Source organism: Quercus lobata, chromosome 5 (genome assembly GCF_001633185.2).
Source record: "Quercus lobata isolate SW786 chromosome 5, ValleyOak3.0 Primary Assembly, whole genome shotgun sequence".
Lineage (NCBI taxonomy): Eukaryota > Viridiplantae > Streptophyta > Magnoliopsida > Fagales > Fagaceae > Quercus > Quercus lobata.
The window spans coordinates 17,204,945-17,277,033 of NC_044908.1; the positions used below are offsets into that span (position 1 = coordinate 17,204,945).

At 34.5% G+C, this 72,089-nt stretch overlaps 3 protein-coding genes and 1 long non-coding RNA gene across 4 annotated transcripts in view; 3 read left to right on the forward strand and 1 right to left on the reverse strand.

The window, feature by feature from the left end:
• Positions 1–11,066: 11,066 nt before the first annotated feature.
• On the forward strand, positions 11,067–12,879 carry LOC115990085 (aluminum-activated malate transporter 10-like). Its single transcript, XM_031113949.1, has 6 exons — positions 11,067–11,151; positions 11,259–11,377; positions 11,471–11,614; positions 11,702–11,767; positions 12,316–12,459; positions 12,544–12,879. Exons 1-6 carry the CDS (start codon positions 11,067–11,069, stop codon positions 12,877–12,879), a joined length of 894 nt encoding a protein of 297 aa, XP_030969809.1.
• A 31,252-nt stretch (positions 12,880–44,131) lies between these two features.
• On the reverse strand, positions 44,132–50,462 carry LOC115991597 (ELF3-like protein 2). The gene is made up of 4 exons (XM_031115414.1): positions 49,454–50,462; positions 48,030–48,991; positions 45,430–45,481; positions 44,132–45,304 (listed from the first exon to the last, which is right to left on the reverse strand). The coding sequence occupies exons 1-4, from the start codon at positions 49,676–49,678 to the stop codon at positions 44,282–44,284; spliced, it is 2,262 nt and encodes a 753-aa protein (XP_030971274.1). The 5' UTR covers positions 49,679–50,462; the 3' UTR covers positions 44,132–44,281.
• Positions 50,463–62,764: 12,302 nt separating this feature from the next.
• LOC115990086 (piRNA biogenesis protein EXD1-like) lies at positions 62,765–71,793 on the forward strand. Its single transcript, XM_031113950.1, has 9 exons — positions 62,765–62,798; positions 64,049–64,156; positions 65,492–65,667; positions 66,213–66,344; positions 66,430–66,480; positions 67,689–67,785; positions 68,644–68,690; positions 69,300–69,579; positions 71,660–71,793. The coding sequence occupies exons 2-9, from the start codon at positions 64,105–64,107 to the stop codon at positions 71,791–71,793; spliced, it is 969 nt and encodes a 322-aa protein (XP_030969810.1). The 5' UTR covers positions 62,765–62,798; positions 64,049–64,104.
• A 77-nt stretch (positions 71,794–71,870) lies between these two features.
• Positions 71,871–72,089, forward strand: part of LOC115992935 — a 455-nt gene continuing 236 nt past the window's right edge. Inside the window, exons 1-2 of the long non-coding RNA XR_004092726.1 lie at positions 71,871–71,922; positions 72,077–72,089. The exon at positions 72,077–72,089 is cut by the window's right edge and continues 236 nt beyond it. This is a non-coding gene — a long non-coding RNA (uncharacterized LOC115992935). The remainder of the gene's footprint in view (positions 71,923–72,076) is intronic.

Sequence of the window (72,089 nt, forward strand, 5' to 3'; positions counted from 1 at the left end):
CACTTTCACTTAGTCAACCGGGAAGATTTGGAAGCCATCTTTAAGGTGGAGGTCTTTGTGAACAAAGCTGACAACCAAGTCAGGGCCGCTCACAAGATTCTCAGGTACGATCCCATCCAGAAATCTATTGCGGCTCCAAAGTACGTGATCAGAGCTAAAGATCCTTGACTTCATAGAATCACAGTAGCGGAACATGGGTTCTTGCTTCCTGAAGGATCTCCTATCCCCGAAGGCGTCCCGTTGGTAGGCCCTTCTTCATCCAATCAAGCAGTGGAGGCCGAGGGTGATGTGGGTCCATCCAAGGATGAATTTGGTGTATTTAACCAAGTTAGTCTATCCAAGGATCCCACTGGTGACTTGGGTGACCCCAATTTGACCGAAGCGGATCTCCTACCAGTGAAGACTTCTTCTCAGGCCGAAATGGGTTTTAAGAGGAAACCTCCAACCAGTTTGCTCGACCTAATTGAGGGCCAACCGGGGAAGTCACAATCCAAACTTCCTCCTCCTCCACCCCAGCCTCAGCCTACTCAAACCAGGTCATCTTCCACCCAGTCGCAGCCATCATCTCCTCGGTCTAGACTTCCTCCTCCTTCCTAGTCGACTTTGCCTCCTCGACCCAAGCCCCCCGATCCAAAAAGGAAGAGGGCTTCCAAGGGCAAGGAGCCCATGGATGGGGGGAAATCTCGCTCCTCTCGGGAAGAAGACGAAGCCATACAAGCTTCAAAACAGTTAAAAATCGAGCACCAGGGCCAAGAAAAAGAGGTCACCCCCCAGTCTGAGCCCCAGGCCTAGCTTCTTGCCCCAATGCTCTACGGGGAGCCTTTGATGGACAACGCCTCCCTTTGGGGCTTCCGAGGGGGTGAAGGCACCTATGTGGCCAATGCATTGGAGAGGCCCCTGCTACTTCCCGCCGATATGGCCGAGTTGGGGAATTTGAGGAGGCAGGAGGTCTTTCTCAGCATTAAGAGGTATTTGGGCATGGTAAGATTTCTAACACTTATGACTCCGTTGATTTTCGTTCCTTAGTTTCCAACTTACCGTGTGCTTGTTTCAATTGACAGGCTGTCCAAGCCACTTATAGGCTAGAAGAGGCAACTAACGAGCAAAGCAGGACCTTGGAGCTCGAGCATGACAAGCGCTTGGATGCTACTCGGACCCTTAAAAACTCTGAGGCCGATCTCTTAAAAGCAAGGAAGGAGTTGAAGGAGATGACAAGGGCCCGAGATAGCGTTGAGTCAAGCCTTGCTAGCGCTCAAAGGCAAGTCGAAAGCCAGACGAAGCGCCTACTCGATACTGAGGATCAGCTGAAGATTGCCAAGGAGCAAATCATTGATCTGAAGAAGAAACTGGCCGAGGCAAAGGGGGCCAAGAACGTCGTGGAGTGGGCCCGGGATGAAGCCTTGAGGGCTAAGGCAGAGGCGAAATTCGCCAGGACGGAGGCTGAGAGCTCTAAAGAGAAAACCGAGGAGGAGGTTTATGACTTGGGAGTGGCTGAGACTCAGGCCACTCTCAAGGCTCAAATACCTGGAGTATGCAAGCTCTACTATTCCCAGGTTTGGAATGAAGCCCTTCAACAAGCTGGGGTTGAGGCTTCATCTGACCTGTCGAAGGTGGAGAATGTATACTGCCCTACGGCCATCCGAGAAACTGCCCCTGCTAGCTCCGAGGCTGAGGTTGCTCCTGGGGAGGCTAAGACTGCTCGGCCTGAAGCTGCTCTGGCCCTAATCGTTCCTAATGAGCTAGCCGAGGAGGGTGAGCTTCCTGGGGCGACAGAAACACATGTGTTAGGTTCTAAAGACTTAGGATTTATGTATTTAGAACTCTAATTTGTATTGTTGGCAAACCATGATCAAAACAGTGTGTTTAGAAGTGTTTAAGTCTAGCTCAAAGTTGTGCATTTATGTAAAGTTGGAATCGAGTTAAAGCAGGAAAGCATTATGCCTTTCAGACTGGCTCGATCGATCGAAAGACAAGATCGATCGATCGAAGCTCAAGCAGAATGATTTTCTGTAGATTTTTCCAACTCAGCCCTAAGTGTTTTAAAACATTTTTAGGGTTTCTTATTTTTCCTAAGTATAAAAGGAAAACCCTAGCTATGTTTTAGGGTTGCTCATAATTGCGGTTTGTGTAAATCTCTTGTGAGATCTAAAGGAGTTTTCCTTTACACAAACTTAGATTTTTCAAGGAGAAGATTTATCTACACCTTGATGATCAATTCAATTGCTGCCATTGAAACTTAAAGAAAACACAAGCGAGTGTGCTTGTATCTGGTGGTGAATCCAAGAAAGAAGGAGTTCGTGGATTCAGAGCTTGCACATGGTCGTGTCAGTAAGTTCTACTGGTTGGTAGCAATAAGAAGTCGAGCGTGGGGGCTTATAAGTCTTATTGTATGAACTTCGATTCTTTCAAGATAGTGGATTCAACCTTGAGGATAGCTAGGTCAAATCCTCCCCAAGTTTTTACCGATTTGGTTTCCTGGGTGATCATATCTTGTGTTATTTATTTTCCACTGCTTTGCATGATTTGATCTTTGTTATTATGATAACCTAAACTTGTTTAATCGGACCAAGTAACAACTTGGCTAATTACCTAGGTTAAATCAATTGTTTAAGGGGTCTAAAAACTATCAACATGAAAACCTGAACCCTGAAGCGCCCCAAAAGACTACAGAGTCTACAATTGATGCTCAGGCCACTCATGCTGAGGAGCCAACTCTCTCCGTTCAGCCCCTCCAGACCGTTCCCCCGAGTGAGGGCTCCAAGGGTCCTGAGGTCGTTTCTACTCAGCTTTCCAAGGAAGGGGTTAAGATAAAGCTGAAGAAGTAGGCCATCTCGGCTAGCTTTTGTTTTAGTTTTTCTTTTCTTTTTTTTTTTTTTCTTTTTTTATTTTTTTTTTATTTTTATGAAATGTATGGTAATTCCCCTTTTTTATGAAATGTATGGAATGTATGAAAATCATTGTAATCAGACTTTTAGATTAAATGTATGAAATTCCCCCTTTTTTTTTTACATTATGTGTTTATTGTTATTAGTGTGAGTCTTGTGTCTCATGAGTTGGTTATCCTAATGGGTAAAAATGGTTATGTACATATCACATTTGAAATTAGACCTTTAAATTCTAACTCACCGGCATTAAAGGGACACCTTAGTTTGCATTTGCTCATATTTTTAGGGGGCGGGGACCAAGTAAGTGATTCGAGGTACCGAGTTTATACTTAGGCTATATTCGCAACTTGCATGAATGCTTGATCTTGCTAATTTCTTCAAAGGTTGTGGTCCGAGGATCCGCCCAACATTTAGGTTCCACCTGCCACCTAAGCTCTTGCTGAAAGTAATTAGTTTCCCCATAGGTTTGAGTCCGAAGATTACGCAAGACCTTGGTTCTGTATAGTACTTACATTTTTCTTGGAGTAACTAGTTTCCCCATAGGTTTGAGTCTGAGGACCATGCAGGACCTTGGTTCTGTCTAGTACTTAGATTTTTCTTGGAGCAACTAGTTTCCCCATAGGTTTGAGTCCGAGGACTATGCAAAACCTTGGTTCCGTCTAGTACTTAAATTTTTCTTGAAGTAACTAGTTTCCCCATAGGTTTGAGTCCGAAGACTACGCAAGACCTTGGTTCTGTATAGTACTTAGATTTTTCTTGAAGTAACTAGTTTCCCCATAGGTTTGAGTCTGAGGACCATGCAGGACCTTGGTTCTGTCTAGTACTTAGATTTTTCTTGGAGCAACTAGTTTCCCCATAGGTTTGAGTCCGAGGACTATGCAAAACCTTGGTTCCGTCTAGTACTTAAATTTTTCTTGAAGTAACTAGTTTCCCCATAGGTTTGAGTCCGAGGACCACACAAGACCTTGGTTCTGTCTAGTACTTAGATTTTTCTTGGAGTAACTAGTTTCCCCATAGGTTTGAGTCCGAGGACCATGCAAGACCTTGGTTCTGTCTAGTACTTAGATTTTTCTTGGAGTAACTAGTTTCCCCATAAGTTTGAGTCCGGGAACCTTGTAAAACCTTGGTTCTGTCTAGTACTTAGATTTTTCTTGAAGTAACTAGTTTCCCCATAGGTTTGAGTCCGAGGACCATGCAAGACCTTGGTTCTGTCTAGTACTTAGATTTTTCTTGGAGTAATTAGTTTCCCCATAGGTTTGAGTTCGAAGACCATGCAACAGCTTGGTTCTGCCTAATACTTAGATTTTTCTTGGAGTAACTAGTTTTCCCATAGGTTTAAGTCCAAGGACCATGCAGAACCTTGGTTCTGTCTAGTACTTAGATGGTTCCCAAGATACAAGACATATAATCATAATGGACTTAAAATTTGAATTAGAGAAATGCTTTTGTTAATAATAATACCTTCTCAGGTTATTTACATTCTATGGACGAGGTACAACCTTTTCATCTAAGTCCTCTAAGTAGTATGCACCTATCCCTGCTATTGAAGTAATTCGGTACAGTCCTTCCTAATTGGGTCCTAGCTTTCCTTTGCAGCACCCAAAACTTTCCTCAATACTAAGTCCCCTGGTGCTAGTGGTCTCAGCTTCACATTGGCATCATATCCTTACTAAGCTTCTGGTGGTAGTAGGCTGACTGGATCACTGCCTTTTCTCTTCATTCATCGATCAGATCCAGGCTCTTCCCTAGTAATTCATCATTACTGCTTGGGGTGAAGGAGCTCATCCTCAGCGTTGGGAAGTTTGCCTCTAGAGGGATAATAGCCTCAGCCCATAGGTCATGGCAAAAGGTGTCTCCCCTGTTGACCGTCGTGGTGTAGTTCGGTAAGTCCATAAGACGTGTGGCAACTCTTCTGCCCACCTTCCCTTGGCGTCATCCAATCTCTTCTTAAGCCCATTGACTATGACCTTGTTGATGGCCTCAGCCTGTCCATTTCCTTGAGGATAAGCTAGAGTTGAGTACTTGTTAGTGATCCCCAGTTCACAACAATATCTTTTGAAGGCTTTGCTGTCAAATTGGAGTCCATTATCTGAAATAAGGGTACGTGGGACCCCGAATCGTGTAACAATGTTTCTCCAAATGAATTTCTTAACATCCACATCTCTGATGTTAGCCAATGGCTCGGCTTTGACCCATTTGGTGAAGTAATCTGTGCCGACCAACAGATATCTCTTATTTCCTGCTACCTTGGGGAAAGGGCCTACAATATCCAGGCCCCACTGGGCGAACGGCCACAGACTGGACAAAGGGTTGAGGACCCCTCCTGGCTGATGAATATTTAGGGCAAACCTTTGGCACTGGTCACTTTTCTTAACATATTCTAGGGCTTCCTTCTGCATCCCCAACCACTAATATCCCTGGGTAATGGCTCGATGCGACAGGGACCTTCCTCCTATGTGACTCCCACAGATCCCTTCGTGCAGCTCCTCAAGCAATAATTCTAATGCTTCAAGGTGAATACACAGTAAATATGGCCCAGAGTAGGAGCGCTTGTACAATTTGTAGTCCTCGGACAACTAGAAGCGTGGAGGGTTTCTTCGTATTTTTTCAGCCTCTGACTTCTCCTTGGGCAGGATATCATCTTTGAGAAAACAGTGAATGATTTTTTAAATGGTAAATAGAAAATAATTTTATGCAGAATGCTAGAAATAATTTATGCAAAAAACATTGAACAATTTTTATTTTTATGAGAAAACAGTGAATAATTTTACTCAATGCAAAAAACAGATTTTATTAATGCAGAAAAATAGATTCGATTATTATGAAATTCACACATGAAAAAGCATTCAGATTTGGCGTTTAGATTTAGAAAAAACGATTTCACTAAGTGTTTTATGAGAAAACAGTGAACGATTTTTTAAATAGTGAATAGAAAATAATTTACGCAAAAAAGAGAGTGAACAATTTTTTAAATAATGTTGAACAAAAAATAATTTTTTGCAAAATGCTAGAAATAGTTTATGTAGAAAACAGTGAAAAATTTTTGTAAGAAAACAGTGAACAGTTTTACTTAATGTAGAAATTAAATTCATATTTTGAAATTAAAATCTCTATATTTTGCAATGCTTCTATTTAAATAAATAAAAATGTAAAAGAGCAACTTATTTTTATGTTTATGTTTATTTGTCGATAATCCCAAAAAAAAAAAAATTACAAGGTACTCGGGCTTAGTGAGCTCGAGTACCTTAGAAAAAAAAAAAAACAATTTATTATATAATGGTACTCAAGCCTACTATACACGAGTATTGTGTTGCATGGTACTCGAGTTTACCATGCTCGAGTACCACATAATTTTTTTTAATTGCCCAATTTCCACCTCAGTAGTGCCACAATGGCAAAACTTCTAGGAACTCGAGTTTAAGAAACTCGAGTACCATAAAAAGTGGTATTTCACTATATAGTTCCGAAACAGTGTTTTTTTTACAAAAAATTTCAGAAATTGGTGGTATTTGGCCATTTTGGCCCAAATACATGTCCAAACTAGCAAGAGGCTGAAGAAAAAATGAATAAATTGCTGGTTTTGAGTTCGACTCAACATATATTTCCCTAAACATATATGGTAATTAATTGAATGTCTTAATATAAAAGTTGGTATTGGATAGTCAAATGGTTCAGAAGTCATTAGTTAAACCAATATTCACAATATCTCAATGTAAAGTCTGTCTTTTGTAAGATACATATAGGACTTGGAAACGGAAGTTGAAAGCATTATAAAGAAGAGAGAGAATGTAAGGACTATATGATTCAACCTAACGACTTATGTGCAACTAAAAAAGCCCTTGGTGGTTTCATCTTCACTATCTTCCCAATTGTAAGTTATACTTTTGTTTTTTGGAATAGGTCAATTGTGTGTTTTACAATGAACTCTATGTATGGTATATATAGGAATTTAGAGTTAGGATTAGGTATACATGGGCTTTATACTTTAACTAGTCGCGGACCCGCGCGTTGCGCGTGATAATTATTTTATGGTGGTTTTATTATTATATTTTTTTTTTACAATTTAAAATAATTTAATAAAGACTAATGCATTTCGTAATCTTATTTTATTTATTATAGGAACAATCATAAATATAAATTTAGTTGTACCAAAATGAAAACAATACAATTTTTCTCAGAAATTCAAAAGGCAAGTTAACGAAAATTTTCATTTTTTAATAAATGTTATTTATAACATTTTGTGAATCGTTAAAAAGAATATAAAATTTTGGAAATTATTCTTTTAATTTTAAACAAACTTTCTTAAACCTTATTTTTTCTGCCTACAATCCAAAATACCGAAAAATGTAACTAAGAAAATTAATAAAACTTAACAATGATTAATTGGACCAATTAGGAAAAAATTTTGTTGTAATTTCATCCACCCAAAACATATTATTAAATAAACAATCATTAGCAAAATCTAATAATTAAATTTCTATATATGCATTGTTATAAATTATAAAATAATAATAATTTGGCATGCTAACAATATTTTAAAGAATATAAATGCAGCATGTCAGTATGACGTTCTATGTTTGATATGTTATTACTAAAGTGACTATTACCAGGAGAAATTCAGTCTTCAGATACATTTGTGGTGACAACACCATTTTCATTTAAAGTAGTGCGTATATAGATATTAGAATTTTTGTTCGCAGTCTCACTATTATAATCATGTCTTCTCTGTCTAGTGCTCCTCAAATATAAGTAAATCCATAACACACACACACACACACACACACACACACACATATATATATATAAATATATATATTAAATTGAAGACCTTAATAATATATAATAAAAAAAATGTAACTTTATGAAAAACCTACCAACAATATGATGTGAAGGTGACATAATCATAAATGAAGCAAATCCTCTTTCTACATAAACCTCTCCTCTCAAAGCATCAACATTGTTGAAGTTAGCATCTACTAAATGACTTCTATTAGCTGCCCAATAACTCATATTCATTTGCCTATCCAACATAGTACCCCTATTCAATTGTAAGTCAATAGAAATACGTTGAGTTGCAGGAGCATGAATATTGGTTGGATAGTTGCGATTTCTCCTGGACGCAAGAATCATCCTTCTTCTCAATCGTGCATAATAAAAAAACTTCATAGTACCTACAAACCATTAGTTACTAATTGTCATTATGGTGAAAAATAATTTCAAATAACTGGTGGATAATATGAACAACCTGCACTACCAAAAATAATATGTGGACAATTTTAGAAAAACATTTCATTTTATTTACAACTGACATTTAGACATACCTAAAGAAAACTTTTAGCTTTTGAATTTGCAATTTGATAGATAATTCACAATAATTTGGTAGACAATATGAACAGCCTACACAACCAAAAAATAATATAAAAATGATTTTAGCATAACGAAAGATTATTAAAATATTTTACCATAGCCTTTTCATTATATTTATAATTGAGAGTTAGACATATTTGACAAAACAATCCAACTTTTGAACTTGCAATTTAATAGAAAATCCATAATCAACTGGTAGAAAATATAAACAACCTACACAACCAAAAGATAATATAAAAAATATTTTATCCTTCTTTTTTTGGGGTGCATTCATTTTGCTGTCATCTATTTATAGTGTCTTCCTGGTAGGTTATGTAAGTTCACACATGTAGCATGAAGAGCATTTTTCTAAGACTATTTGGAGATTCCTACCTTTATGCAGTTGCATTAAAAACGAAAATATAAATAAAATATTAAGCATTGTGGCTGCAAAACATAAATAAAAATTATTTGATATTTTTGCACCAGTCATTTTTTTCAATAGAAAATATCTAATCTCTAAACATATTACAATCTCATCTAACGGTTATCTCAAAATCTGAATATCATGTGGTTCTAAAGAATTTGGAATTTTTATTGAATTATTTTACAATCTCATCTGACGGTTATCTCAAAATTTGAATATCATGTGGCTCTAAAGAATTTGGAAATTTTTTTTATTTTTAAAATCCCCCATTTTTTCAACTTGTCTGGGTTCAATATTCTTTTGTATCGTGGGAATGTAATTCAGTAAAATTTCATATTAAAAGATAGACACCCTAGATACTAATGTGACTCCATAGTACTTACAAACCATCATTTACTAACCGTCATTATAGTAAAGATCATTTCAAATAACTGGTGGATAATATGAACACCCTACTAATAATATGAGGACTATTTTAGCAAAGCATTTCATTTTAGAGAGACCTGAAGATATATTCTAGCTTTTGTGAACTTGCAATTTAATAGATAATTTGTTATAATTTGGTAGAAACCAAAAGATAATATAAAAATTATTTTAGCACACCAAAAGATAATATAATCTCAATTTTATAATAGCATTTTCATTAATTGAGAGTTGGACGTACTTTACGAAACAATCCAGCTATTGAACTTGCAATTTAATAAATAACCTGTAATCAGTTTGTAGAAAATATGAACAACCTACACAACTAAAACAAAATATAAAAAATATTTTAGCATAGCCTTTTCATTTTATAGTTGTTGAACTTGCAATTTAATAAATATTCCGTAATTAACTGGTAGAAAATATGAACAATCTACATAACCAAATAAAAATATAAAAAATATTTTACCATAGCCTTTTCATTTTATTTATAATTAAAAGTTAGAAATACTTGAAGAAACAATCTAGCTTAAAAACATGTAAATTAACAGGTAACTTGTGAGCAATTGGTGGGTAAAATAGTAATCAAAACGGTGACAGGTGTCCACATCATTAAACACCAAGACCTTTTTTTTTTTTTTTTTTTTTCATAAATGAACACAAACATTCACATACAAATACACACTCAAACACTAAAAAATATATAATATTTTATGTCATCTATCTATAGTGTCTTCCTGCTTGGTAAGTAAGTTCACACAAGTATCATGAAGACCATTTTTCTAAGACTATTAGGAGATTCCTGTCTTTATGCAGTTCCATTAAAAATTAAAATATCACAAGGTAAGACCCAACCAAAAAACTTAAACTAAAATAGATTTTTAGACCAAACTCATTTTTTTTAATCTCCCTCCGTTTTTGCTTTTAATCTACCTTTGTTTTTACTCTTTCACTTTGTGTTAAAACCTTCCACTGCCTATTTTGATCTCCCTTTGTATATGGTGTAATTAAATAGTCTGAAATTTTAATCAAGCATGTGAATTTAGGTCAAAAATTCATTAAATAACTTATTGCTCCACAGTTGATTTTCCAATTCCTTCCTTTTGAATGAAAAAAAAAAAAAAAAAAAAAAAAAAAAAAAAAAAAAAAAAAAAAAAAAACCCAAAGCAATACCAATTTTGTTTTTTTGTAATTCGAAATGTATTATGTAAATAACCATGTTTTGAAGTTTGGCCTTTGGTAGCAATTATTTCAGAGAGTGGACCTCACAAGAAGACTAGACTACTAAACTTTTTTAAAGAATCAACTAAATTATTGAACTTAATGAGGCATATAAGGCTACATTCAGGAAATAATTAATTAACTATGTTCTAAGGCATCGGCATGGTTGTTGAAAAATGTCCTAGAGATTGATCTCAATGTTGATTTCTTTTTCCTTAGCTCATCGTGCTTAAATAGTTGTGACATTACATAAGAGCCATAGATTTAAAAAAAAGGTTGCAGTTAATTAAAACTTCTCAATTTGAGGAAAATATCGCACCTACAATAGTTTAGGACGTGCCCATTAGGAAAAAATACCACAAAAGATCTAAAGAATTTTCCAAACAACTCAATAAATAATTTGGGATATATCTCAAGACTAAAAATGACTAAGACGGATAGTTTACTGCTCAAGGCATCGTTTGAGGGACTTTGATGGAGACATATGGCCACATAGGGCTGATAGACAACAAAGTAAAAACTTTAATCCAATTACCGTGGGTACCAATCTACACTAACACAGAACACTTGATAGAAGTGGAGACAAACAACAAAATGAAAACTCTAATCCCACAATCACAAAGGTGATGCAAATGTTTCTGACTCCAAATATTTATGGCAGCTTAGTTATAGTTTCTGGCTACCGAGTGGACAAATTTTTTGAGATGGCATACCATAGATTGTCAACAATTGCCATTGGGACCTCTTTATGCATTTTTATAACCATGGTCTTCTGTCCCATTTGGGCTGGCAGTGGGCTTCACGATTTGATTGTTCATAACCTGGAAAAACTTGCTGACTCCCTGGATGGTATGCATGAACAAAGATCATTGATTGAACACTCAATATATAATTAATTTTCCTTATTCAAGCATAACCAAATTATACATAAAACACTTTGTCAACTTGAAATTCAGGATGTGTTGGCGAATACTTCAAAGATGATAAAACTAAGCTTGGCAATGAGGAAGATCCTAGTAAGAGAATGCAAGGCTACAAATGTGTGCTTAATTCTAAGGCAACTGAAGAAGTCATGGTAGGCTGTTAACTATCCTAGTGGGTCAATTTGCTAGCAATAAGATAACTATTGAGTACTCAGTTTGTTAAATTTTCTAATTCAATTGTACAGGCCAATCTTGCAAGATGGGAACCTGCACATGGTAGATTCAACTTTCGACATCCATGGAAACAATATCTCAAGATTGGCACATCAATGCGTAAGTGTGCTTATTGCATTGAGGCTCTCAATAGTTACATAAACTTAAAAATTCAGGTAAAATACTTTTTTGGTTTTATATATCATACTTTGTTTACTTAAATTTCTTGTAACATTAATTCCAATATTTTTGTTTGGCCATAGGCACCAGACTATCTAAAGAAACATCTTAGTGATGTATGCACGGTATTGAGCACCAATTCTTCAGAGGTCCTAAAAGAATTGGTCATTACAATGAAAGCTCTCACCAAATCATCCAAGATAGATTTATAACCTTAAAAACCCCAAAAGCCCAATATTCTCCTTTTCCTTTTTCACAATTTCCCATTAACCAAACAGAGAAAATAGTAGAGTAACATACTATCTAAAAAAGCACCTGAAATTTGGGGAATATGTGAGACTCCAATCTACCAAACCATGTAATCCTCAACTAAACAAAACAAAAGAATATATCAAATCATTTTATTAAATAGCCATAAAATCATCAAATGATTGTACAAATATTACTTGGTAAGCCCAGGAAAAAAAAAAAAAAAAAAAAAAAAAAAAAAAAAAGGCTAGATAGGTTAGTTTTGAACTTTAATTTTCATCCAAAAAAATCAAGACATTTCCCAATTTTCATACACTATTACATTGACAACCCTGCTTTTACGCTTGAACTCAACATGGTTTCCCAATTCTTTCATTGGGTCAATTCGCTAGCAATAAGATAACCATTGAGTACTCAGTTTGATAAATTTTCTAATTCAATTGTACAGGCCAATCTTGCAAGATGGGAACTTGCACATGGCAGATTAAACTTTCGACATCTATGGAAACAATACCTCAAGATTGGCACATCAATGCGTAAGTGTGCTTATTGCATTGAGGCTCCCAACAATTGCATAAACTCAGAAATTCAGGTAAAACACTTTGGTTTTATGTATCATACTTTGTTTTCTTAAATTTCTTGTAAAATTAATTCCAATATTTTTGCTTTGCCACAGGCACCAGACTATCTAAAGAAACATCTCAGTGATGTATGCATGGTATTGAGCACCAATTCTTCAGAGGTCCTAAAAGAATCGGTCATTACAATGAAAACTCTCACCAAATCACCCAAGATAGATTTATTAATTGGAGAGATGAACTTAGCTGTACAAAAACTTCAAGATTCCTTGAACTCTCTTCCCAATTCTTTCATTGGACCCACAGTGTCAACATTACAAGCTCCCAATCTCTTCTCTATATATCAATACTCTTATCAGCAAAGCCACTACACAAAAACTCCCCCATTTGACCCATACATAGGACAGCCATTTGATGAGCTTTTGTCTCATTAACTAAAAGGTGACAGATTTAATATAGCTACATGATTGTCACACTATTTCTGGGTTTACCCAACCTAGAAAATCCCCAAAAGAGCTCCGAATGAATGTACCCAAAAGAAGCAGTGCTCCAATTAAATAACACAGCAGTAAGAAAATCAACACCCTAACAAAAATGATTTAGAAAGTAAATGTAACGTAACAACCATCCACACCATAGCAAGAAATAGGCAGAAACAAACGTAGAAAGGCGAAAAAAAACCATCAAGCAAAAGAATAGAGCACAAAGATGTAGGGATACCTCAATTGAACCACCCAGGTTACATCAGTATTTATATAGAAGTGAGGAGAGGAAGGAAGATAGAAAGGTTGTCGTTAGAAGCCAAAACAGAAGCTGAAACCGTAGAGCAAGAAGATGAAACCATGAGTGAAACAATAGAAAAGAAGCTGAAACCGTGAGAATCAAAAGGTGGGGAAGGGGAAGGAACTAAACTTGAAATGATGAAACAAAATGTGGTAAACTGGAATTTGAATCCGCATAATTGAAGGGAGCATAAGTTGTAACCGTGAAAAACAATTAGGTTTGACAAAGGGAGCTAGATGAAAAGGCTTTGGTGTGGGCTTGGGCTTTATAATGGATTTAAATGTACAAGAAGTGGACCTTAAAGTAGAAATAGGGCTGAAACTAATTTTAGTTTTATTAGCATTTTAAAATTGGTAAAATTATTTTAAAATTGAATTAAAAATTCAGAAAATAGGATGGAAGTGACATGGCTGCTGATGTGGCTTAATTTGAGCGTTTTTAAAATTGGTAAAATTATTTTAAAATTGAATTAAAAATTCAGAAAATAGGATGGGAGTGACATGGCTGCTGATGGCTTAATGTGATCGTAGCAACATTAAATACTATGCTTCAGCTTTTAGTAATATATAGATTGGGTTTTTGGGCAAATATATAATTAACACATAAACCTTATATCTTTAACACTACAGACACACTCAATTTCACATCTTATTGAGTTGTCAACTTATGACGGAAGCAACATCACTTTCACATGGTTCCACCAACCCTTCTTATCTCTAGTTCATTCTTCTCTTGATAAAGAAAATAAAGCGGGTAACCTAATTAGAAGGCATATGATGTTATGTCTTTATCTTAACAAACATAGTACATCACTCACAATATCTTGTCTATGGCCGAACTACTTAATCACATCGGATCAAGTTAATCCCTTATGAGCCCATAACTCAAAGAAATACTCGATTGACTAATCCCAAATAAATGTTATCTTCAAGTAATATATATGCGGCTAGCTAGCAATTAATCTTTGTACCTGTTTCAATATGAAGAGTAATGTAACTGCTTTCCCTATAAACTAGATTGCAAATCTAGTGGAAGAAGCAGATTGGTAGTGTCACACCCCGAACCCAACTATAAAGATAGGCATGTGACAACCGCCGCACGCTTATAAAATAAGCCCTTTACAAGTGTGCAAGGCCTTCTTAGCAACTAAAATTTATCCTCAAGAATTAAATCAATTATATCAAAAATACCTCAACAATTTTTTTATGAATAAATCTCCAATAATTTAAAAGGAAAAAAATCCAAACCTTATGTACATAATGCCAATTGGCCAATAAATATAAAACTATTAGAATACCATCCAATCCCAAAACCACTAAACTTCTTTCCTGCTCACAACACAACATTAAAACTCCCAAAACTTGCTATTCTTTACAATCTGAAATTGGAGGGAAAAAGGGAGTGAGTGGACAACTCAATAAGGAACCAAAGTCTTAATAAGTTCTATCAAGCAATAAATCTGTAAAGTAATAAGATGTAATATGAGTCTTCAAAAGCTATAATATACTATGGGTTTTCCAAAATAACTAAAGAAGTTTCATAGTCTTAAAATAATAAGTTGCAAATAGATCACATACTTTAATCTGACAAATATACCATAGATGGTTTAGAAAGTAGTCAGTTTTCCATATATCAAAACTATAACTTACAATATGTTCCAAAAAAATACATAAGCAGTTTTAATGACTCAAAATAGTTCAAATATTCAAACATTTCCAAAATCACATACGTAGTTTTAAGGGCTCAAAATAGTTCAAATATTCAAATGTAATTCATATTTTTAACAATCTTATGACTATGGTTATGCTATATCCCTGTGACTAGACTTTAGAGTACCAATGAATAACCCCCATTAGCTGGGTATCAGAATAAATTCATAGTCAGATTGTTCATAATCATATATATGAAATCATTGTTTCTAATAGAAATATATCTTATTCAATATTCCATTCTATTTGTGATATTTCTATAATTCTTTACTTTAAATCAATATAGCTAAAAAAAATAATTAAATAAAATACATCATATATTCAGTAACCAGATATATTTGTGATAATTCTTTATTTGAAATCAGTAATACAATAGAAATAAATTGTAACAACTGAAAAAAAAAATTAGTAATTAAAATACGCAAAATAAAACCAATTAGGATAAGGTTACTTACCTCCAAAAGCCATACCAAAAGGAACTTCTCTCTAACATTTCTTCTAAAATCCTCAAATATCACCAGATTGAAGTATGGCTGTGTGAACTACCTAGCTCCTAAATGTAAGGATCTGCCATCTTTTGTACCTTTATAACATGTGGTACTACAAAACTCTTAGATGCATGGTGGGCCTCAAACGTTTTGGCATTAAGTGAATGAATATGTGGTTCAAGAGAGGTTACAAATGTCAACCGTTGTTCCATCATACTTGGTAGCCATTTATTCATCATTGTTTCAATGTAAGGCTCAGCCCACTTTCAACTTGACCTTTATTTTCCTATGCCTTTTGGATTAACAAATCCAAGGCTGGCCTTCCATGATCATTCCAGTGAGTCACTATATAGGACTGGAAATAGTGTAAATGGACTGCAAGCCAACATGGAACCCACCATCTATGGACCTTCACTAACTCTTCAGATATTGAAGCAGCCTCCAATTTCGCCATTAGCATCTCTTCCTCCGCCACTTTCAGAAGATGTTCAACTTTACGAACTCTAGTCTTCTGTTCATCACCAAAAATTTTTTTTTTTGGGAAGATTTTCTAGGTTTTAAATTCAGTTCATGAATCTTTTTCTCAGCTATGTTTTCCCTGGCTTCCAACACATCTTTTATCAAATTTTGTGTTTCAAATTCCTTTTTAAGTTTGCTAACCTGCCAAGAACTGTTGAACTTGGAGCATGTACGCTACCCCCCATGGGCTCCTTAACATGTAGTGATCCTTATTTGCTGGAGCAAAAATGCAATGCTATTTAATTTCTCTTCAATGATTCTCTCCATCTATCTAATACCCTCATCCTTCCTTCTCAATTCACGGTTTCTCTCTTCAATACTAGAAATAAGCTTATATAGCTAGGGTTTCAACCCTATTTTTCTAAAAACCTCCCTTATAATTATAAATTATAAAATTAATCCCACAAAAGATTTACTTAAATGCCCTTCCTTTTAAATCTGTTTTTTTCCAGGTATTACAAGTAGTTTGACCAAGCAACAACCAGCTTACACACACACACACAAGAAACAAAGATTGGTCACAATAGCAGCAGTTTCTGAAGAACCCAGCAATAGAAAGAGGATTAAAGTGTAGATGGGAAATTTCATCAAAGAATAGATGGTTTTCCAAATAGTACTAATAGTATGTCTTTATCGATTGTTTGTTTCTCCCTTTGCGTTATCATTGTACAAACACAAGGACAACACAACGATGTGTTATCGAAGAGGAAACCAAAGCCTTTGGCGCAAACCTCTCCGCTGCCCTCCAAGCGGTAAATAATCCACTAAATAATGTAGTTGGGATACATGAACAACAGAAGACCCTCCAAGCCTAATCTGTCCAGTGTACCTTGTTAGTGTGGCTTGAATTTGCCACAAGCCCATAAAGCCCAATCCGGCCATAGATTGACCTAATACAAGTTGTATTAGGAATCCTACTTCAGCCGACTTTTTATAAAGTAACATATATATATATATATATATATTGCTTTATTATATGCGGCTACATTGAATAGAATTGATTTAAGAAAAATTCCAATTAACCAAGTGAGCAAGCCACATGAGAGAAAATAGAGAAAAGAGAGGCAGTCAGCTTCTATTCTTAATTTTTCTGTGAGAGAGTGCTAGGGTGTAATTGAGATTTGGGTTTCTTGAGAGTATTCTTGTGCACTATTGTATTTTCCCTGATAATAGTGAAATCCCTGCAACTCCGTGGACGTAGGCAAATTGCCGAACCACGTAAATATTGTCTTGTGCTTGTGATTTTTTTCTTTGACGTGTGTTTTCTCTATTTGTTTTGTTTCTCACAGGTTAGGAATTTTTTTGTTAAATTCCCTACAACTGGTATCAGAGCCTAGGGTTAGGTTTGAGTGGGAGCAATGGCAGAGGAAGCAGGAAAGGCGTCTGGAATAGAGAAGTTTGATGGCACAGACTTCGCATATTGGAGGATGCAGATTGAAGATTATCTCTATGGAAGGAAATTGCATCTGCCTCTTTTAGGGACAAAACCTGAGGCTATGAAGGCTGAAGAATGGGCTCTTCTTGACAGACAGGTACTAGGAGTTATCAGGTTAACTCTGTCTAGGTCTGTTGCACACAATGTTGTAAAAGAGAAGACCACAGCAGATCTGATGAAGACTTTGTCTGGTATGTATGAAAAGCCGTCAGCAAACAATAAGGTGCACTTGATGAAGAAACTGTTCAATCTGAAGATGGCAGAAAATACATCAGTAGCACAACATCTAAATGAATTTAATACTATCACAAATCAATTGTCATCTGTAGAAATTGATTTTGATGATGAGATTCGTGCTCTGATCGTCTTGGCTTCTTTGCCAAACAGTTGGGAGGCAATGAGGATGGCAGTAAGCAATTCTACAGGAAAAGAAAAACTCAAGTACAATGATATACGAGATTTAATTCTGGCTGAGGAGATTCGCAGAAGAGATGCAAGTGAATCCTCAGGATCTGGTTCTGCCCTAAACCTTAAGACAAGAGGCAGAGGTAATAACAGAAATTCAAATCGGGACAGATCAAAATCCAGAAATTCTAATCGGAACAGAAGTAAATCTAGATCAGGCCAACAAGTACAATGCTGGAATTGTGGGAAAACATGTCACTTTAGGAATCAATGCAAAAGTCCTAAGAAGAAGAATGAAGATGATTCTGCTAATACTGTAACAGAAGAGGTACAGGATGCATTACTTCTTGCAGTAGACAGTCCACTTGATGATTGGGTCTTGGATTCAGGAGCTTCGTTTCATACCACTCCACACCGAGAAATCATACAGAATTATGTTGCAGGTGATTTTGGTAAGGTGTATTTGGCTGATGGTTCAGCCTTGGATGTTGTGGGTATGGGAGATGTTCGAATATTGTTGCCCAATGGGTCTGTTTGGTTACTGGAGAAGATTCAACATATTCCTGACCTGAGAAGGAATCTGATTTCTGTTGGACAACTTGATGATGAAGGACATGCAATACTATTTGTTGGTGGTACTTGGAAGGTTACAAAGGGAGCTAGGGTATTAGCTCGTGGAAAGAAGACTGGTACTCTGTACATGACCTTAAGTCCAAGAGACACAATTGCAGTTGCTGATGCAAGTATTGATACAAGCCTATGGCACCGCAGACTTGGTCATATAAGTGAGAAAGGGATGAAGATGCTGCTGTCAAAAGGAAAACTACCAGAATTGAAGTTTATTGATTTTGACATGTGTGAAAGTTGCATCTTAGGAAAGCAGAAAAAGGTGAGCTTCTTGAAAACTGGCAGGACACCGAAGGCTGAAAAATTGGAGTTAGTACACACTGATTTGTGGGGGCCTTCTCCGGTTGCATCCCTTGGAGGTTCAAGGTACTACATCACTTTCATTGATGACTCAAGTAGAAAGGTATGGGTTTATTTTCTAAAAAATAAATCAGATGTATTTGAAACCTTTAAGAAGTGGAAGGTCATGGTTGAGATAGAAACAGGTTTGAAAGTAAAATGTTTGAGGTCAGATAATGGAGAAGAGTACATAGATGGAGGGTTCAGTGAGTATTGTGCTGCACAGGGAATTAGGATGGAGAAGACCATTCCTGGGACACCACAGCAGAATGGTGTGGCTGAGCGCATGAATAGAACTCTCAATGAGCGTGCTAGGAGAATGAGGTTGCATGCTGGACTACCAAAAACTTTTTGGGCTGATGCTGTTAGCACTGTAGCTTACCTAATAAACCGAGGACCTTTAGTTCCCATGGAGGTCAGACTTCCTAAGGAGGTTTAGAGCGGTAAAGAGGTAAAGTTTTCACACTTAAAAGTTTTTGGTTGTGTTTCCTATGTTCATATTGATTCTGATGCTCGTAGTAAACTTGATTTAAAGTCTAAAATATGTTTTTTCATTGGCTATGGTGATGAGAAATTTGGCTATAGGTTTTGGGATGAACAAAACAGGAAAATCATCAGAAGTAGAAATGTGATATTTAATGAACAGGTTATGTACAAGGACAGGTCAACTGTAGTGCCAGATGTTACAGGGATAGATCAAAAGAAATCTGAGTTTGTCAACTTAGATGAATTGACTGAAGGTACTGTCCAAAAAAGGGGTGAAGAAGATAAGGAGAATGTAAATTCACAGGTAGATCTGAGTACACCTGTAGCTGAAGTTCGCAGATCTTCCAGGAACATTAGACCTCCACAGCGTTATTCACCCACTTTAAATTATCTCCTATTGACTGATGGTGGTGAGCCAGAGTGTTATGAAGAAGCCTTACAAGATGAGAATTCAAGCAAGTGGGAGTTAGCCATGAAGGATGAGATGGATTCTTTGTTGGGGAATCAGACATGGGAACTGACTGAATTGCCAGTAGGAAAGAAGGCTTTGCACAACAAATGAGTATACAGAATAAAGAATGAGCATGATGGTAGCAAATGTTACAAGGCCAGATTAGTTGTTAAAGGGTTCCAGCAGAAGGAAGGCATTGACTACACAGAGATATTTTCTCCAGTTGTGAAGATGTCAACAATCAGACTAGTACTGGGAATGGTGGCTGCAGAAAACTTACATCTTGAGCAGTTAGATGTGAAGACAGCATTCCTTCATGGTGACTTGGAGGAAGACCTTTACATGATTCAGCCAGAAGGGTTCATTGCTCAAGGACAAGAGAATTTAGTCTGCAAACTGAGAAAGAGCTTATATGGCCTAAAACAAGCTCCTAGACAGTGGTACAAGAAATTTGACAGTTTTATGCACAGAATTGGTTTCAAGAGATGTGAAGCTGATTACTGTTGCTATGTTAAGTTTTTTGACAATTCTTACATCATATTACTGTTGTATGTGGATGATATGCTTATTGCAGGGTCTAACATTGAGGAGATTAATAATCTAAAGAAGCAATTATCCAAACAGTTTGCAATGAAAGATTTGGGAGCTGCAAAACAAATCCTTGGTATGAGAATCATTAGAGACAAGGCTAATGGTACATTGAAGCTTTCACAGTCAGAATATGTGAAGAAAGTTCGCAGCAGGTTTAACATGAATGAAGCTAAACCAGTGAGCACACCCTTGGGTAGTCATTTCAAACTAAGCGAAGAACAATTACCGAAGACAGAAGAAGAAAGGGACCACATGAGTAAGGTGCCCTATGCCTCAGCTATTGGTAGCTTGATGTATGATATGGTGTGTACAAGGCCAGACATTGCACATGCAGTGGGAGTTGTGAGTAGATTCATGAGTAGGCCTGGAAAGCAGCATTGGGAGGCAGTCAAGTGGATTCTGAGATATCTGAAGGGTACATCAGATACATGTCTTTGTTTCACAGGTACAAGTTTGAAACTGCAGGGTTATGTAGATGCTGATTTTGCTGGTGATATTGATAGTAGAAAGAGTACTACTGGGTTTGTTTTCACTCTGGGTGGTACAGCTATATCATGGGTTTCAAATCTACAGAAGATTGTTACTTTGTCTACTACAGAAGCTGAGTATGTTGCAGCAACTGAAGTTGGAAAAGAGATGATTTGGCTACATGGTTTCTTAGATGAATTGGGTAAGAAGCAGGAGATGGGTATTCTACACAGTGACAGTCAGAGTGCAATCTTTCTTGCCAAGAATTTGGCTTTTCATTCAAAGTCGAAGCACATACAGAAAAAATACCACTTTATCCGTTATCTTGTTGAAGATAAGCTGGTAATGCTTGAGAAGATTTGTGGATCTAAGAACCCGGCAGACATGTTGACTAAGGGTGTCACTATTGAGAAGTTGAAGCTGTGCTCAGTTTCAATTGGTCTTCTAGCTTGAGGACAGGAGGATGAGTTGCAGGGATGAGGGATTGTGTTATGGAGGATTGTGGCTGATGTTTGCAGCTTGTGAGCCCTTAAGGGCTAAGGTGGAGCTGATGGAGGAGTTTGCTAGTGTAACTTGATCAATTCAAGCCAAGGTGGAGATTTGTTAGTGTGGCTTGAATTTGCCACAAGCCCATAAAGCCCAATCCGGCCATAGATTGACCTAATACAAGTTGTATTAGGAATCCTACTTCAGCCGACTTTTTATAAAGTAACATATATATATATATATATATATATATATATATATATATATTGCTTTATTATATGCGGCTACATTGAATAGAATTGATTTAAGAAAAATTCCAATTAACCTAGTGAGCAAGCCACATGAGAGAAAATAGAGAAAAGAGAGGCAGTCAGCTTCTATTCTTAATTTTTCTGTGAGAGAGTGCTAGGGTGTAATTGAGATTTGGGTTTCTTGAGAGTATTCTTGTGCACTATTGTATTTTCCCTGATAATAGTGAAATCCCTGCAACTCCGTGGACGTAGGCAAATTGCCGAACCACGTAAATATTGTCTTGTGCTTGTGATTTTTTTCTTTGACGTGTGTTTTCTCTATTTGTTTTGTTTCTCACAGGTTAGGAATTTTTTGGTTAAATTCCCTACATACCTAAGCCCTCCAAGATCCTACTCCAACGAGGTTACACCAAACCTATTTCTTCTTTAGCTTACCAAATTCCGCTATAACCAATAGCATCAACCAATATGAATTGGTTCCTTCCGAACTGCTTCCCAAAGCACCAAATAGCCTTCTCACAGATATGGGTAAGGTGAGAAAAGGATTTGGTTAAAGAACCTCTCAAGGATGTAACAATGGAGAGGATGAGAGTTGAGGAATTTGAAGAGTCACTATGTAAAGATTGTGGATGAGTCAATCTTGTTTTTCTCTAAGATTTCTCTCTCAAAATTCTCTCTAGAAGCTCTTAATATTTAGTGGGTATAAGGGGTATTTATACTGGAGTGAGAAAGGAATGCGAAAAGTCAATTTTTCCATACCAGAATGGACTAGCAACTTAGTCGTGAGTCCAAGCCGCGAGCTAACTGAATGGCCAATATGGACTTTTTGTCCTATAGTACTATAGCTGGCATGACGGTTTAACTTCTCTGCATGCTTCACTTGTGTGCATCTTTTGGCGGCTTGCAAGCCACGAGCCACCCGTGAGATCCAGCCGCGAGTCCCTGTTTCACTGCACAATCTTGAGCATTTCTTCACACAATCTCACACACTGTCCTTACATGATTCCCACCTAAATACAGGGTTACTAATTACTAAATTACAAGAAAATTTGGCATGGAATAAAGCCAACAAGATAGTTGATTAAATTCAACCTTACAAAAATGTCTATCAATCAAATCATTATACTAAAATATAAATCCTTTTTCTTTTTTTTGCTGAGAACTAAAGTATATATAACCTTAAAATCTTTCCATTGTGAACTTTAGATGTATCAAGCCATTGTGTTTGTGTAAAGAAAAAAAATATTGGTGGCCTGACCAAATTCACCTATAAAAAATGATACTGTATAAAATCATTTTTATGTAAATGCATGAGTAAACTCAGGGTCTAATTGGATATCACTTATTTTGCTGAAACTTAAAACTTATTGTTGAAAGTACTGTAGATAAAGATAAAAGTTAGTTGAAATAGTACAATGTAGCCCATGAATAATACCAAAAAGTGCAGCAGGACTTATGAATAGCAGCAAAAATAAGCTGAATAGTAAAATAATTTATAATTTTCATCCAAATCCAAATGCACACCCAATCTAATGATTTCAGGTTGAGAGACGTCTAAAATTCTTAATTCTAGGGTTTCTAGTAGAAATAATTAGAACTATTGCCATTACTAGTTCTATACGTCAATGATTTACTTCCAAAAATAAATAAAAAACACACACACAAGAAAGGTCAACGGTTAGTGCTGAGAGAGAGAGAGAACTTTAAAGTGTTATTATAACCAAGAGTACATTAGAATGACAATGACAAGGGTGCGAGGTGGTCAAAGCCATATATCGTTTTCATCTCCTTTGATTATTATACTTTGGTTATTATCCTAATTTGTATGTTCTGTGATTTACTATTGCCATAACACGTGGATCCTCTATATTAGTCACATTAGAACACTGGATTAGATAATCAAGTAGAAAACTAAGGCATTTGTTTTTCAAAAGTTCCAAAGAATCCAGCTTACCACAATCAACTTGTGGACATTTAAGCCTAGAGTTGGTGTTCTTGTCCTATCTGATATTGGGTAAACAATTCTTTCTTATGGAAAGCAATATGACTAGCTCGTCTTTTACAAATATTGATACCTCCAAAATTTTCTCTGATCTTACCCTTCGTAGATCTACTTCAAATAGACTAGACTACTTGTATGAAATCTCTCATGTACCTAAAGATAGTAAGATTCCTATTAATGACTTCCCCATTATAAATCCTTACACTGTGTTTAATAAGCCCCAATCTTCACTTTAAAAAAAATAAAAAAATAATAAATAATAAAAAAACCTTAAAAAAATATATTGGCCCTTATCAATCCTTTACTATTAAATAATATGTCCAAGCCTCTAAGTTTGACCAGTTCAATATTCCAACAAGTGATAGTGAAAATTTCATCACACTTGTTCTCCCGAGAGAATTTGTTATTCCATGGCAAAAACAAGGGTATACTCATCTTCATTTTGATGTTGTAAGATTAGCATTGACCTTTCATGGAAGAAAAGGACTCTCAGCAGTCTCTAGAATTTCACTTCTTGACTCTAGGTTTCTGGAGTACCAACATGCATTTATAGGAACAGTTCAGACAACTCTTAATGCAGGAACTGTCTTTGTCACACTTTTTCCAAATTTGAACATGCCTCTCAAAGATCCTCATCTTTATGATGCTCTCAAGGTTCAAGTCCAGATCACAGGAGCTTCTCAGGTACAAGACACATACGTAGCTACACTTCATTATCAGCTTGCTTACAGGCTTCAAAATCATGCCTTTGATATGGCGGTCCCAAACATGGCCAAAACCAATGATGCCTTGTTAATCCAAGTTGATCCGAGGATGACCCCTATGTGTATGTTTGTCCCAAGACAACTTACAAGGGACCAGATGACTTCTCTTTTTCCAAAATCATGGATTACGAAATATGAGGCGCTTCACCAAACAGTCAAGCTAATCCAATCCAATAATCCTTTCTTCATCAGAAAAGAAAGAGGCGAAGTGGAGACAAGGTTTGTGACAGCCACATCAGAAAAGAAAGAAGTAACGGTTTTTCAAACCCAAATGGCGATGCTTCAACCAGTATCATTTGCCTTTGAAAAAGGCCTTACAATTAAAGGATTTCGTGAAGATGGAAAGCCTTACTATGAAGGAAGATCATCCTCCAGCCACATATGGTGGGATATCTGTGATTGTGTTGAATGCAAAAAAGAAGAAACCAATGATGATGACCATCAAAGAAGAAGGAAGAAAAAATCCACCCAACAAATCTTGAAAGAAAGATATGAAGCAAGTGAGCTAGAAGTAGACCTCCTTGGAGAACCCTCTAGAAAATTTGATTATTATGTCCTTTATCCTAGAACTAGAAATCAAAATCCCCAATGTTCTCCATGTAAAGAAGCCAAATCCAAACATGATATTGACCAAGAACCTAAACGTCCATTAATCCCATACTACCAGAACATCCTTCCCCAACTACCTAAATGCCAACATTTTCCTTCTAGACAAACCTAGACACAAAGACCTTTACCTTGTTACATGTTTGATAGAGCCTCACCCTCCTTTTTCACAAGATTTCCCCCTTTAGAAAGTTTTGAGCACCCCTAAGCCAATACAAAATATGTTTGGAAAATAAAAACCCCTATTGGAACCACTCCAAATGGAACCCAAAAACAATTTTCGTCAATAGAAGCAACTTTAAATTGACAAGAAAAAAAATTTGTTGCGCAAAACCAAGCCCTGTCAAAGATCCTTGATAACCAACAAAGGCTGGCTGAAGCAGTGACACCGTCTTTGTCATCCCTAGATTCTCTTGTCAATGACTTGAAGAAGAAGAACAAAATGGTTGAGCAAGAACTTGAAATAGTTGTAGCTAAAGTCAAAGATATGTCTGTTTCCTTCCCCTTTATTGGTCCAAAAAAAAAAAAAAAGCAACTTTTCACCCAACTCCAATCCAAAGAAAGATCTCAGAAGATAGCTATACACCCTTTCCAATGTTTGTCTACACCCCCCCCCCCCCACCCCCACCCCCTAACCAACTTAGACAATCACTATACAAAGACTTGTCTATACCCATAATCTCCCCATTTTTGTCCAACCGTATAGGACAAAATCTTCAACCCTTAGCCACAATACATCCTACTTACAATTCTCTCAAGACAAGTGGAATCCTCCCAGCGATAACTTACTCGCAACAACCCAAATCAAAATCCCAAAACCACCTACAAAACAAACCCTCTCCTAGCATAAAAGATAAAAGATCCAATGGATCAAATTCTAGATCCAACCATTGGTGCATCCTCAAAACCTCCAGATATGAACATGTTGGCCATAGATCTTGATCCTCTAAATCCAATTTCATCATTCCTAAAAACCCTAAATCTTGAAGACTCAAGGACCATTTCTGTGCTCTCAGTAATTGCTGACACTAACTTAGACTTATCTGATCTTGGGCTAGAAGAAGTGTTCATGCACCAACTAGGAAACCAGCCAATTGTAGAAGAAGATGATGTCTTTCACCCCCCCCCCCACCCACCACCATCACCTATTTTTCTTCCTCCACTTTTGTTCCTAACAACCAAACTCGTCTTACTTATTCATTAAACACTGATTCGAAACACCTGTTTACCATTGATGATGTTCCCCCTTCTAAATGGCATAAAAAGTTCATTGACATGTATTCATGGTGTACGGCAAAACTCCAAACTCCAAATTCTACTATTACACAAGTCATTGCTGAGTTCATCACAAGACTCGACAAGAAGAATAAGAGAATGGTGGATCAATCTAGGACAATTTCGGCAAAGACAGGCAGCCCAATCCCAAACCCTAGAAGAATTTTTCCCAATCCTTCATAATGAATTCCTTAGCGCAGTGACACATTATACAGAAGTTGCACGAGAAGAATTCTTGGCCATGAAATGTTGCTCATTTGAAAGGAAAGATCTGGAAAAGCACTTTGACAAAATGTCAAGATGATTTTATTCTATTAATGGCATGGATGATGTAAACATCAAGCACACCTTCCTCAAAACTCTCCCAGAGCCATCGAGAGATGAAACTCTTCGCATGATCACCAAGCCTCCTTAGGAGAGATCTATCAACACATGCTCATTGCTCTAGAAAAGCTTTGCAACCATAGAAAATTCCTTTCAAAAATTGAAAAGGTTCACAGCTTGCTCAAGGATAGCTACAAAAAGGAAAGACTTGCAAATTAAATGTTATGAGAAAGGCTGTGATTTTTTTACCAAAAAAAAAAAAAAAAAAAAAGTCACTCCAGGACATATCCTTTAAAAAAGAGATACCATGTAGAATCAAAAAAGAAAATTTTCAGGAAGAAGAAATGAAAGTTTCTCAGAAGAAAGCAATATAAAGGAAGGAACTCAAAGGTCTGTTTTGTGTGTAGAAAATCAGGCCATTTTGCAAAAAACTGCCCAAATGAGGAAAAAGCAGCAAAGCTTCTTGAATAAGCCCATATTCATGCAGAAAGATACTCCTTTCTTTGATTTAGAGTCATTATATTTACTGGATGATGAATACTCTCCTCAAACCCTAATGGTCATAATATATTCCACAATGGAAGAAGATTTAGACTCGTCCAATTCGGATGCTTCAGACCTAGAAATCCAAACCATCTATACATCCCAGCCCATTATAGCTTCCCTAACCAGGCCCACTCCCATAGCCCAAGTACATATTCTCCTAGTTACCTACTTTAGACCCACTTTTGTTATAGCCCTTTTTGACAGTGGAGCCACAGCAACAATTCTCCATCCCAAACTCTTACCTACAAAGTTCTAGTTGCCCCATTACAAGATGTTCCGAGCAACAAATGAAGAAATATTTCCAATCACTCAAAAAAGCAAGCCTACCCTTATCAGAATTTTCCTAACACTCACCATAAAACACCAAGTCCTTGGATCCCCTCTCACTAGCAGAGACCTCCTTATAGGTATTGATATCCTACATCAAATACCTAGCCTCAAGTGGTCCTTAAAAGGACTCTCACACAAACAACACCTCCTTACCTAGACTCAAGTTCCTCACCTATTCACATCTGACCCTTATGACTCTTTAAGAACCCAGATCATTAATGACTGATGTGCAAATAGTCACTCCAAATTCCTCCTTAAAAATCCAAATCCCTTATGGAAAAATCTAGATTTTTTCATACACCTCTCTTTTAAAAAGAATGAACATGTGAATTCCACAAAAGCCAGTCTTAAAGGAATGAACCCAGAACATTTCACTTTAGCCAAACAAGAGTTATCCACCCTTCTTACAGAAGGCCTTATTGAACCCACATCCTCCCCGTGGCTATGTGAAGCTTTTTATGCCAGCAAGCATGCTAAATCACTACAACAAAATGTATTTTCAGTGACGAAATGGGTTTCGTCACTGTAGCCTCGTCACTAAAAGTCCTGGTGACGAAAAATTTCGTCACTAAAAGTCCGGTTTGATTTAAAAAAAAAAAAAAAACTTTTAGTGATGAAAACGTTTCGTCACTAAATGTTTTCCTCACTAAAAACACTATTCAGTGACAAAAATATTTCGTCAATAAAAACACTTTAGTTTACTAAATCATATTTAGTGACGAATAACTTCGTCACTAAAACTATGTTTGGGTACATATAGTGATGAAAAAATTCGTCACTAAAACTATTTTTAAGAAAATCCAAGCACATATAATGACAAAAATTTTCGCCACTAAAACTTATTTTCTGTTTTTATTTTTTTCTTGGCTTTGATATTAACCTGTAACCTGTCATTACATTATTAAAACCTCACATTTGAATAACACATTTATTTCAACAACACATTTATAAAAAAAGATCCATACATTCCACAAGTAAAAAATAAAACAAGTATCCAATTCAAACTCCTTCTATACAATAATTGTTTGCAATACATACAGTAACTCTACCTAAACCCTATTTTAGAACTAAAGGATGATGTCCTCATATGTCTTCAAGTAATGCCAAAAGTAAATCTCCTAAAAGCCATCAATAAGAAATCTGCACAAATATAAAAACAATACTACATTAAAATTGTAAAGTAAAAACATTAACTATGTTATAAGAAACATTTCTAACAATGCATTAAAAGTAGCTACACCAATGAATTAAAATCACAACTCCTAATGTATAAATTATAGAAAGCAAATATAGATTTTCAAGACCAATTGATTTTGTTGGAGCAATTCAAGTTCTATTACAGTTTGATTGTTAGTGTAATATCATATAACTATGCCAAGACCAATCTGATATTACATGCTTAAGTATACAAATATAAGACAAAGTTTCCAATAAAATATAAGACTTCAACATATATGAGACTTTGTGTAGAAAGGCAAATCTTCTCAAAATAATATGAAAGAAGTGAACTGTATGAAAGGCACTAAGGAATTCGAGTAGCCAGCTTTAACTAGTCAAAATTAATTTCTCTTGAGATTATTAAGATGGTGATACATGTAAGCATCCAACTATCCTAGAAGCTAGAAGGCTACAAGCCTACAACGTGAACAATTAGATGCAATGGGCCACTACATTGTTTATGGACCATTATTCTTTGTAGTTGGAAAATATTTCACACATCTTTTTGCTATAAAATTACCAAACCTACAATTCATCCTAACCATGAATATATTTTCGCTATCACCTTCAAAAAAGCGGGTACTAATTATTTATCTTTTTGATAACTCTATAAACTTCCTTCGGAGAGGCTCACTATTGTGATTGTCATCTCTTTTCTTCTTTTCTGTAAAATGCATGCTGTTTAAGTTAACCATGTTCAACAAAAAAAAAAAGTCCACCTATTCAACATTAATTTTACACACTGAATAAAGCACAACTCAATAACACCATCTCAATAGCTCCAACTACAAAAGAACTAATAGACGAGGATGGAGGGTCTAAATCTTAAGGCCCAGTGGACTATGGATCTTGGCAGGCCAAGGCCCACTAGTATGAAAGAATAAGCCAACTACAAAGTCCAAATTTTGGCCCACAAGATTGCGGCAGTAAACAAGCCTATAGTGTAGTTTTTCCTATAGTGTAGTTGAGGATGGATATTTTAACTAATATATATATATATATATATATATATATATATATACACACAGCAAAAGCATTGGTTCTCAGCCTTTCGGTGAAAAACAAGATATAGCTATTAAAAAAAAAAAAAAAGGGGAAGTATAAATTTCATTAAAAAAATAAACAGTTACTGCAAAAGCTTTAATTTAATAAACCCAAACCAAATAAACCCACTATTTGGTTGCTGAGGTTTAATAAGGGATAATAATAAAAAGTTAAATAAGTCTTATTCCATTATCAAAATTCTCCTTTCTTTCACTGCCCTATATATGATCACAACAAAACAATTAACCAAAAGAACACAAACCAAATAATTTTCTCCCTCCAAAAAAAGACAGCCAAACTGCCAAAGTAACTATATGAAAAGTTAGTTAACTTAGTACTTTTTAATCCTGCCACGTGACAAAACAATACAACAAAAATAATAATAACAAAGTCTTATTTTTTTTTCAATTAAAAAAAAATAGAAACTCTCCCTCATTTTGTAATCAGAGATTCTCAATCCAAGAGTGAGATAGAAGTCAGAACCAAATTGAAAGTGACATGGAATTTAGAGGAAAAAAAAAGGATAACATTAGAAGAAGAAGTTGACTATAAAATTATTCGGTCAAATCACATTATAATAAGTTAACTAGAAAATTATCCTAGGATTTGGCAAATGCCAGAAAAGAGACTTAAGGGACTTGGCAATAACAAAGTAGTAATCAACTAATCATGAACCATGGACATGACACAATTAGATAGAGGCTAGAGCCATATGTGTCATGGAAAGTGTTAAGAATTACAGTTACAAGTGAAGCCCGACCACTTAGATAACTCAGCCATTAATAAAGACACAAGCCAAACAGTAAACAAGGATGATATATCCAAGTGGCACCCCACCACGACTAATGAAGTATTACCATGTCTAGCGCCCATTATGGTGGAGTAAGTTCTTTACAACAACTTTATTAACTAATGAATCACCTAGCTAATTCTAAAGGATGCAAATGGTGAGCAAACTTTCAGTGCAAAGAAATAGGAATAACAGTATATAAATATTTACATTTTAAAAACCCACTTCCCCAAGTCAGCAATACATTCACCAAGTTCAGAAAGATAGCCACATGGACTTCTTTAGAGGCTTGGTCACCAGTTTTACATATATCTACATAGCTACACTATCAAAAAGCAAGAACCTCTATAACTTGAACAGAGTATTACTAGCCTACTAATTGAAATGAGAGACATAGACAAGCCACAGATAAATTATTCCATAGACATCACTACAGAGGGAAGTGGACATTTAGATACCAATATCAGCATAGACAACCGAATGCAATGCTCTCTCCATTTCTCTCCAGGTCATTTGCACACAGTCTTCAGTCTCTTTGTAGCCTAAACAAACCCCACAATGACCTGCAACTCGTCCATTTGCTTCACCAACAGAAAAATGTGTTTTTTCAGAACAGAATAAAGTTTCTAATATACAAAAGTTGTTGAACTTAACAACTTAATTGCAACAAACAAAATACAAAAAATAAAATTTTCGCAAAATAAAAATCATAATTTGAAAAACTTTAGCTTGTTTTATTTGGAATTTCAGGGAACATCCTTAAAAATCATAATTTGTTAACAATCTGTGGAAAACTTAGACTGGTGATTAATTACCAAGATCTTAACCACTTTCTGGTAGATGACAAGTTCCCTTTGCCAAACAAAAGTGCTCCCTTCCAGCATTTTTCAAATGAGAAAGTGTTTTCAAAATTTGATCTTGAAGCAGGATTTTAGCAACTAGGAATCCACCCTGAAGAAAGGTACAAACAACATTTTACATCCCAAATCATCATTACCAATGGATGGTTATGCCCTTTGGACTCAAAAATGCTCCATCTCAGTTCCAAGAAGCAATGATAGCCCTATTTCAACCTCTCCTAGCTAATGCATTGATCTATACGGATGATATACTTCTATTCTCAAAAGATGCAAAATCCCATGAAAGATTACTCACTAAATTTTACAATTTAGTGAAATCTCAAGGGATTATGCTTTCAGAAAACAAGATGGTCATTGGGCAGACTTCTATAGAATTTTTGGGAGTAAACATCTCAAATGGAAAATACACTTTGCAACTACACATTGCTGCCACTCTTGGCAAATTTCCAGATAAGCTCACAAGTGCCAAATAGATACAACAGTTTCTTGAAATTGTTAATTACATGTCTGATTTCATCCTGAAGATCTCTAGATGCAAGAACTGTCTAGCCCAACTCCTGAAGAAAGCCCCTCTAGAATGGAATTCTCTTCACATAGAAGCAATTCAGCAATTGAAAAGGTTAGTGAAAAAGCTTCCCTCTCTACGAATTCCAAGACCAGGTAAACGAATTCTACAAACGAATGCAAGTGATGATTACTAGATGATGGCCCTTTTTGAAGAAACTGATTGAAAATGAAACATCTGTGAATATAAAAGTGGTGCATTCAAACCCTTAAAACTCCATTACCACTCTACGTTCAATGAAATACTTGCAATAAAACATGGAATTGAAAAATTCCAGTTTCATCTGCTCGAGCATGAATTCCTAGTAGAGATGGATATGTCCTCCTTTTCCAAAAATGCTTCAGTTCAAAAGGAAGATGCTCCCTCACTCTCAGTTGTTCAGATGGTCAAACTGGTTTTCACAATGGTCTTTCAAAGTCAAGCACATCAAAGGAAAAGATAACATGATCGTTGATTACCTTTCTAGAAAACCCCCAGCTATTAATACCAAATTCTTTCCACCACCTTTGTGTGTATATTCACTTACAGATCCATCCTTATCCTCAAATCCATCCTCCTAAACCCCTGATGATATACTTAATATGATAGATAGCCTTCTCCCAGAAATAAAAGACCAAATAAAAACTCAAACACTTGAACCTAGATCCAAAAGGATAATCGAAGTCCTCAATGATTACCTCAAGCAAAATTACAATCATTTTCTTGCCATCTATCCTAACCCAGATCAACCATAGAAAATCCCTTTTGCCTTTTGGATAACCAACTGGACTGTCATACATTATCTTTACATGTAGTACTTAATGAATATTACTTGTGTCTTCATTTTGAACCAAGATTTTACAAACTCGTTTTCCCCAATGACAATAGATATTTTCAAAAATTCTAGTTTTAAATTTTGAAAAAAAGATGCTCATAATGGAGACTGGAAGAAGTATTCTATCACATATCATCCAAAATTTGGTCACAAAGTCACTACAGATTCCATGATTGTTAAGCTCAATTCAAAAAATGACATCCAAGCAGAAGGAATCTTTCACCCATCAAAAATTCATTGGCTCACTAACCCAGATGATTCCCTCCATTTACATATGGACACCATTTGGGCATGTTGTCAGAATGCACTTAGAAGGACAAAATCTCTTAATATGAGAACCTTATCTGAAACAAGACTAAGCACTCTAGAAGCTTACAGACAATAGTGGCCAGATGAAGCTAACCTTTGGGCAATGGCCAATCCTATACTTGGCTACCATAACCCCTATTATGATAACCATGACCCAGATGCTGAGGTTGACGAAGAATGGTTCCAAGGAAGAGATGGGTGAGACTAAATGTGTCGAACACTTTAAAAATAAAAAAATTAAAAAAGGTACCAAAACAATCTTGAAGCATTTTCACTAGTCAACAACCTGCAGCCTTATCCTTGCATGTCAGACACACTTATTGCACTCTAAAGCAACCTCATCCTAGCAGAAGCTTTAACTCAACCATACCCCTACCTTTGCAAACACTTGTCAATCACAAGCTAGGCCTTTGCCATCTGCTGCATGATCAGACAAAACTGATTGTAAATTGTAGTTAAGTTTGTTTGAGTTTCGGGGCCTATAAATAGCCACTTTGTATCTATGGAAAGGCATAATTCAACCCCTGAAATATCTCCCTTATGTAGAATCCTCATGACATATGTAAAAACCCTCTTCAATCTAATAATATCAGTCAGTTTTTTGTATCTAATTTCCTGTTCTATTCCATGCTTTCAAGTAATTTTCTATATTTCATTAGCTATTTACTTTCTTAACCAATTTCCATAATAATCTTCTTACACCCTCTACTATGCGTGTTACGTATGTCTTCTCTCTCTCTCTCTCTCTATATATATATATATATATATTTGTGTCTTCTCTATATATATTAAAATCTTTCACTATCTTGTACCATTTGTGTGATGGTCACTTCACAATTAAGAAAAAAAAAAAAAATTATCAAAAACTTTCCACAACTTGTGCATGCATGTGCAACCATAAATCGGATTCTTCAAACCAAACCACAAATAAATGGATACATATCTTAAATTAAGAATTCATTTGATAATAAAAAATTTAGTGCAGGGACACCAATTAATGCATAAGAAGTGTATATGTGTATATTTTTTCTTTCTTTTTTCTATAATATACAAGATAAAAATTCTACTTTAGCTTAATCTAAGTGTATATATGTGTGAAATTTCCTGCTAGAGACTTAAATCCCGACTTTTGTCTCTCACATCTCACAAACACTTATGCTAATGAAGTGACAACCACACCATGGGTGCATGATGGTGGGTTCCATTTATTTATTTTTTTTTTTTCTTTTTCACATAGCTAAGCATAAGTAAATGCACAAAGCAATCCCTAGGAAAGAGATGCTTAAGCTTCCTACAGCCCAGTGTTCATTACAATTTGAGTCACTTTATGAATAAAATCTTCGCGCGTTATACTTTCTGGTTCTAGCCTAGCATTGAATTACAAGTCAAACTTAATAATAGATAAGTTATCACATCCATCAGACAAAGTCAACCACCATCTTTCATGAGGGTGGATCCTATTTGTGGAAGACAAACTCTAAAAATAAATTTAACCACTTTTCACTCTTTTTACGGGGATATTTTCCACATGACAATTCAACTTTCACATCACTTTTCTTTAAAATAAAAAATAAAAATAAAAATTAAAAAAGAAAGAAAGAAAAGAAAAATAATTTGTTAACCTACTAGTAAAATATACTAATTATTTATCTTCACCCTTTCAAAATGCATCAATTTTGGAATTACAAAATTAACACTGTGCCTTATTTCAAACGGGGTCTTTGCATCCCTCAAAGGTCATTTTTAAGTTCTGTAATAGTACAAATTAATGGCTGCATGTAAGTGTAGTTAACAAGTTAACAATTAACCAATGCCTAATATCTAGTTTTTTTTTTTTTTTTTTTTTTTTTTTTTTTTTGAGAAAGATACCTATTATCTAGTTAATGACCAATAATGGAGTTTTGTAGTTTTGTGGTATATATTATTTGGTTTCCTTTATAAGGAGAACTAGAGTTTTAATGACTCATTATTTAATTTTTGTGTAATAATTGAATTATAAATAAAAATAATGGTCAAATTCATTAGAGCACTTGTCAATGTTAAGGAAAGTATTTCCATTCATGACAGTGCTGATCTTGTGGGCAAGACAGCTAGCTCATTTCCTATTATAATCCCAACAGTTACTGCAGAAACTAAGTCAACAAGCACCTCTGTTATGGAAAGCTAAAACAGAGGAAATCAATCAAAGGAGCGTGACCCACGTGCAGACAAACTCCACTAATCTGTCACTGCCTTTCCTGTGCTAATACATTCCTTAATATATGTATATTCCTTGTATATGCATTGTAGTATATATATTCTGGTTGTATCTCATATCTTCAATATAGAGAAATAATTACCTCTTGTATCTTTGAGCTTTCTCAGTCAAAACTAGTCAAGTTAAGTGTAATTTTATTATTATCATAAATAATGATTTTTTACTATACTTATTTTTCTTTTGTCATTTTATGTTGAGCCGAGAAGCTTTCTAATCACATTAACAAATCATTATTTTAAGACAAAATCATACAAGTACTGGTCTTACATCGTATCACAAGTGTATCAGAGTTCACAGTCTATACCATGATATTCATCCAACAAGTTAGATTTTTAAAATTTTAAATGAGAGATATTGTGGAAGACATAGATCGAGTTTATGATCTTTTCTGATATAATGTAAAAGTATGAATTTTTTCGAAAACTTAGACACTTGATAATTTATCAGATATGTCTATCAGTACTCACGAAAAAATATGGAGTCATATATTACATGTCCAAATTATTTTCATTGTAATAACTCTTTTTCTTTATAGTAACTTTATGCAATTTCCAAATATTTTATAGTAAATATTTTTTTAAGTAATCATTATTATTCAAACTTAATTTTAGTTTTTTGTTTCTGTCCAGAAAAGGTAAGCTTACAATATTCACACACCTATAAATATTGTTCTTGGAATTCCTCCCATATACAATCACTCAATTTAGCTTCCCTCAAAAAATATTTTTTTCGATGGCTAATGACATTCAAACTAAACTAGGATGCAGCACATTTTTCTTCATAGCTTTACTTTGTATGCTAAGCGAAAAAATTGTTGATGGAAGAAGGATGTCTTCCATGAAAAATAGAGAACTGGTTCCGCGCAAAGGAACAGTCAAAACCATTGAGGTTATAACTAGTCCTGCATACTTGCCTTCTATGGCTATGCTTTTATTCCAAATGTTCTTTTATTTTTATTTTTTCGTTTTTGCATCTCTTTGTAATGTATATAATTGGTTCCTTATGGCCTAAAGGATGAGGTCTTATAGTTTGAATTTTTAAATTTTACATTGGTTTAGCCAAATCATTGCAGAGTGAAGATGGTGATATTATTGACTGTGTCGATATTTATCAACAACCTTCTTTGGATCATCCAGCTCTCAAGAATCATACCATAGAGGTTTTTATTTTCTTTCTTTACATTTTTTTTTTTTTTCTGATTTAATTAATTTTGTACAATGATTAATGGTTCTTTTGTGGAGTTCAGTAAAAATAAAATCGTAAATATACTGGGTCAAAAGTTCATTGCCCTGAAATTTTCATTTTTTTTTTTAAATAATAATAATTAATAAATAAATAATTTATTGTTCTAATGAGCTAGCAATTTCGTTTGTGATTAAAATAGATGCAACCCCTAAGTATACTGAAAGCGAATTTCTTTCAAGCTGAGAACTTCCAAACATAGCATAAGAATGGAGATTGTCCTGAAAGAACAGTCCCCATAATACGGAATTTAAAAAAACTAACTATGATCAAAGAGAATGAGGTATCCTTCTAACACAGAGAATTCTTTTTTTCTTTTCTTTTTTTTTCTCTTCTAGTCTACAATTTATTTAAATTTATGTTAGTTTAAATATATGTTTTTAATTTTCATATATGAAAAAGTACGCCCAAATTACTTCGCGAGTTGGCCACTGGCCACTACTATGGATTAGAAGCTTATCCTAACGTATGGCACCCAAATGTCACATCTACTGGAGAATTTAGTACTTCTCAAGTTTGGATATCATCATCAGGTCCAATAGTAAACTCTAGCACAATGGAAGCAGGATGGATGGTAAGTTTAAGCTTGCAAAGAATAAATTACAAATATATATATATATATATATATATATATATTTCTTGATGTCACAATGAAAATAAAATAAAATGTAATTTACATATCAAATCCTTTGGATGATCGTAGACACATAGTTTATGTTATGCACTTATGCCTCCAGGTTGCTCCAGGTGATACGCGAAGCACGTTATTTATATATTCTCTTTCATGTGATAATTTCATTTTATTTTTAGGTAAATTATATATTTGGTCCCAATAGCTAGTTTGTTATAAATTTGTTCATTAGCCTTCTAAACGTTTTAATTGGTCTTTAGCCTTTTGCTCCAACGAATAAAATTTGACTAGATATTTGTATTTTTTTTTTTTTTTTTAATTGAGGCCAAGTGGCATCTCATGCCGCAACTTGAATGGCATAAAAAATAATATTTTAATATTACTGTTAGGAATTAAATTGACATATTTAAAATGTCAATGACCAAATTGATAAATAGTCTAAAGGATAAGGACTAAATATATAATTTACCTTTTTTTCACTAAATATATTTTGTCCTAAATTTACAATGAATGATGCGATAACCAAACAACTTTCACCCTTCCATTGCTAGTCAGATGTATTTAATGAGGCTCTTTTAACTTATATGTAGTTCGTATTTGTTGTTGTATCTGTAAGCTAGATGGTTACAAAACAGGTTGCGTTAATGCTGCTTGTGGGTTCGTGCAAGTATCTCAAAGTTGCTTTCGGTACACGGCCAAAATGGCCCATTAACATTAATTTTTGAAATATTTAGCAACAGAGCACTGTTTCGGAAATAATTGAATGATGCGATAACCAAACAACTTTCACCCTTCCATTGCTAGTCAGATGTATTTAATGAGGCTCTTTTAACTTATATGTAGTTCGTATTTGTTGTTGTATCTGTAAGCTAGATGGTTACAAAACAGGTTGCGTTAATGCTGCTTGTGGGTTCGTGCAAGTATCTCAAAGTTGCTTTCGGTACACGGCCAAAATGGCCCATTAACATTAATTTTTGAAATATTTAGCAACAGAGCACTGTTTCGGAAATAATTAAGGAAGTACCACTTTTTCCGAAAATGCCGCTATAGGGCCCGAAAACGTCACTATAGGGCTTAAAAAACGCCACTATAGGGCCCCTTGAACCTGTTATGGGGACTTACAAAAAAATTTTGCAGGAAAACGCCGCTATAGGGCCCAAAAACGTCACTATAGGGCTTAAAAACGCCACTATAGGGCCCCTTGAACCTGTTATGGGACTTATAAAAAATTTTTGCAGGAAAACGCCGCTATAGGGCCCAAAAACGTTACTATAGGGCTTAAAAACGCCACTATAGGGCCCCTTGAACCTGTTATGGGACTTATAAAAAAATTTTGCAGGAAACATACATGTCCATTAGGAAGGTGATGCAAATATATAAACCTTCTGAAATGCTACCATGATTTTTTGAGAGACACTAATGACATTTCGTGCACACAATTTTATTTATGTTTCAGTTACCAGACACAAATTGGTGGCTCATATATCAAGACGAGCAAGTAGGGTATTGGCCTGCCAACATCTTCAAAGAGTTTGGAGAGTATGCTACACACATTAATTTTGGTGGAAAGATTTATAACTCAGAACCAGGCGGTATTCACACATCCACACAAATGGGGAGTGGACATTTTTCGAGTGAAGGCTATGGAAGAGCTTGTTTTATTCGGAATATTAGGTACTCTAACAAAAATGGAACCTTTGTAAGTCCCAAACCCTCAGCGTTTCAGCAACTTGTAAAAAAGCCTATGTGCTATGATTTATATCTTTCTGCTGGAAAAGACAACTATGAAACCCATATCTTTTTTGGGGGTCCTGGGTACTCAAATACATGTCCAAAATAGTAAGAGACTAAAGAAGAAATGAAAATAAATTGCTAGTTTTGAGTTTGACCCAACAGAATTTTCCCTAAATACATATGGTAATTAGTTGAATGCCTCAATATAAAATGTTGGTATTGGATAGTCAATGGTTCGAACCATTGACTATCCAATATGCATTATGTTTCAACGTAATGCCTACCTTTTCTAAGATGCATATTGGACTTGGAAATAGTAGTTGAAAGCGTTATAGAGAAAAGAGAGAAAACAAGAACGACGTGACTCTACCTAACGACTAATGTACCTGTAAAAAAACCATTGGTGGCTACATTTTTATTATCTTCTAAATTGTGTGTTATACTTTCTGTTTTTTGGGATAAGTCATTTCTGTGTTTTACAATGAACTCTATACATGGTATATATATAGGAATTCGGAGTTAGGATTAGGTGTAGGAACAGAGTTAGGACTTGGAGTTAGGGGGGAACCCTGCTACTTGCTATATGCGACGGTTTCGACCTTTGACTTTACTGCTTTACCACTAAGAATTTTTGTTTAAAACTTTTTAAAGAACCAAGTTGTTTGTTTTGGATAAAATGTTAATTAGGCTTAATTTTTTTAAACTTTATTATTGGTAATTTTTGTTATTGGGCTTATTTATTTTGTTTTAGATTTAATTTATTAATTTTCTATGGCCTTTTTAAAAGTTGAAAATGCTAAAACTATAAAATTTTTACAAATTGCTAATATGGTAAGTGGTTATTAATAAGTAAAAAACGATGCAAGTATGCGAACCACTAAAAATTTGCTACATTTATAGTTTGTAAAAATGTTGTAAAAAAATTTGTGGTTATAACATTTCTCTTAAAAGAATTGATGGCATTGTTAAGGGGGTGGGGGGAGTGTAATTTTATTGAACAAAATTGCTAAAATTAGTACCTATTAATATACTAATATTTTTATTAAAAAAAATTAGGGAGGCCATTGCCCTCCTAGTCAATATATAGCTCCGTCCATTGTTAGGTGTATATAATTTAATTGAGCCTTTTGGGCCAATATACAATTAACACATAAACCTAATATCCTATTGCGTTGTCAACTTAAAATATGAGCAATATGACTTTCACATGGGTCCGCCACCCCTTCCGATCTCTAGTGCATTCCTCTCCTGATATATAAAATAAAGTGTGCAACCTAATTAGAAGGTATATGATGTTATGTCACTATCTTAACGAATATAGTACATCACTCACAATATCTAGTTTATGGCTAGGACTACTTAATCACACCAGATCAAGTTAATCCCCCACGACACCATAACTCAAAGAAATACTTGATCGATCCCACACCATGTAATATGTTCTTGATTATGTTACAAGACAAGGAGCCAACATATATGTTTCAGTTATAAGTCACAAAATAAGGGTGTGTTTTAAATGATATTCTCTAAGCACTCATGTCAATTCATTTGAAATTTACTTCTTTCCTAAACATGATCCATGAGACCGTACCCTAAGATAATACGGTAAAGTAGTGACATTGAGTATTCAATTTATAAAATAGCTCTTTCTCAACCAAAAAAAAAAAAAAATTATGAAATAGCTCTAAGCTATAAATAAATGCACATAATAGATATTGGAAGGGTTAACACAACACAAGGAAATGAAATGACACATAGGATGAAATGGGTCAAACAATGTAGACCAAAATGTGATGGGGGCATGGGGATTAAATAAATTAAATTGTTCAATTTAGCATTATGGAAGAAACAAGGATTGAGATTGATCCACAATCCTCACTCTCTATTATACATGGTGTTGGATGTAACGACCCCGCCCCACATGTGTAAATATTGTCCGCTTTGGGATCTCATACCCTTCATGGTTTTGCTCTCCCCTAAAGCACACAGCAGTAGGGGAAAATGCCTCTACACATTATGCACTCCTGCAAGTGTAGGTGGTAAGGCCAACTCATAGGCAACTTTACCAATACATTTCAGGAATGACCTCCCTTCAATGTGTAGAGGCCTTTTCCTCTACTGTTCTGTGCTTTGGGGGAGAGCAAAACCTGAAGGGTATGAGACCCCAAAGCGGACAATATCTACACAGGTAAGGCGGGGTCGCTACAAATGGTATTAAAGCTATACCCTAACCGGAAGTATGGGCCCCACACGCGAGGATGCGTGTGCCCGTAAGGGGGTGGATTGTAGTGACCCAAAAAGAGGGGTCTTACATTCCATGGAATCTCACATCGCCTAGGGAAGCACATGAGAATGTGTTTATAAGAAATGACCTCCCTTCAATGTGTAGAGGCCTTTTCCCCCACTGCTGTGTGCTTTGGGGGAGAACAAAATCGTGAGGGGTATGAGACCCCAAAGCGGACAATATCTACACAGGTGGGATGGGGTCATTACAGATGGTATCAAAGTCATGCCCTAACTGGAAGTGTGGGCCCCACACGTGAGGACGCGTGTGCCCGTAAGGGGGGTGAATTGTAGTGACCCAAAAAGAGGGGTCTTGCATTCCATGGAATCCCACATCGCCTATGGAAGTATATGAGAATGTGTTTATAAGGAATGACCTCTCTTCAATGTGTAGAGGCCTTTTTCCCTACTGCTGTATGCTTTAGGGGAGAACAAAACCGTAAGGGGTATGAGACCCCAAAGCGGACAATATCTACACAGGTGGGGTGGGGTCGTTACATTGGAAGTCTAAATACTTCCCAAATTCTTCTTTCTTGGATGCACAAGTTTTCAAAATTGCTCATAAAAGGGAGCATAACATAAGCAGGAGAGTTTTTATGATTTTATCCCTTGGTCTCTAATGGAGAATTGGAAATGGTAAGGATGTAAGCGTTTGAGACGATAAATGGTTACCCATCAATTAATCTTACAAAATAATGTTGATTTTATCCCTTGGTCTCTAATGGAGAATTGGAAATGGTGAGGATGTAAGCGTTTGAGACGATAAATGGTTACCCATCAATTAATCTTACAAAATAATGTCTCAACGTATTAATATTAGTTCACTTATTGACCTAATCTCAGAGCAGTGGAAAGAAAACGTAATAGATTAAGATTATGTATTCCTTTATTTTGAAGCCAATAAGGCGATTAAGTCTATTCCTATGAGTGTAAGAAGCCCAAGTGATGCGCAATTTTAGTTGGCAATTTGAATAGGGAATGTATTTTTCGATTTGCATATCTCCTGCTAAAGGAAAGCGAATTCTCATAGGCCAATAGGGGATCTTCCAACTATTGGGATATATGGAGACTTTTCTTTATTGATCCATTCAATTTTGTAACCAACCGACTTGGAAGTATTATTGTATTAATGAGATTTTTGTGAGGCTTAGTCCATGAAGCGGAAGCTAAAACCGATAGTCCATACTTCTAAATTAGGGTTTGATGATTGTAAGCAACATCTGTATTATTTTCCCTAACAAGGTGAAATTGCTAGAACTTTATAGGCATAGTCCTAGAATTGAACCACGTAAATCTTATGTTGTGTAATTGTTCTTTGTGTATTCTTCTCACGTGTTCTAGAATTAGTTTAATTCCTATAGCTACCATTGCAAAGGCTTGAACCCTATCCAACTACTTTTTGTCACTTGCGCAAAAATGTGTTAACTCGGTTCTCATAATCAGAACTGAATCTATTCCTCTCCATCCTATGGAAACTTTTAGGTCACCGTGTGCAATGAGGTTAGATTATGATAAAAGCTCAACCAGCAGTTCAGTGTTCATTATAGTAGGCATTGATCAAACACAAATCTCCTCTCTCCGAGATAGGTTCGTTAGCTAAGGAGTGAGGACATCATGGGCTTGTTAGAATGCTTCAATTATGTCTCCTTTAATCGGAAAGATAAAGCATGTACTAGTTATGGTTAAAGAAATATCCTCATTTTCTTCACGCCACTGTACAATTTGAGTCACTTTATGAACAAAAAAAAAAAAAATTCTTATTTCTCCCTAGTTCTAGCCTAGAATTGAATTTCAAATCCAAATTAATATTGGATAGGTTATCACATCTATCAGACAAAATCAACCCTCCTCTCACATGCAGGCAGATCCTATTTGTGAAAGACAAACTCCAATATTGGATTTAACCATTTTTCAATCTTAAGGGGATATTTCACTTGATTATTTGACTTTCATATCACTTTTTTAAAAAGAAAAAATTAATGAATTTGTGAAACTCCTAGTAAAATATATTAAGTTTTTATCTTGATCCCTTTCAAAATGCACCAATTTTGGAATTACAAAACTGACATCTTCCCTTATTTCGAATGTGGTCTTTGCATCTCTCAAAGATTATCTACCAATAACAAACTACCATGGTTGCCAATATTATTTTCTAAATGTTGTAATAGTACAAATAAATTGTTGCCTGTAAGTGTAGTTAATTAACAACTTAACATATTAACCAATATCTGTCATATCTTGTTATCAATAATAGAGTTTTGTAATTTAGTGGTATATATTATTTGGTTTTCTTAGGTAGTCCGAGAGCAATGCTCGCAGAGTTCCTAAGTATTTCCCGTTGTTCACACGATTTTATTTATGTTTCAGTTTCAGTACTCACAGTGGTGGCTCGTGGTCCAAAATGAGGCAATAGGATATTGGCCTGTCGACATCTTCAAAGAGTTTGCAAACTATACTCCGCGCATTAATTTTTGTGGAAAGATGTTTAACTCATAAGTAACCAAATGGTATTCACACATCCACACAAATGGGGAGTGACCATTTTCCGAGTGCAGGATTTGGAAGAGCTTGTTTGACGAGAATAGAATCTTTGTAACTCCCGCTCCCTCAACATTTCAACAACTTGTGAAAAACCCTATGTGCTATGATTTAAATCTTTCTGCAGGGAGAGATACCTAAGCAACCCGTATCTTATTTCAGTACTCAAATACATGTCCAAACTAGCAAAAGACTAAAGAAAACTGAAAAAAGAAAGAAACCCCAAATTATTTGGAGAGTTGGAATATTTAGGAAGGAACTTTAGGAAAGAAGGAATGAAAGAGGCAGGAAACTGGGATTTCAATGACCAGAGCTTGCCCTCATTGCAATGGTCTTGAATAACCAACAATGAATGGGTCTACATTGATAATTTGATATAAATTGCCCTTTCTTCTTGTTTAAGCATATCTGTTACTATCAACCATTGCCAATAGGTTCAGTGCCTTTTTATCAAATTTCATCTATATGGCAAAGAATGACTCCCAACAAAAATTCTGTTCAATACCTTCATGGAAGTACAAAGCAAAAACTGAAAGCTTTTTCAATCTTTCAAAAATATATTTACAAATTTATTAACATATGATAGATACAGGATGATTATAGATACAAAATAATCAAACACGTTTATAGCGAATATGCATATCTTCATTCCCTGCTCAGTATGTCTCATAATTGTTTCCTTTCTTCCTGTATTGACTGAAATATCCGTACTGCTGATTCAGTTGCTGATCTTGGATTGTGAGGTACAACCTTAATCACTTGTGTCTGATGCTCACTACTTGGCACATTTTGATCCAATGCCTTAATTGTCGGTGATGTGGGAAAAAGAGGAAGTGCATCTCCTTTGGCCCTCTCAAAGGGACTGCTTGCTGTACTTCCCTGTAATTCACTCTCTTTTGATGCAGGGAATTTCCCAACATGACATGGTATTACTTGATTTACCGGGCTGGATATGTTACATGAGCTTTGCTGAGGTAATGTAAGATTGATGTCTCCAACTGATAATTGATTTTCCTGCCCATCTAACTGAACTCCTGTAAATGGGCTTGTTTGCTCAATAGCTGAATCGGATAGAGATTGATGCATGACTGACGGGCCATATGGAGGAAAGTATGTCTGGCCTAAAGGAGTTGTGTTCGGAAAAATTCCAATCCACTGGGGAGTAGCAGGAACACCGTAAGCAGTGTTTAAAAAGTCTCCGCTTCCTGGACTCAGATTCATAGCCCCACAGTTGCTGTATACTGGTGCCAGGAAACCTGCAGTTGGACATGACCCTGCAGAGGGCTTGTACACAAGTCCTTCAGATGGAGACATTTCAGGAACTAACCAATGATTTCCTGGTGGTGGTTGGAAATACCACGGGGCTGGTTTCATATAGGTATTCCCAGGAGCTAAAGAAGGATTTGCAGAATAAAGCCCAAAATTTGATTCCTCGGTATTCAATCCTTCGCTGGTGTCATAATTGACAGAAGGGAGTGGGAACTTTCTAACCACATTTTCATCTTGATATTCAGTGATAGGAATTGATCTTGGAGAATTATCTTTTGCTTTAACAATCGGGGGAGCTGTTGTTTCTGAAACATATTCAGACTGCAATTTCTTCAGTGGAGATATTTTTACTGAAGGCTTGCCCAAATGAAAGTTATCTTCAAGTAAAATATGCAGCGAGCCAGCAATCAATCTTTGTACCTGTTCCAATATGAAGAGTAATGTAACTGCTTTCTCCATAAACTGGATTGCAAAAACCAGGAAACACATAACAAATCTAATGGAAGAAGCAGATTGGCAGTTTAACCAAGCAACGACCAGCTTACCTTTATCAGTCTATGCAACTCAAACACTTGCACCGCGAACAATCTTTGTTGACTTGAAAATAATAACATAAAAAAGTTGGATCAAAAGCTAAAAAACCCAATCATAAAAAATTTGGAAAGTAAACATATAATTTATTAAAAAATTGTCCATGTAAGAAGTTAGACCAAACAAATTCAACACATATGGTGTGGGTTAAGAGACATGGTAAATGATGATAAAACCAAGAGGAAGAGATTAGTCTAGAAAAACCCATAAAGAAAACATTGTTCATCCAGAACAAGAAAGGCAAAAGAACTTTCCTTATAAACAGATAAGGTGTTCTTGATTGACAAATTCCCAAAAATAGAAATGCACTTACTTGATAAAGATATAAGAATCTGTAAACCAAAAATCCCAAAAATGTGACATCAGATTTGAATATTACATTGAAAACTCTGAAAAGACCACTCTAAAAAAGTTTCTGACCTCCTTCAATCCCCACTCCCCAAACTCATGAATACCGTTCTATGGTTTAAGAAAGACTGTAATGATCTGAAAATTTGACATGATACCTAGAAGTCTAGAACACAGGGCTTCCACAGCATCTGAGAAAGGCAGCTAGTAGGCGGCCTTATCCCAAATTTTGGGGAGGTTGATTCCCAGATTTGGACACACACATCTATATATGTGTAACATTTTTTATATTGGCAAATTCCATTTGACAATCCATGTCTTAAGAGAGGGTTGTAATATAATGTATTTAGGATAGGTTTGGACATGCCCAAAAAAAAAAAAAAAAAAAAAAACTGTCAAAAAGCCGATTATTTTGAAAGAACAACATTTTCGATCAAGCAATATAATGCATTTAAGATAGATTTGGACATGCCAAAAAAAACAAAAACTGTCAAAAAGCTGATTAAAGATTTTGAAGAACAACATTTTCGATCAAGCAAAACATTAAAACATATAGAAACTTCCCTTCCAAGCTCAATCAGAATATTAATTTCTACCAAGCCTTAAATAAGAGTGAATATTGATATTGATAGATGACTATTTTGGTTAAGTAATGTTGATAATTTCAACACTCATCAATTCAAAGTTAAGCAAAATTTTTTTTTTAAGCTTTACAATACTGAAATGTGTAATAATTCCAAATGGATTTGAACACATTTTTCTTTAAAAAAATTTGTAACACATTTTCCCGATCCCAATTGATCGATTTTCTTTTTTTTTTTTTTTTTTTTTAAAAAAGGGCCTTTTTCCCATTTGTCGGTGGCTTAAGGATTTAATGTTGGTCAGTTTGCACTAATAATCGTTTTGTAATTACAGTCCAAAAGGTTTTTAGTCTTTACGGTAAGTAATGACCCTTTTAAGAATAATGTATGTGATAGAATATAGATGAAGTAAGCTGGGGATAGATCCAGTCTTGCAAACTTGCAAAATGTTATATCCGGTGTAAAGCAGTCCAGCTGACACCCTATATGGAAAGGAGGCACAATTTTAAGACACAGGAAGAAATGCAATGTAACCATGGAAGACACACCTTCCAAGATAGCTACAGAGTCAGTCATCCCTTGAAAACCGAACCCTTTAGTCAACTGATACGTTTTCTATTAGTAACCTGGTACAAGGGCTGGAGTATACAAGAAAACACACTCACACAAACACACACAAGAAACAAAAATTTGTCTCAATAGCAACAGTTCTGAAGAACCCAGCAATAGAAAGACGATTAAAGTGTAGATGGGAAATTTCATTAAAGAATAGATGGTTTTCTAATAGTACTAATTTTACGTCTTTATCGTTTGTTTCTCCCTTTGTGTTATCATTGTACCTTTTTATTTCATTGATCTTGCCATCGTGTCATAATTTCCTTGAAAATGTCTATCAATCAAATGATTGTACTAAAAGTATATATCCTTAAAATCTTTCCATTGTGAACTTTAGATGTATTGAGCAATTGTGTTTATGTGTATAAAGACAAAAAATATTGGTGGCCTGACAAATTCACCCATAAAAAATGATACTATATAATTTAACTTTTAAGTAAATGCATGAGCAAAGACATCAGAGCAGTCTGAACAGAGTCTAATGGTTGCATGTTGAGAGACGTCCAAAATTCTTAATTGTAGGGTTTCTAGTAGAAAAAATGAGAACAATTGCCATTACTAGTTCTATTCGTCAATGATTTACTTCCCACAACCAAAACATACACACAAAAAAGGGTTAATGTTTAGTGCTGAGAGAAAGAGAGAGAGAGAGAGAGAACTTTAAACTGTTACCATAACCAAGAATACGTTAGAATGACAATGACAAATCAATTATCAAAACTTTCTACAACTTGCACAAGCATGTGCAACCATAAATCAGATTCTTCACACCAGACCACAAATGAATGGATAAAGATCTTAAATTAAGAACTCATTTGATAATAAAATGATTTAGTGCAGCTACCCCAATCAATGCATATGAAGTTAAATTTACGGGCAGATCTTATCTAGATATGGATGCTAAAAACGCTATAAACAAATTACAACGGGTTCTTTTTTTTTTTTTTTTTTTTCCAAATAGCTAAGCAGAAGTAAATGTACACAGCAATCACCAGGCAAGAGATACTTACTTGATAATAGCTCTTCTCGCTTTCCAGAATAGTTTCTCACCTATCACTCCAACAACATCATCAGGGGAGATATCCAGAGCCGACATAGATCCACATTTCTTTTCTTCACGACACTCAGTGCCATTTGTGAGCCCATTAAGACTTTGATAATGGTCTCCAATTGATGGCCTCGAGCATGATTCACTTCTCAACTTTGAAGTGTTTTCCTTGCCTATGCCTATTCTGCATTTTATGATGTCATCTCTGAGGGCTCTTCTGTCTTGCGCAGCCACATACACTTGTTGCAACTGTGTATTAGAATCTTGTAATCTGTTCAACTTATCCACCAAACTGCTTCTTTTTTCTTGATCAGAAGTTGCATGTATTCTCTTTAATGATTCAGAATTTTTAACTTTATTTGACAGGGTTAAAGACATATCCACCAAATTCTTATATCTAGTTGATGTGATTGAATCTGAGCTTTCCCCAGGGTCCTGATTACTCTGAGACACTCTTGAGTCCTCTTCAGCTTGCTGCGTCACAAATTCTGTTGACTTTAGGTCAATGGTTGCATTTCTAATTGACTGCCCATCAGAAGCATTTTGAAGTTTAACTGAAGATTTTAAGCTCAAGCAAGGGGATTTTTCCCTATCTCTGCAGCACTGACTGTTGCTATGATGTGGAATTATTCCTTGGCCAGGGGTAGGAACTCTATCATCCTCATCTCTGAGCTTCTTTGAAGAGTAGCTCTTAAATTTGGAAAATTTGCATGATTGAAATGATTTGCATTTAGCAGATGATGACAATAGCCTTGTTGCATTCAAACTTTGACAAGTTGTAGGCTTCTTGGAATTCTGTTCATGACTTGCCACCTTATTGTTCAACTTAACCCCAATGGAAGAATAAGAGTGGAGATTCTCTGCTCGATGAGAAGAAGAGGAGTTGCAGAGCTGAGTAAAGATACTCTTTTGGTGGCCACCAGCCTACAACAATGGATGACTTCACATGATCAGACAAGATAAAATACCACAGAAGTAAAAGCATTCATATTCATTCCGAAAACCTTTCCATATGTTTAGTAAAACCCATTTTAATACAAGGCAACCAAAGCCACCTTGCAGAACCAGAAGCAGAAATTGGGGATGATGGGGTGGGGGACAATAAATCCATAAGCTTCCTAGAGCCACTAGAAATCTCAAACAAGACAGGTTCTTCCCAGCATGATTAACTCAAATAACAAAGTCATTGTTCAATCAAACAGAATAAATTTTATTCAACAGTATCTACCTATGACAGGATAGTGCACAGACAAGGCATGTCAATATGTCATGCTTACATACCAAACAGAAACAGTAAATTTAAACAGTTATTAACACCAAAATTATTGTCTATGTGAATTATAAATCAATGACTAATGAACATAAAGCCATAAATTGTTTACTCACATGGCTCGAGGATATCAAAGGAACCAAGCTACTGCTGTTTTTGGACCGAATTGGCAACATGGACGCTGAACCAGGGGTGAACCTTTGAGATGGAACACTGAGCTGTTCATAGAGAGCCATTTTGTTCCTTGGAGGTGCTTTTGGCCCTCTTTTCTCTGTATCATTTACATGAAGCCTAGGAAACATAGGACTTAACACCTTTTGCTCATCTTTTCCTCCTCTCATCCTTCTCTTCCTTCACCACTATCCCCACTGACAAATCCTAATATGTTCACCAACTTCACAAAAAAATACCATTTCCATTCTTTTATACAAAACCCACAATCATAAACCAAAAGACCTGCCTACCCACAAAGCAAAATTTTAACTGTTTCATCAAACAAATACAACTCTACAATTACCCAAGAACAACCTACTTCAAAAAGACAACTTTCGGGAAGAATTCAAACGTATAAACCAAAAAATTCAGGTACCCAAGCAGCAAAATCAGTCACTTATTGAAAAATTAACTTCTTCACTGGTCCCCAATATCAACCCACCTCAATTGACCAAATCTTCTTATTGAATAATATAAACAAACAGTAACAATACATTATAAAACACAAATTAACAAGTACTTAAAACCAACCCCACTTCACAAAATCACCAATTTTTACTGAAAACCAAAAATAAACAAACGCTAACACAGAAAGTTAGCTAAAAAAACACAAGTACTTTTAAAGTAAGCAAAACCAACCCACCTCAAAAAAACCAAAACTTAAACTGAAAATCACATAAAAACAGCAAGAAAACACATGAAAATTGTTGACCCAACATAAGAATGCGCGAGGTAAAAACTAGAAAGAACTAACAGTTAGAGAGAGAGAGAGAGAGAGAGGAGAGTGGAGAAAGATAAACGTGGGAAAAGATAGATTCTGCAATGAGATGATAGTTCCACCAAAGAGGATCTGATCAACAAAAAAGGTGGAGAACCAACAAAAGAAGTTGTGGACAATGTGGGACCCAAGTGGATAGGACTCTTAACTCCTTTTTAGAAAGAAAAAGAAAAGAGAAATGCCCCCATGTCCATGTCCAAACCAATTAACAAAATTCCCTTCCCCTCCTTCCTTCCTTCCTTTGTGGCTCTCGATACAAGATCCTGCCAGCTCAGCTAGGACCCACAATGGCATTGCACCATATGCTGATGTGGCAGAACATGGTTGGTTAGTTCCTTATAAAAAAGCTGCTACAAATCCAAGACTTTGCAACCTTTGTTTGTGGAAGAGACTGAGGCCCATTTGGTAATTCACTTTTAGTTTTTAAAAAACATTTCAAACATTTTCACGCATTTTTTTTTTATTTACATTTTTTTTTATTTACATGTATTTTAAAAAATTACAAATAATATTTTTCAAACTCCTCTATCAAAAGAATCTTTCCAGTCTCTCACATGGTGAAGGATCGTGTACTTTTTTGTAACCACATATTAGTTTCTCTCTCTCTCAGATTTTTGGCCAATCTTTTCCGTAACGAAAAATCCATTAAAGATTGTGATTCAATGAGCAAAAAGTGTTACATTTCTTTTTTCTTTTTTCTTTTTTCTTTTTTTGCAACTTTATGTTTTTTTTTTTAACATTATAAGTTGTGGGGTCAATTTTATAAAGAGAAAAAATATATTAAAATAAGTTGTGAGACCAATTTTATATTTTTTTTCTTTTATTTATCTAATTTTTTTATTAAGTGAAACTCATATTAAATCAATTTTAATAAGCACCTTTTCTCAAAAAAAAATAATAATAATAAGCACCAGTAACTTTTTTTTTTTTTTTTTGGGTAATAGGAATGTTGACACGCGCTAATTGGGGGCGTGGTTTAAACTTTCTATTTCAAGTATATGTGACCTTTGCGTCGTTGCATTGCATGGGACTTATTTTACAGTTTTTTAAGGAAATAGATTCGATTTGTTTTTTGTTGCATGAAGCTATTAATATCTTAATCACCCGTGTTTAGTGAATCTAATATGCGATTTGCATGGTGGTGGGTTTGGATAATAATAATAGGGACTTAAGTGGGGCATTCTTGTAAAAGGTGGGGGAGATTAATTAGGAAGTTAGGATTGGAGGGAGAGATGGTAGAGTGATGAACTATCACTTTTTTGTGTTAACATGTGGGTGTGGCATAGTCTAGATGGCTGGAACTTTTCTTTTTGGGCTAGAAATGGAGGGTTGGTTTGTTGATCTCATTGTCAATGTGGATAGGCCCATTGGTGCTGGTAGAGGGTCCAGCCACTTGTGTTAATAAATAGTTGGGTCTGGGAGACGACCAAAATGGGTTGGTCTAGATCAAGAGCCCTTCAGTTATAAAGTATTATTAAGAACACAATATTAACCCATCAATAAAATTAAAAAATTAAAAAAAAAAAAAACCCCCAATATTAAGAACATTAATAAAGTCATCGCTCTAACAATTTCTTTGAATTAAAAGTAATTATTGAATATCTACCCTATAAAAAATATCAAAATTGGTTTATCTATGGTATTATTATTGTATTAAGAAGCAAGAGAGTCAATACCATACCGGAGGTTGTACCGATTTGGCCAACAGTACGATATATTTCGGATACCGATTAATACCGGTGTATCGTTTCAGGTTTATTACTATTTTTTATATTTATAAATAAATAAATATATATGCATGTATGTATGTATGTATGTATGTATGTGTGTGTGTGCGTGCACGTATTATAATAAATATAAAATTTTACTATAAAACATTTCTTCAATTCAGAACTAATTATTCATAGTTTTAGACTTTAGTATCAATTAAAAAAATATAGAAAACTTAAAAGTTACCATTGTATACTAAGAAAACAAATAATACTAATAAGTTAATGCAAATAAGTTACCATTCTACCCTAACAAAAATTCAAAAATTACAAAACTTAAAAAATAAATAAATAAAACTTTTTTCTGTACCGGCCGGTACGCCCGATACCAGCCGGTATTGCCCGAAATTAGCCGGTATGGCCGGTATGACCAATATTTAAACTGGTATGAAACGTTGATATTTCTATACCGGTATATATACCGGTACAGTATTGACTACCTTGTTAAGAATACATTATTGTAGATTTTTTATTTTTTTTTATTTTTTTTATACAAGATAGAATTTCTCCTCTATCCTAATCTGAGTGTATATGTATGTGAAGTTCCCCCCTGGAAACTTAAACCCTGGCCGCCTTTGCCCCCAACACCCCACAAGCATTTATACTTGTAAAGTGCAAAAAATAATAACATCTATTATAGTGTATTAATTGTACATTCATGAGTTTCAGCCGCATACATCAAATAGAATTGGGAAAGGCTAAAATGAGGTCAGTCTAGGATAACGAGCCCATATTTTCCCCATATAATAAATGGGAATAGAGATATTTAAAATAGGTTTTCTAAATGCTAGGAACCTCGTGGTTCAATGGGTTTGCAACTCCTGGTAGTTCTAATGAATACATTCAGAGTTCAAATCTCCCTTCCCCTCCAACTATCAAATTGTTTTGAAAAAAAAAATTCTTAATAGAAAGAATCTGACGATATCGTTGTTCATATAAATCCATTAGTATTGAGCAAGCTTTTTGCATGTCTATCTAGTGCAATAAGACAAGAGGTGTCACATTGATATAAGCGCGCACACACACACACACAAAATGCAAAAGTATCATTTAGGTAGTAGTCAATTTGATTCATGATATTTTTAACGTACAATAAACTTATAGTCAAATTTCATTAGTATGTTGACAATAGGGACCAAATTAATTGCAAGTTGAAAATATTAAGGAACAAATTAATTACTTCCAAATTGACAATGACCCCAAAATTTAGGGACTAAAATAATATTTTTGCAACAAAAAAGAAATGTGATATCCTTGATTTTAAGTTGTTTTTCCAAAATTAAAATAAATAAATAAATAAAATACTAATGACTTTGTCATTTTAATTTGTAAATAAAGTCACAAAACCAATTCTTTATATATATATATATATATATATATATTACTTTGATAATTATAAGAGTGGAAGAAGGATTTGAACTTTGAACATTTTTATTAGAAATTTCAAGAAATGTCAGTTAACCACTAAGGCTCTTGAGCACAACCAATTCATGCTTGTGAAAACTCAACGACATGAATATCCAAATTTCGCATGTCAAAAACTTTGACCAGATTTCCCTCCCATTAGGTGCAATTTATGTGTTTTTTTTTTTTTTTTTTTTTTCTGTTGCTTTGTTTATATAATTAAAGAGAACTAGAAGAATATATTGAATATCTTAATTAAGGTGTAAGTTTCAAATTCACTATAAAATATTGGGTTATTTATAACGGGAAAGTCCAATTTGAACTAATGCTGCATATGTCTAGATAACCAATACAAGTTAAATTTTTTTTAATTAAAAAAATACTTTTATAGTTAGTAGAGAGGAGATTTTAATTTTAATTTTAATTTTAATTTTCCTTGTAAACGAGACTAGTCAATTGAGTAATCAAGGCTCTTGAGAAGGCCAAAGGCCTTGTAGGTGAATTGGGGTAAAAGGATTCGAGTTGCAAGATTAGCAGCATGTTATAATTATTTCTCAAAAAAAAAAAAAAAAAAAAAAAAAAAAAAAAAAAAAAAAAAGCCTCTTGAGAAGTTAAAGCATTTTAAGATTATAGTTATTGAGACATTAAAAGGAAATACTTATTTTTCTTAACAACTCATCGATTGCCTGAATATCATCTCTTTATTTTATGCAACTTTCATACTAGTAAATAGGTCATAAATGCATGACTTAATAAATTTTTTTTTTTTTTACAAGCCAAGGCATACTTAAAGCATGAAAGATGAATCTGATTGACCAACATAATTTATACGTGCAAACTTGACAAGGACCACCCATAAAATACCCCAAACATTTCAATTATTGGACAATCTAAAAGCATTTATTACTGTTTTCTCAAAAAAAAAAAAAAAAAGCATTTATTACTGTGTGTTTCAATAACTGAAATTGTGAATTTAACCCACGATTTCAGTTTGTGAATACACGGTGTGATTTTGCCCTAACTTTGAAGCACGAACAGAGAATTCACGTGAATTGTGTCTATTATAACGCCTTTCATACAATACTATTTGTCTACCTTTTCTTTTCCTTTTGTTTTGGTTACAAATCTTCTTATAATCACATAAGAAATCCATTTATGGTACGTAGCTCATCCATCTTTCATTTTTAATTCTGTTTTCGATCACTATCTTTCTGAGAATGATTACAATTCTAACAAATGAAGAAGAATAAGCCATATATATATATAAGGTGTTGTACATGACCATATATAGTGTGTGTTTGGTTCCACGTTGCGTTGCTGCATTTGCGTTTTCACACTTTTTTTTTTTTTTTTTTTTTTTTTTTTTTTTTTTTTACATTTCACGTGTTTTGCAGAAAAGGGAGACAAACGGCACTGTAGCAGTACTGTAGCAGTACTGTTTGTGGGACCCACAGCCATTTTATTCATTAAAATATATTAAAAATGGATCTCACAGTACAATTTACACATTTAAAAATTATTTTGCTACAGTGTTTTCAGTTTTCAGTTTTCAGTTTCAGCAATAATAAGTTCAATCCAAACACACCCATAGTTGCAACCTACTCTCTCTTAGCATTGAGTCCATTGGTATATGCCAGTTTCAAAGTCTGTGTCTGACCATGTATGCCTAAAAAATAAGTGCAAATGCTAATTGAAAACTCATTCACCATTTCAATTACAATAGACACTGCTCTCATGATAAATAAAGGGGACTACATTAAACTGTCAATTTGTTTCTCAAAAAAAAAAAAAAAAAAAAAACTATCAATTTATTGTTATGGAGCTGTTCTTCCTTTTAACTGAGTCTGAAATTCCTCCGTGGGCTTCGTATATTAACTAGAAATAGGAAAAAAAAAAACTTAGATATATTTTAGATGCAATAGATTAGGTAGTTGGATTAAATTCAAATACATAACTACATTAAATTTAATTATTTAAAAATAATAATAACATGTTTTATTGGTTAATATAAGGATATATTTAAATTTAATTAAAAGACCGGATATACAACACCAAAATAACGGTACATAGTTTTTGAATAGAGTTGTGGTGTGCTTTTGTGTTAAAACCCCTTTCCCTCTCCCCTATGTGTTTGTGTGTTTGTTTCTCAAGAAAAAAAAAAATAACGGTACATAGTTTTTTTCCTTAGAAATAAATACAAAGTCTAGTTGTGTGTGTGTGTATATATATATATATATATATATATTTTTTTTTTTTTTTCATTTTCTTAAATCTAAACTTAATTTTACAAATACCTTTTTTTTAAGAGTTTCAACTCATGACGTCCGTGATAGTTTTTAAACCCCTTAAAACAATTTATTAAACTTAGGTAATTAGCCAAGTTGTTACTTAGTCCAATTAAACAAGTCTAGGTTATCATAATATAAAAGATCAAATCATGCAAAGCAGCGGAAAATAAATAACATAAGATATGATCACCTAGGAAACCAAACCGGTAAAAACCTGGGGAGAATTTGACCTAGCTATCCTCAAGGTAAACTTGAATCCACTATCTTGAAAGAATCGAAGTTCATACAATAAGACATACAAGCCCCCACGCTCGACTTCTTATTACTACCAACCAGTAGAACTTACTGACATAACCACGTGCAAACTCCAAATCCACGGACTCTTTCTTTCTTGGATTCACCACCAGCTACAAGCACACCCACTTGTGTTTTCTTTAAACTTCAATGGCAGCAACTGAATTGATCATCAAGGTGTAGATAAATCTTCTCCTTGAAAACCCTAAGATTGTGTAAAGGAAAGCTCCTCTAGATCTCACAAAAGATTTACACAAACCGCAAATATGAGCCACACTAAAACGTGGTTAGGGTTTGCCTTTTATACTTAGGACAAGTAAGAAACTCTAAAAACGTTTTAAAACACTTAGAGCTGAGTTGGATGAATCTGCAGAAAAACATTCTGCTCGAGTTTCAATCGATCGAACCTGTCTTTCGATCGATCAAGTCAGACCGAAAGGCACAATCTTTTCCTATTTTAACTCGATTCCAACTTTACATAGACGCACAACTTTGAGCTAGACTTAAACACTTCTAAACACATTGTTTTGATCATGATTTGCCAATAATACAAATTAGAGTTCTAAATACATAAAATCCTAAGACTTTAGAACCTAACAAACTCCCCATTTGGCAATCCGTGACAAAACACAACTAGAAGCTCAAAGTTTATAAAATAAAAAGCCCTTTACAAAATAATGCTCATAAAACAAATTCAATCATAACTACTATCCATCAGTTGCAAGTGTAGACAGCAGCTCAATTGAATCAACCTGTATATTTCCTGAAATACTAAACAAAATGCATAACCACATGTGTGGAAACAATACAAGTAAACAAAAATATGAAACAGAATATAAAAAACAAAAGTAAATTCTAACTCTCCTCCTAAGTTAGATATATCAAAAAGTTTTTATATTCTCCCCCTAAACAAAACAAACAGATCATCTATGTCTCCCCCTTTTTGTCACGTATTGACAAAGACTACCTAATCAGAAGGTAGACAGAAAACATACGCAACAGAGTAAGAGAAAATAGAGACAACTCCCCCTATGAAGAGCAACAACTCCCCCTAAGAACCATAAAGGTTAAAAAAAATTTCTCCCCTTATAAAAATAGGAAAAACAGTTTTGGGGAAAAATAAAGGGGGTGGGGATAAATAAAAAGACACAAACCAAGTTTTAAAAAAACTAAGTTGAGGATACACATGAAGAAAAAATATTCTCTCTTTCAATAAAATGCAAACATGGCACTATGTGACCCATAAACAGTTGCATGAGTAGAGAAAATATTTGCACATTGATTATCCATCATATCTCTTAAGAAAATAATTTTCTACAATTCACACATAAAAATAGCATATACTAGAAAGTACATAACTCAAAAATTAATCAATCAATTTTTAAATCAAGTTGAGTACCCAATTTAGCAAAGTATATGCATGTTATGTGTGAAAATAATGAGAGATATGATTGCAAAACTGCACGATGGATACAAAAAAAATCAATGCAATACATGTGAATCCTAAACATAAATGATGCATGGAAAAATCAAATTTTTGAAAAACAAAGCAATTTAATGCAGAAACTCCTCAAAGCACAATATTTCATGAATAAATGCATGAGTATGAGATTAAAAGTTTTTCAAAAACATTTGAATTCAACCCAGATTTTCCAAACACAAGTTTTTCAAACAATTTGTCCTCAATTCTCAAACTTTAAACATATTTTGCATCAAAATCAAGGAATTTTCAATCTTGGATGGTCAAAACAAGATCACACACAATATAATGTATCAAGTTTAGCAAAGAATAACTTGTGTAGTGTGTGCAACTAGTAAAAACTTAAGATACATGTGAGGTGATATGTGAATAGTAATCAATCACAAAGTTTACAAAATTCATCACATAGAATTTAAAAGTGACTGACACCTAAAGAGTTACATCATATAACTCCCACATCTCATAGATCATAAGCTTGCAATCATATAAGTTTCTTGAATTTATGCCTCATAATATACATACCAATTTTAAGTCATGTGATTTTGGCATCAAGCCTAATAGTACACACCAATTTTAAGTATTAAGCAATTTAAACTGAGGTTTCACTTTATGTTCTTTTCGTGCATATGCTACACTTTCTCGAGCACAAAATCTTATGATATGCACTAAGGCGTTCATGATTGGCTAGTGAACAGTGGTGAAATGGTTATTTATGCCTTTCTCTAAAAGTTCAAGTCCAACAGTAAAAAACATGTGACTTCAAGATTAAGACAAAGTAATCAAAAACCATAAACATCTTTTCCACACAACATGCACTACAAAACTTCAACTAGTAAAGTGCAATAAGTAAGTTCATCAAAGCTAAACAAGGTACATAAACTTGTTATGTAAAGATAATATGTCCAATCCTTGATTATAAATCCAAGATGTGAAAAACACAAAAATTTATGACCAAAAACAAAATTTATGACCAAAAACAAAAAGCACACATTATGCTAAATGAACAATGCAAATGCAATGCATGACAGTGCTTAACTAAGCTATAGAGGGTACACAAACAAGAAATATCAATTTCTTAATTAACCCATGAGTACATGTACAAACTAGTACATACTCACACAAAATCAGAAATAGCTTAGCACTTATTTAACACATACTATTCAAGTTTCTCCACAATGTCAAGCATGTTCTAAATCAAGAGAGAGATATCATAACTCATGTAATCCTCAAGAAAAATAAAACTAGACACAAAATAAAATATTTTTGTCTTTTTGAAATTTTTTCAATGTTTTTGGATTTTTTTTTTAATAAAAAACAACCTAAAAAAAAACATGACCAAGAACAGAAACAAAGCATGTCCACAATTAATTGAAAGAATTAAATCAGGGACAAGTTAGCAACACTCACCTTGGAGAATCTTTTCTCACCCATATAGCACGAGTCTTCGGCTTTGTAGGTGAAAATCCATGAGAAGCAAAGTGTATTTGAGAAATTGCACAAATCTACTAAAAAAGACTAAAATCCTGCAAATTCCTTTCACAAGCCAACAAGCTCAAATATTTCAAAAGAATATGAAACAATTTATATGGACTTATGGCAGGAGAAATATCATCACAAATCCTAGATTGAAACACAGAATGCTTAAATTTCAGTTTATGACAATTAGGATGAATGTGACCATGGACACCACGTACACAAGTGACAAACATGAACAAATTTAGGAACATCAGTATTCCTAACAACAAATCTAGTCTCAAATTTTGGTTTTTGCCTCAACAAAAAACAATTTGGTCTAATATGACCAACAACACCACAAAGGTGACAGGTAGGCATAAAAAAAGATTTATTGTGCTCTCTAACAGTAGGTTTAGACATAGGTTTAGAAACTTCAGCATCTACATCAGAACTTTTACCTTTGTCTAACCTAGAAAAATAAGCCTTTTCTTTATTATTCCTCTTGAAATGAGAGATATAAACTTTCTCAGTTTTAGGTTTAAGAGAAACAGAAACACTTCTGTTATCAACAGTAGGCTTGGTACTAGTCAAATTTTCAATTTTAGCTATAGATTCAACTAACTCTTGTTCCAAGCTTTTCATCTTCTCATCTTGAGAGGAAATTTGATTTTTCAAAAATTTATTCTTTTTATTAGATTCATCTAATCTAACAATCAATTCCTCTTTTACAAGATTAGCCAATTTTAACTCTTCCTTGAATTTCTTAGCAATTTTCATAGATTTCAATAATTCCTTACGAAGAGTTTCACAGGCATCAATAAAATCAACAAAAGCATGAGCAAAAACATGATCAGAAAGACACTTCAAATTATCCATGACAACAGAGGTCAAGGATCAGCTTTTAGATCAAAAGATCTAAAACAAAACAGCAACCTGCTCTGATACCACTTGATAGTTTTTAGACCCCTTAAAACAATTGATTAAACTTAGGTAATTAGTCAAGTTGTTACTTAGTCCAATTAAACAAGTCTAGGTTATCACAATATAAAAGATCAAATCATGCAAAGTAGCGGAAAATAAATAACACAAGATATGATCACCCAGGAAACCAAACCAGTAAAAACTTGGGGAGGATTTGACCTAGTTATCCTTAAGGTAAACTTGAATCCACTATCTTGAAAGAATCGAAGTTCATACAATAAGACTTACAAGCCCCCATGCTCAACTTCTTATTGCTACCAACCAGTAGAACTTACTGACACGACTACGTGCAAGCTCCGAATCCACGGACTCCTTCTTTCTTAGATTCACTACCAGCTACAAGCACACCCGCTTGTGTTTTCTTTAAACTTCAATGACAGCAACTGAATTGATCATCAAGGTGTAGATAAATCTTCACCTTGAAAACCCTAAGATTGTGTAAATGAAAGCTCCTCTAGATCTCACAAGAGATTTACACAAACCGTAAATATGAGCCACACTAAAACATGGTTAGGGTTTGCCTTTTATACTTAGGACAAATAAGAAACCCTAAAAACATTTTAAAACACTTAGGGTTGAGTTGGACGAATTTGCAGAAAAACATTCTGCCCGAGCTTCGATCGATCGAGCCAGGCCGAAAGGCACAATCCTTTCCTGTTTTAACTCGATTCCAACTTTACATAGACGCACAATTTTGAGCTAGACTTAAACACTTCTAAATACATTGTTTTGATCATGGTTTGCCAACAATACAAATTAGAGTTCTAAATACATAAAATCCTAAGACTTTAGAACCTAACAGTCCGCTTCTAATGATAACTATTTATCATCAAACCAAGACACCAATCAGTTTTTGGTGTGAACGGGGATTGAATCCCAGATCTCTTATATAACCATCAGAAACTTTACCAATTGAGTAAACTGGAACTTACTTACAAATTCAAGTATGCAACTGTATATATAAACTCTACCAAATTATTAGTTATTAATAAATTTGTCATATCAAACGATGAATTAACCAATGTAAAACCTTTAATTTGTAGATGATTTGGTAAAAGTAGTAATATTTCTTGTAGAATAAATTATATCCCATAATTAATGTTCAATCTTAATATTCTCATAAGAAAATTAAACCCTTAATCTCTTTCACTCTTCGTGAGTTTGTTAAAAAAATTGTAATTTCTAATTGAAATCATTAGATTGATGCATATTGCATAATACAATTATTATATTTAAATTTAATTGAAAAATCTAGTATACTATACTTTTTTTTTTTTAGAAATAAGTTAAATAAATATTCACACTACAAAGATATATACGAAGAGGTAAAGGCACCATCAAACCATCACTTTTTTTTCCTCACATTTCTAATTTTTTTTGTCTATTTATTTTGACACAATCATAATAGCTTTTATATATATAAGTTGAAGCGTATTATTTACTGTAGTTATATCAGTGGCTACGTTACTAATTTTTTTTTTTTTTTTTTTTTTTTTTTTTTTTTTTTTTATTTTTATTTTTTTAGAATTGTCTATTGCACTACACCCAAAGTGATACACCACCCGTCATAACTCTAATTATCTATTGTTTATATTCAAAGTTCTTTTTATTTATTGTTAATATGTTCCTATTGAGCTACATCAGTGGCCACAACATTTTATATATATATATATATATATATATTTCCTTTTTTGGTTTTCCATCTTTATTGATTGTCTATTACAAAATTAATTCTTTGTGGCCAATATGATGCACTACATGCCCTCACAAATATTGTCTATGATGGTGAACCAAAAATTAGACCATCTCCAATTCGGCCATAGTGTCGTCCAAGTCCAGAAAAGTTGTCCTAATATAAGAAGGTCGTTTAGCATAAGAAAGTCGTCCAAGGGTAAGAAGGTTGTCTAGCATAGAAGCACCTAGACGACCTCCCAACCCTTAGAAACTTTCAGAATAAATTTATGTTCAAAAACTTTTAATTCGGACCACGTTCCACTATTAAGAAGTACGAGCAAGATCCTTATTATCACTATAACTTCCCACTAAATTCCTAACTTCTGATAGCAGTTATAAAAGATAAGACTGAACCTTCTAAACTTCCATAGCAGTTATGGAAGTTAAATTTGAACCTTCTAACTTCCATCCACATTGAGAAAGTTACAAAACTAGTAACCACTCCAAAGTTCACTATAAAAGGTCTCATCCATATCAAATAAAAGTAAGTTTCCACCACTCCTAAAGTTGGAATTCTTGAGTCTTAGAGAAAAAACTAAAGTATCGGAGGGTTCTTGGCCGGTTCACCCCAGTTACCTTTGATCTTGTGTTTCTTTCTTTTCAGGCCTTTCAAGCAATCACTAACCCATTGAAGCCCGGAGCATTTAGCCTACTTATTTTTTGTGCATCATCAATCTATATTATAAGTTCCTTTCAACATTGAGTGCCATTTTCTTTCCATTCTTCATTGAGCCATATCATTTACTTATTTTCTACCTCTTTTATTTTGTTTTTTTTCCCCCTCTCTTTTAAACCTTTCTTCTCACTACTCTCGACAAAAAAATAATAAAAACAAAAACAAAAACCTCTTCTTCTCCATATTAGTTCACACCTACAATTAAACTTTCTCAAATCTTTCTATTCCCTCTTTGCCTTTTTACCTTCCCCACTACTGTCTGCATCACTATTACACTTCCTTCATCTTTTTTCTTTTCTTATAATTTGATTCTTCTTCTTTCCTTTTTATTTTGTATAAATTTGATATCATTTCTCACATTCAATCCATATTTTTCCCACACAAAAATTGTGAGTACTCTCTCTCTCTCTCTACTTTTTTTGGGTGAATTTTTGTTCTTTCTTATAACTCTAATTAAGGTTGATAGTTTTATTTATTTATTTATTAATATGTGTTTTGGTATTGTGTTTTTAAAATTTTTCATCAAAAAGTCTTTTCTCTCTCTACTCTCTCTCCCTTTTATGACTATGGATTTTTTTATATATATGTAAGATAAAAATTCTACTCTAACCTAATTTAAGTGTATATGTGTGTGAAGTTCCCTCTTAGAGACTTGAACCCCCATACCCCATAAACACTAATTATAATTTTGGAGTGACCATTGCGCCAAGGGTGCGCGATGGTGACTATGGATTTTAATATGCCTACCAATTGTTTGAATAATAAATTATGATAAAGTCTATCTTTTACTCCTTTGGCTTTATTTTAATTTTGGTCAAGATAACATTGTAATTTTATGATGAGTTTTGATTATCATGATAATCTCTTTATTTGTTAAGAGATGAGAAATTTGAATAATAAATTTGAAACTTATCAAGTTTAGTTGTATAGTAAGCAAATATAACACACTACAACATAAGTTAGAATGATATGATTCACCTTAATATATATATATATATATATATATATATTAATCTAACTCATAGAATAGAATAATATATTTGTAGAGATAAATGAAATAAAAAATACTTGTAGAAATCTTTTTAAAAAATTGACAATACTTAATGTGTTACTTTCTATATATTACATCCCATTATAATATATATATATATATATATATTCCCATGTGTCATATGAATTTGCGGCTAGTATATAATAAAAGCGGATTTAATTATATCATATGAACAAAAAAAAAAATCATACAAGAATTAAGAAACTAAGTAAATTCAATCATAATTTGACCCCAATCTTACTAGATAGAGTACAAATAACACATGAGAGAACCAGCATGGAGCCCAAAAAAAATAAAATTTCAATACAAAACATAGAGCCCAACTAAACTAAACTAAATGCATGAACCATACTCACACTAGTCTTGTTGTCTCAAGACTCCCACATAATGTCTATGAATCCAATAGCTATCATTACACAAAGGAAAATAATCATCATAATGTACGAAAGTTTAATGCGGTATATATGCTCTGACCTGTCAGTCAAGCTTTACTATTTGTGATCTCCTGCATTAACATGTGCATGCATGTTTCTTATAAAGCTCAATAATGTTTTTGTAAAAATGGCTCATTTCTTGCGTTTCATTCAGGAAAAATAAACACTTGGCAAATCTGAGAGTTGGGTTTTGGACTTTGGTGGTCACACATGGCTTTTGCTTCACCCTACCAGACATACATACCTTTGCCTTCTGACTCAGGTATTACATATACTTGAGCTTTATGTTTGGTTTCCAACAGATGTGAAAAGATATGATTTTTCTTTTTTGGGTGCTTTGCTTTCTGAGATTTGATCATTGGCAGCTTAGGAATGTGGGTTTGGTTTCTAAATGTGGACATTTTCTATATATATATATATATATATTTTGTACATTTTTTTCAGTGTTATTGTGATGATTTCCTGTTTGTTTTTAAGCTCGGCTTAGTTCACTATATTTTTTTTAGTACGTTGTTTTGGGAGTGTTGGTTTCTGGGTTTTGATTATTAGTAGGTTCTAAATGAGGGTGTTGCATGTAATTTTGGGGCTATTTTCAAATATTTTAAAGCTTATTGCTTTGTGGATTTTGATTATTAGCAACTTTTGGGTGTTAATTTGACTTATAATTTTGGGGGTTTTCCTCTTTTTTTGGGTCGACCTTGGGCTGGTATTACTTTTAATTGTGTGTTGTATATTGCTGCTATTGATGTTGCTATGTGGGTGTATTCATCTTTTCTTTTTCATACTTACGTAGTTATGTTAGTATATCCAATTTTTTTTTTGTTTTGCTCGTAACTGGTGTTCTTTTTTGGTTCTTTTTAAAAAAAAAAAATTAATGTGTGATATGGATTTTACAAGAACTAAAACTTGTTTTCAGCTTGAATGTTTCCCATTTTTCAATTTGTGAGAAAGTAGGGAAAATAATTTCAGTATCAATTAGAAACTGTGTAATGTCCAAAATTCTTCCTCTTGGTTGTGGAAAAATAAGGAAAGCAAAAGAAAAAAAATGAAGGAAATTTTAAATCCTTTATTACTTTGGTTCCCTTGAAATATGAAAAGAGAGGGAAAGAAATAAAGGAATTTAACTCAAGTACTCTTCAAAGGTTACTTATCAAAAAGGGGGAATCTAGTGCAAATGCAGAGTTCTTGGCTGTCCTGAGTTCTTCATTTTATCTGAGATAAAGTAGTGGGAAATATGTATTTATTTATTTAGTCTCTCTTTCTTTTATTTCTCTTGGTAAAAATACAGAGGTAAATATTTATATTCTATTTATTTTTTCCCTGAGAAAAGAGGATATTTTTATTAATTTTATTATTTAACTGAAATTTATCTTATATTATATTTTCTCTTGAATATTACTTCGAATGAAACTGTGTTTATGCATATTTGGGACAGTTGCTACATCAGTGAAATCAAAGATACTTCTCAATAAGATCAGACAGTATCTTCTATTCTATAACCTGTTATATTCCCTTTGGTTGTTCTCTTTCTTGAAGGTAGAGGTTAGCTGATGGTCTTCTCATTGCTGCATGATTGTTTGTTACTGTATTTCTATAGGTGGCGAAGATGATGGCCATGAGGCACATTTGTCACTGGTTCCAATTCACATAGTAACTCATGCTTCCCAACTTCCAATTGAGTTTCTTTCTCCTTCTCCCGAAAAGCAATTGGTTGTTGGATTTGATTGTGAGGGTGTTGACCTGTGCCGTTATGGAACTCTTTGCATCATGCAGGTGATTTTTTTTGCTTAACTAACTTAATCTCTTGTCGATTATGTACACAAATAAATTGTTAAAACACGAGTTCATTCTATATATTATCTAGGTTCATAGGCCATTTCATATCATGATTTGTATAAATATACACATGCATGCATGTTCTAGTACAATGAACATGTATTTGCCTAGAAGCCCAAAAAAAGGGTGGTAATGTTAAGTGGCTAAATAAATCAACTAATTTGAATGTAAATCTATACTGTTTCAACTATTAAGCAAGAGTGAGTTTATATTTTGTAGCAAATGGTTAATGGTGGTAACCTGTTGTAGATTACTACCTTATGAATATATCTTGGGAGAATTATTTTGCAAACTAATTAGTTAAGCCTGGGAGAAAAAGTTCCCGTAAAAGGTTGTTAGCCATTTTCTTTGTAAAAACCATATGAGTTCTTACGTTATCAATAAATTTTCTCATCAATTTCATATTTTGTTATCTTTCTTTGTTAATCATGAGGGATATAAATTTATTGATTGACACCTGACCATAGTGTTATCCGGGGCAGCTTGCATTTTCAGATGCCATATATTTGGTCGATGCCATTCAGGGAGGAGAGAAGCTAATGAAAGCCTGTAAGCGAGCTCTTGAATCTAACTTCATCACAAAAGTCATTCATGACTGCAAGCGAGATAGTGAGGTCTGATTAATTACTTTTTGATGGCTTTTGTGGAACATGCCATTACATGTTAAGCTCAACCTTGATTATGATTCTTATTTTGTAGGCATTGTACTTTCAGTATGGAATCAAGTTGCATAATGTGGTAGATACACAGGTGGGTTCAATTATTACCCTCACGCTTTTGGGGAAAATTGTTTCATATATTTCTTCTATACCCTAATTAACTGCTTTCCTAGAAACGTGGGAACCTTGGGAACTATTTAGTTATGGTCAATCCACCCAGTCTGGCCTGGCTGTTGAAACAGAGAAGACTGCATTGGCAACTCATCATGACTTAAGCATATTTTTTTCTTTTTCTTTCCTTAAAAAAAGGTGAAAACAGAAAAAGTTGAGGAAGAATCTCCCTTTTTATTTGTTTTCTATTGGTGAGTTTCTATATTTTCTTTTCATTTTTAAGGGGAGAAATTGGGGTGGTTGCAGTGATGAGGCAGCTGGGGTTCAAAAATCTGAAAAGGTGAAGACATAGGGTAGGTTGTTAGGCTTGACATAAATGGGCCAATGGGTACTTATCTATGAATAATACATTAACATTGATCATCCTGCTTATGTCTGCCCTTTGGATCTTTTATGCTAATGTCTGAAGGGCTTGTTGCTATTAGACAACTCAATTCAGAGAGCCCTTTTAGCAATAATATTCAATACTGCTGCACTTGAATGCAAATGAGCTTATAAATCAAAAGCTTGTGATTTAATGTAATTATTCTTGGGTGGCTGTGATGAGCATCAAGAATGAGTTCTAACTTGACTTCTATCTTGAACTTTTGTCTTGTGTCCATGAGAGGGCATTTTCTGTTCCCCACATCTTTACCATCAGCCATTGAGTAATGTGAGAGTACAATCTAATTTAAGTTTGCAATCCATCATTAAACCCTTTATTATTTTTTCATACAACTTATGGAGTTCACACCTTTAATACTTTGTCAAAGGGCTACATTGGCTGCCTTACATTATTGAAAGGACAGAATTTCCTTCAAACCCACTGTGGAAATTATGTGAGCATTCATGTGCGATTTTAGTCAAATGACCTCTAATGGCCCATTTGATAATTGCGTGACTTCTTTGTATGACATGATGAGTCATCTAAACCAAATATATGTGAATGGTCATTTGAACTACCACGAGATATCCTTCAACCCACTTCAAAGGAAAACTTTGTCTGTATTGAAAATTTGATACTGCGCTGGTGTTGCTTCCAATTGTTTCATTTAAAGTATATAGTCCTGATTGGGTGCACTTACATCATGAGTGCTTGATGGGAGAAATTGCTCTTGTTCCGATGTCTATACATCCATGTCCATACAGATTGCATATTACCTAATAGAGGAACAACAGGGGCGGACAAGAGCGCCAGATGACTACATTTCTTTTGTTGGACTCCTTGCTGATCCACGCTATTGTGGTATAATGTTCTTACAGAATTTTTCATTTCTTTTAGTGTTCTCTTTTGTCTTCTCTCTCTCTCTCTCTCTAATTGAGGAAAATTCATTATTGGTCTGACAACATTATTGATCAATGCTATCTTTTCTGCATTATTATTTGATTTTAAGCTCAAATTATGTTTTAACTTTCTAATGCTCCTATTCTGTTATTTTTATGCTAACTTACCAGTTCATAATGTGTTGTACATCATAGTTATTGCACTTTTTAGTTTCTATTGTATTGAATATTATTTTGCTTTTGAAGACGATGCAGTAAGGATTTTTTTCCAGATTCTAACCTGACCAGCTTAGATGAAATTATGTATATTGAGAAACAGGAACTAATTTTTGACTGCCAGCCTTTTTACCACCTAGACAGAAATCACTTTTTCTTGCTATATCTTGTATGATGCACACTGACACAGGCAGGCAACAGACACATATTCCATTTCGACCACCACTAAATGAATTTATTTTTGAAGTCTGCAACCATGTAACTTGAATCAGCATATATTTTGTCACTTGCATAACTAAGAGAACTATGTAATGTGCATATCTATGGAGGAATCTAGAGTATGCTGGTTTTGTCTTGATTTCCTAATCTTATGTCTAATAAATAACCCCTTATGGGATGCAATTGGATTGTGAGGTGCAATTTATGAATTTATGATTTGAACCTTTTCCATGCTTTACTAGTTATTCATAGATGTTATTATTGTGACATTATTTTGATCTGCAAATATCTCCAAAATCTGAAGTGGAGAGTTTCTTTCTTCTCAGATTTTTTTGGGTCCTGTTTGTGTTCATTGATTGTCTTACTTACGGGCATGTAAATGTAGGTATATCATATACTGAGAAGAAAGAGGTTCGTGTCCGTCTAAAGCAGGTCAGTTGCAGCATAGTTTCATTAGTTTGGTGTAATAATGGTATATACTCAATCATTGAATTGTTGGGGAGGAATGCTAGTTTTGATCCACTATGTTTTTTTATTATCTTTAATGGTAACTTTTCGTTTAGCAAAAATAAAATTATGATATTGTTCTCCACTAAAGGTGAAGAGCCACTCAGCTCATGCATGTATTTTCCCTCTGCTTTGCATGTTTTGGCACACTTTTGTCCCTATTCGATCCTCAAATCAACACCCAAAGGTCAGTGGAAATTCATCAATGCATATGAGATCTTTTCTGTTACTCTAATTGTGCGTATTACTTCTTTAGAAATGATGGCTGGGCCGTTGATCTCTTCATATCCGAAAAAATTCTTTGATAGATTCCTGAAATCCCTTTGCAACATTATATGCATAACATTGTCTGCTGTATTGCTTAACCTGTCTGTCATTTAAAGCCAGACACAACTGCACAAAGAATTAGTTTATTTTAGTACATACATTAATAAATAATTATTTTATTTATATTTATTTTTGTTAGACAGAAGCCTCTGTAACCTTAGTTTGTTAGGTTTGGAGACTTATATCTATCTTAACTTTCATATCCAGGATCCAAAATTTTGGACACAGAGACCCCTATCTGAATCAATGGTCCGCACAGCTACTGATGATGTCCGCTTCCTCCTCTATATCTTCTACAAGATGATGGAAAAGTTGAATGAAAGATCTTTATGGCAACTTGCTGTTCGTGGTGCACTTTATTGCCGGTGTTTTTGCTACACTGATAATGAATATGCAGATTGGCCTTCAATTCCCACTATTCCAGGTTTTTTTTTTTTTTTTTTACCTGTTACTCTGGGGTCATCATTTATTGTAGAACATAGAGAATGTATACTCATATTTCTTTATTGGAAGTTAGGATATCAGCCTCTTAGAGGCAATTTATTTTTCCTCAGAAATACATGATTTTAAGATTTTAAATTCCTTTAAGATGGATTTAAAAGCTCTTTGTGCTGCAGTAAAATCATTTTGAATATTGAGTGAGGGTTTTTCCTAAATATTTAGTACCTCAAAATTTATTGCTATTCTTGATATGTAAGATTAAAACCAAGATACTCTGCATAGGAACACATTTAATATGTTGATGTTTAAGTTGGCTACAGTTTTAACTGGATGTTCCTTTGGACAGTACGTTGTAAGTTCACTGCATCCTTAAAGTTAAATACATGGGAAATTAAGGAAGCAAGTAGAGAAGAGTTTTAAGTTAACATACCATACAGTAAGCTAGGAATGAGAGAAGGTGAGAAAAGTGCTCATTCAGGTCCTAGGGAGCAGTGGAGGAACTATTGATTGTTTACATTAGATATGTAAGAAAATGATTGCAATTGGCTATTGAGTGTTTTGGAAGCAAGGTTATATTGGTGACCATGTCTAATGATTCTGAAAAGGATTATACGGCTCAATAAGAGTTTCCTGGAATGGAAGAAAAGGTCTAGAGTTAAGGTGCAGAATAAACTGGAAGAGAGTGAGTAGGTCACTAGGCAAAATTTTCTGTAAATAACAAGGAAGTCAACTGTGTATTCAAGGCATTGTCTATGGAGGCTATCTTTAGACTTGTGGAAATATATAATAATGATGGAATATTTGTCTGATGCCTATTGAATTGTTCTACTCTCTCAGATGGTTGTTATAGTATATAACCAGGCATGATCATTCATGAATGCATTGATGACATGAATGAATGTATAGGGGTATATCGGTTAGTGCAAAAACAAGTAGTGGAGAGAAATGGGTCCAAGTCAAATCCAGTCTGGACAAAATATTAACATGAGCCATAATTATTTTGCACAGGTTAAGGATGGATCAATAATATATACAGGCATAAGATACTATCATACTATGTCATACATAGTTTACAGATTATTTGATGTCCATTAATGAGGCTAGATTAGGAAAATGCTAATTGTATTCAGGAATGGTGCTTTTGAATTCAACAGGATCAAATATAAGTTGGACGTTGGACCAAGATTGATCATATGCAAGGCAATTCTAGATACAAAATCATACAGGTAAAGATTTTAGTGAGGAAATACTTAAGTGATCCCACCTCATTATCTTGGCATCAGTTATAGACTAGGATGGATGTACATGAGGATTAATCGCTTTAAGAGGAGAGCTGAATATTCATTTAAAAATGAATATACTTGTATTGATAAGCCTATAAGGCTTGCAGTTTGAGAGTTTCCATAAGGTGTGCGTCAAGAAGCAGACCTCAACAGCTTCATTTCCAAGTCTTTCCTGTCTCAGCTAAATTCGAACTTCAATTTGTAATGTTTGAATCATACAATTGTTCAATCTTATAGATATCCTAGTAGTGTATAAATGTCCATTGGTTGCGTCTTTGGTCTGGCTGGTCAGTCAGACTGAAACTTGGGTGTGCTGAGCAAATGCTGCTATTGTCTGGGCTGAGCTCAAGGTGATACAAAATCCTGGAATATTCCTGATGGAGAAAGTAAACTTAATTTCAAGAGCATGTTGAGATGGTTTAAGCAAGACAAAATATTGAAGATTTGCTCTCTAGAGTACACTATCATCTGTATACAATTCAGATGGTTTCATATTCATGGAATACAATTGATAACAGTTTATAGATTTCTTTGTAGTCTAGATTTTGGGTACCGTATATGTGGCTTAGATGGAAGTTCCAGAGAGAAGCTATTTTCTGCACCACTTGAGACAGAGTGGTGATAGAATATGGGTGAAAACATCAATGTTTTTCGAAGAAAGAATTAAAACACAATAGAAAATAACGTTGTTCCGCCTCAGGGGACTCCTGTCTTTCATACTTGTGCTGCCCCCCCCCCCCCCCCCAACTCTCTCTCACTTTCTTTTTTTGATAATTGTTATGACTATTTTGAAGTTAGACACATTTCTCATGCACCAACACATACTATTATTTGTCTTGTTAGATTACATCACTGTGGAAGAGTCTGCTCCTGAACAAGAGATTTTGTCAGTGCTTAACATTCCTCCTGGAAAAATGGGACTTGTAATTGGTAGAAAAGGAGCTTCCATCTTGTCAATCAAAAACTCTTGCAAGTAAGTCCCTCATTCTGTATGTGTTGGTGGGGGAGGTTGTTGTTTGTTTGTGTATACTGGTTTATTGATTTGGCATGCATATTATTGCAGTGCTGAAATTCTTATTGGAGGTGAGAAGGGACCACCTGACAAGGTCAGTTCACAATCTTCGTTCAACAAGTTCACATTTATGACTTCTTACTTTTTAATTACTTGCTACAATATTTATGGAGCTTTATTATTCATGAAAAATCACCTCCTGCCCTCCATATACTTTAATTGTCGCCAATTCATGGATCTTCTTGTAGGTGTTCATTATTG

Coding starts and splice junctions, on each gene's coding strand:
- LOC115990085 (XM_031113949.1), top strand. CDS start 11,067: ATGGTCTTCTGTCCCATTTGGGCTGGCAGTGGGCTTCACGATTTGATT. Junction 11,152..11,258: donor ACTTGCTGACTCCCTGGATG/GTATGCATGAAC, acceptor CTTGAAATTCAG/GATGTGTTGGCGAATACTTC. Junction 11,768..12,315: donor TGAGCACCAATTCTTCAGAG/GTCCTAAAAGAA, acceptor TCAATTGTACAG/GCCAATCTTGCAAGATGGGA.
- LOC115991597 (XM_031115414.1), bottom strand. CDS start 49,678: ATGAGAGGAGGAAAAGATGAGCAAAAGGTGTTAAGTCCTATGTTTCCT. Junction 45,482..48,029: donor GCGAGAAGAGCTATTATCAA/GTAAGTATCTCT, acceptor ATTATTTTCAAG/TCAACAAAGATTGTTCGCGG. Junction 45,305..45,429: donor AGTTGCATAGACTGATAAAG/GTAAGCTGGTCG, acceptor ATATTGGAACAG/GTACAAAGATTGATTGCTGG.
- LOC115990086 (XM_031113950.1), top strand. CDS start 64,105: ATGGCTTTTGCTTCACCCTACCAGACATACATACCTTTGCCTTCTGAC. Junction 64,157..65,491: donor ACCTTTGCCTTCTGACTCAG/GTATTACATATA, acceptor GTATTTCTATAG/GTGGCGAAGATGATGGCCAT. Junction 68,691..69,299: donor TTCGTGTCCGTCTAAAGCAG/GTCAGTTGCAGC, acceptor TTTCATATCCAG/GATCCAAAATTTTGGACACA.